This window comes from Callospermophilus lateralis, unplaced genomic scaffold (genome assembly GCF_048772815.1).
Source record: "Callospermophilus lateralis isolate mCalLat2 unplaced genomic scaffold, mCalLat2.hap1 Scaffold_1734, whole genome shotgun sequence".
Taxonomy (NCBI): Eukaryota; Metazoa; Chordata; class Mammalia; order Rodentia; family Sciuridae; genus Callospermophilus; species Callospermophilus lateralis.
The window spans coordinates 133,795-205,883 of record NW_027512799.1 but is presented as its reverse complement, the minus strand read 5'-3'; the positions used below and the strand labels follow the sequence as shown (position 1 = coordinate 205,883).

Genomic DNA, 72,089 nt, shown 5'->3' with positions numbered 1-72,089 from the left:
CTATCAGATAACAATGAATTAAATGAGAAATAAATGAAAAAGTAAAAAATTAAAGTTTCTTTAACAAATGGAGACTAAGTAATACAAAATTGAATGATGAATGGATACTAGAAGAAATCAAGGATGAAATAAAACATTCTTAGAGGTAAATGAGAACACTGATATAACATAACAAAATCTCTGGGACACTATGAAGGCAGTATTAAGAGGAAATTTATTGCATTGAGTTCATTCATTAAAAGAATAAAAAGTCAACAAATAAATGACCTAACATTACACCTCAAATCCCTAGAAAAATAAGAACTAATCAACACCAAAAGCAAAGGAAGACAGGAAATAATTAAAATTATAGCTGAAATGAATGAAATTGAAACAAAAGAAACAATTGAAAAATTGACAAAACAAAAAGTTGGTGGTTCCTTGAAAAAAAAAATAGATAAAACCCTAGCCATGCTAATGAAGAGAAAAGGAGAGAAAATTCAAATTACTAAAATACAAGATGAAGAAGGAAATATCACAACAGACATGTCTGAAATACAGAAGAGAATTAGAAACTATTTTGAAAATTTATAATACAATAAAATAGAAAATATAGAAGAAATCAACAAATTTCTAGAGACATATGACCTACCCAAACTGAAGGAGGAGGTCACACACAATATAAAGAGATCAATTTCAAGTAATGAAATAGAAAATGTCATCAAAAACCTACCAACCTAGAAAAGCCCAGGACTAGAGAGATTTTTAGCTGAATTCTACAAGACCTTCAAAGAAGAATTAACACCAATACTCCTCAAATTATTTTATGAAATAGAAATAGAGGGAACACTTCCAAACTCATTCTATGAGGCCAATATCACCCTGATTCCAAAATCAGACAAAAACACGCCAAGGAAAGAAAACTTTAGAACAATATCTCTAATAACATATATGTAAAAATTCTCAATAAAATTCTGGCAAATCAAATAAAAAATATATTAAAAAGATAGTGCACCACGATGAAATGGGGTTCGTCCCAGGAATACAAAATTGGTTCAACATTTGGGAATCAATAAATGTAATCCATCACATCAATATGATCATCTCAATAGATGTAGAAAAAGAATTTGATAAACGATAGCACCCCTTCATGTTCAAAACTCAAGAGATTTCTAACTATTGCCTGTGCTAAGTCTTTGTCTTCCATAGTTTTGATTCTACAAAACAGTGACAAACAGAAACACATACACAAAAAGGCTCTACCAAGGACTCCTAAATATAGTGTCCTTATAAGGGGAGACCTGATATTTCAGAAAATCTGGCTTACCAAAATATAACTTTGACATAATTAATATTACTATAAAAATTGTTTCTTGGATTCACAACTAGTACCCAAAGTAAATGCTTTTGCCAAATTCTGCAGAATTTCCATACCACATCCACACACTTAGAGGGTTTTGCATTATTTGATGTAATATGTGAGATATCATGGTATCCTTATATCAATCTTTCCTTTTTTCGTCTTCTTTACCATCAGCCTTTCAATATAAAACACAATTAAATGTCTAAAAGTGTGTTTCAAATGGACACTTCTCAATAGGACTGGTGGTTGCAATTCAATATCTTTCCAATTTTATCCATTAAATTTAAACTTCATTTACATGGACACCTCAACTCATGAAATACTCATGAATTAAGATTCAGTAAGCTTTTGTTGTAGAGGAAATGTGTGTAAAGGTGGAGTTCGCATATATAATTGTGTGTAGAATTCATCTGGGGTACTCCTTTTACTCTAGCAGGGAACATTGGAGCATTGAGGACCTGATGATATGGACACAGTGTGTGGACGGAGCTTGTGTGGATCATGTTACAGCAGATCAAGGCTTTCTGCATGAGCCAGTGCTGGGGTGCTCACTGGTTCCCATTACAAGTACTCCCTTGTCTGCACAAATTAAGAAATGCTTTAGATAATTAATTGCACTTATTTAAGCTTTTTAAAATTTTATTTAGTAATAAATGCATTAACACTTTTCTCCATTTTTTTCCTACTAGTGTACTTGTAAACAAAATTGTTTTTTAAAAATTTGGAATTTAATATAATGATTATGATATTGCATAAGAAATTTGGCTCAATTTGAATATAAGCATTCCTAGGTAACTTGACATTGATCCTGTGTCAGTTATAATTAATGGTTAGCAAAGCATATGCCAGGGAAGACACTAAAATGATTGGAGAGGAATATCTGTGTGAGATGATGTGTTGCCACAAGCGGGCTCAGGGGTGTACATCTGCAATCCCAGTGGCTCAGGACTCTGAGGAATGAGAATCTCAGGTTCTAAGTCAGCCTCAGCAACTTAGAATGTACCTGAACAACTTAGCCAGACCCTGTTTTCTGTGATTAAATAGAAAAAAAAGGGCTGGGGCTGGGCCCTTGGGTTCAACCCTGCTGAAAACAATAGCAACAACAACTTAAAGATGGCCACAAGACAGATACAGGGTTGCTTTCCAAATTCCAGGAAACTGGGGGGAATTTTGGAGTCCACAGAAGACACACTCTAGGTCAGACACTTAAACATTCCATCTTTGGTCATTATCAGGCATGACATATCACCATAGACATTACAGAATAAACCCTGGGGGAGGAACAATCAGAAGGCTGACCTCAACTCAATCCCCAAATTAGCTCCCTGACACTGGGTCACTCGTGGACATACTAAAATCCTGGCAGCCGATGTGCCTGAGGAAGGCAGGTGCTCTTCCCTAGTGGACATATTTGACTGTGGGATAAAGTGGGTGGTAACTATCACTCTGTTTACTTCGTGGACAAAAAGTGTCTTCCTTTTTCATATTCCAGATGGAGAAAAATATTATTGTGATTATCTCTAAGCATTTGGTAAAAAGTTCTTTAGGATTTGACTTTCATATGTTTTCAAATTAAACTGACACAATTATGTATTGTTATGGTTAAAGCTTCATCCCAGGGTTTTATAAACTGACTTCCAGACCACTCACTTATAATTGATCAAGCCTTTATTGAAGCACACTGGTGGCAGCTGACCAGAATATAAAGCTGTTCCCCTGATCAGCACAGAACAATTGCAAGGGCACTCCTTATAAGCCTGAAAACTGCAAAAGGGATGTTCAGGGGGTCTAGCCAATGCAAGCAAACCAGGTTACAGAAGCGGGACAGTGCAGTCAAGCAGAGGGAAGCCTAACCAATCACAGTTAGCCCAGTCACACCAGTTACAGAAACAGAGCCCTGTTACCCAAGTTACAGAAACAATACCCCATTAGGTAGTTCCATGTTCTTAAAGGTTTCTATAGCAAAAGGAAAAGAACATCTTGCCCCAGTCATGACTCTTCTACTTGGCATGGTTGTTTTACAGGATGAAGTCATAAAACAAAATGGAGTCACATTTGCTCCTACTATTACAGTATCACCGTGGTTAAAAAATCTGCTTTACATTTCTCTGTGCAAGAACAGGCTATATGACTATATGTTATCTCCATGTTTTATTTGTAAATCTTTCCTCTGTGACAGCATCTGAAACAGGTACTTTTTATATATAATGAAAATTTATATATTTACAAATGATTTCAGAAAACACAGTGAATTATATTTATATTTTAAATGCATTAATTTATGAAGGATCCATGGAAATGATATGGTAAATTACAAAAATATACCTTATAAAATAACTCAGCTTCTAATGATGTAATAGAACGGTAGACAGTGTAACTTGTAAAGCTCAAATATAAGGAGTATTGGATCTAATTAAGAACCATGATCAATGAAATTAAGATGATTCTGAAATGCAATCTTTACCATTTCCCTGAGAACAACTGTCTTTGCATTACTCTCCTTACAGCTTCCTTTACCTGTTTGTTTCTGAGACTGTAGATGAGAGGATTCAAGAAGGGAGGTACCAAGGTATAAAAGGCAGAGAGAAGTAGGTCCTGGAGTGTGTCAGAGGTTGCTGAAGGCTTCAGGTACACACCTGCACCAAAACTGAGGAACAGGGAAAACACGAGGATGTGAGGGGTGCAGGTAGAGAAGGCCTTCCCTGGGGCTCTGGTGGGAAATTTCAGCACAGCAGCAAATATGCAAAAATATGACATGGCAATAAAAGTAAAGCAACCACCACCAACTGCCACAGCCAAAACAAAAAGAATGACCTTGTTGCTGGTGGTGTCAGAGCAGGAGAGCCTCAGCAGAGAGGGGACTTCACAGAAGAACTGGTGGACCACATTTGACTGGCAGAAGGACAGCCAGAATGTGTTCCCAGTGTGCACACCTGCATACAGCAGACCACTGAGCAGGGAAGCCAGGGTCACGTGGACACAAATCTGAGGGTTCATGATGACGGGGTACTGGAGGGGCTGGCAGATGGCCACATAGCGGTCCCAGGCCATGATGGAGAGAAACAGAAGTTCAACACATGCACAGAAAATGACCAGGAAAATCTGTGTTGCACAGCCAGCCACTGAAATGGCCCTGTTGCCAGTGAGAGAATTGACACAGGCATTGGGGACAGTGATAGAAATGTAGCACATGTCCAAGATGGACAGGTTCCTGAGGAAGAAGTACATAGGTGTGTGTAGGTGCTTGTCAGCAGTGGTGACAGTGACAATGAGAAGGTTTTCTAACAAGGTATCCAGGTAGGTCATTGGAAATACTGTGAAATAGAGGAAACTCAGATCCCAGCCATCAGGAGAGGCCAGGAGGAGAAATTCAGTTACCATGGTGGAATTGGCCATTTGCTGGAAATTCTGGTTGTCTGGGAAGATAAATAGATGAGAGATAGAAAGGAAAAAATAAAAATATGATTAATACAATTGCTTGGGGCTGGGGTTGTTGCTCAGTCATACAGCACTTGTCTAACATATGTTAAAAAACATCCATTGACAATGACAATTATTTGAAAAAATACAATTATTTTATATATTCTTGTTCAAAGTATTTCTTCTATTTCTGTTGCTTTCCTGCAGAGGAAAGTCACTCTTGGTTTTCTGATATGTTTACTCATTTCTGAGCAGAGTGCACCTCCCAGGGCAGGTGTGAAGGTCTGCAGCCCAGAGTCTGGGCGTGACCTGCAGGGCATGTCCTCAGCTCTCCATCAGGCCTCCCCTGATACCTGAGACTCACATGTGGATCATTTTTAGGGGTTTTCCCCTCTTCTCCTGCATGGCCACCTGTGTGACAGTGCATTCTTTAATATTCTCAGATTTATTTACCTTTAATTTATTCCTTGGATATAATTTCCACATTATTTTGCCATTATATCCACAATTAATAATTGAATAATTACTTTTTTATTTTTTTAATATAAAGGAAAATATTCATAATGGTGGAGAACATATCTCCATAAACACACACACACACACAAAAAAAAAAAAAAAAAAAAAACTGGGCTGATTTGGAAAGTGTCTCAAGAATTCACTTTCCCACCCAGGCTCACAGGTTCAGTGTTGTAAAAACTGAGGTGACCTGACTTGCACTTGGACTTGCCTGCAGTCCCCCACTCTCACTGCTGCTCCCCAGGACAAGCATGATGCTCTCTTATGGCCACAGGACCTCAGCCAGACCAGTCCCAGCCCCCACTGAGGCTTTTTCCTCTCCAACTGAGCAGCATAAGGTCTTTTCAACCTCCTGGTCCCAGCCCAGCTGACACTGACCTAACTTCTACTTTTACCTTGTTCTATTTTTTTTTTTCATGTTCAGCACCATGAAGTTGAAGCTTCTTTTGTCCAACACATAATTTGCCTTAGTCTTGGTGACACCTTCTATTATATTGCTTTCTTATTCATGTTACAATCCCACAAACTGAAACTAGCTGTAAACCCTAAAAGGAAGGTTTGGCTCATAGTTTCAACACTTCTGTAGCAGTTCAGACCCGTTCACTCCGAGTCACCTGCATCTTCATCTCCTCAGCCCTCTGCAAACTGGGGTCCTCCTCAGCCCCTTGCCAGGTTAACCACACATGCTCTTAGAAAAAAAGACCTTCCTTCTCATCCTGCCTGGGCTCCTCTGGAAATGTGTGTGTCTCCCAGAGAAATAGGTGGGTGGTCAGACTCAGCTAGGTTGCTGTTAATTTGGTGGTGAGTGTGAAGTTCAAGGGGTCAGTCTAGCTGCAATCTGTTCCTCCTGGCACACACATGACATTCAGCCTGAGGGACCCTCTTGTTCACTGCTGACTTTTTACTGTGATGTATTAATTTCCTTTTCCCTTTAGTAGGTATTGGGCTTTAAAGGAGACTCCACTGGAATCTTTCCTCTGAAACCTTCATAATTTTTATATTTATACCACTGAACACACACATCCTCTTAGTCATACATACTATATATTTACTATAAAAACTTAAGGATATAATTGAAAACTTGTGCATGGTGGTATATGCCTCTAATCCCAGCAGCTTAAGAGACTGAGACAGAGAGATTTCAAGTTCAAAGCTAGCCTCAGCAACTTTTCAAGATCCTATCTCAGAATAAATAATCAAAAGTGGTGGAATGTTGCTCAATAATTGAGCAGCGCTGGGTTTAATCCTTGACACCAAACAAACAAGCAATGGAATAATTGAAAAATGTATTTTTGAACAAAACAAAGGAAGGAGATTAATATTCAAAATATTTCAATAAATCTTTCCTACATGATTAAATATATTTCCTACAGTAATTGACTTATGTGCATGTGTATCAGCTATATAATATCATTCCTATCTACCTACATATCCTATTCCATGTTTTGCATTTTATTCTTGTTGTCTTAATGTGAATTTATTTGTTAGTATTCTATGGAATTTCTGTGCAAACTACTTTGGGTGTTATCTAAGTAAAAGTTAAAGTAATCTGAAAAAAAGAATTTTAAACCAACAAGAAGCAACACAAAGAACTATTACACACTTTACTTTCATACACCATGCAGATGTCCCCAAGGTCCCTGTGTTCCTATTACAGCAGTCGCAATCACAGCAAATATCATAATGCAGTTATAAGGATTCTATGTGCTTCCTGTGTTCTTCTCAGAATTCACCAAACTCTTCCTGGGCTAGCTGACTCTTTGGATGAAATTGCAATTTGCAGAGCAGAATAATTATGAATCTTAGATGCATTTGGACTCTAAATGCCAAGTACTCACTCCAGAGTGTCACCTGTTCTCCATGATAGGTGCAGTACTGCATCTCTCCTTGGCTTCTCCCATCCACTGTGTGTGCAGCCAGGGTGGATCTTTCCAGTCAACCCAGTGCCATGTGGGATGTGGAGAGTTCAGTCACCATTGTTTTATGTGAGCATGGTGCCTAGCCAGTGGGATTAGGGCCCCAGGGAGCTCAGATCTCAGCCTGCAGAGACAGCAGGAGGCCTGAGCGCACCACCAGGCAGTGTAATCTGCAGAGCCCAGGAGAGAGGACCTGGCCATGTGCCAGTATGGACAGTGGATGACACATGGGAACTCCTCTGCTGGGCATTGACTTTAGTCATTATTGATAAACTAATGACACTGAGGAGAGACTGATGGTGCTCACTGTGTGTTTTCATCTCTGCCCTCCTTCACCTCAGTGTGAGTTAGCTGTAGGTGTTTGTATGGATTAGTTAACATTAAGAGTGGTGGACAACTCTAACTCATTCACCAACCTGTAAGAGGGAAACATCTAAAACTACCTTCAGTTCAGCAGCAAAAGTTTCTTATCATTAAGATGAAATCCACATGATTTAAAATTAACCTTTGTAACAGTTTATGGTTCTCAAGTGAGTGTGAGTTACCACATTGAATAATTGTACAATTTCCAGCTACATCTTTCTCCAAAATACTTTTTACTTCAAATTGGCCACTTAACCCATTACACACATTGTCCCTGATTTCAGTCACTGGAGAACACTAAATGTATTCTGTATCTTTGAATTTAAATATTTGTGAAATTGCATATAAATAAGTCACTCAATGTATGATGTTTATTCTGGCTGAAGTGAGTATAACATCATTGAAATTAGTCCACCTTGTAGCTTGTATCATTTGTTCATTTCTGAAAGATGAATGAAAAACCATTATTTGCATATGCCAGAAATATTTTAATCAACATATCTAATTGTGGACATTTTTTTCATTCTCTAGTATAATTTGACTGAATGTTTGATTATGTTATATTTTGCTGTATTTGACTTCTCTAGTAAACACTCTACACTCTGTAAGATTATATTTAGAACCTGTTTCAGTGAGCTTTGCATTGCTGTGACAAAAATACCTGAACAAAAACAAAAAACAGCCAGGCACTGTGGTACATGCATATCACCCCAACAGCTCCTGAGGCTGAGGCACGAGAATTGCGAGTTCAAAGCCAGTCTCAGCAACAGCAAAGTACTAAGCAGCTCAGTGAGACCCTGTCTCTAACTAAAATACAAAATAGGGCTGGGGATATGCCTCAGTGGTTGAATGATCCTCAGTTCAATCCCCAGTACCTCAAAAAGAATAATAAAATTCCTTAGATGCTCTCAGCCACTTTCCTGATGTCTCTGTGTGAAATGCTTAACATCTCTTTAGGTGCTAGTATCTATTACAATTACACCTTTCTTTTCCCTAGTTTCTTAAACAATCCCTTTAAAACTCTGATCCAATTAGTTTTTTTAACTCTACTAATATAACAACTGCTTTTTTTACAATGCAATATATCTCTGGTATTAATTTAAATATTCTAAAGTCTTTATACAACTTAGAAAAGTCTGAGTATTCTGGCATAATAGTCTCAGTCATGAATATTACCATAAAACACATAGAATAAGTTACTACATTTTCTTGTTGGTTGCTAAACTCTCATCAAATTTCTAACTATGTGTTGTTCTAAGTCTTTTGTCTTCTGAAGTTTTGATTCTACAAAGCACTGAAAAACATAATCACAATAAAGTCTCTAACAATTACTCTTAAATATTGTTTCCTTAAAGGGTAGAGTTGATATTTCAGAAGAGCTCACTTTCCAATAGATATCTTTCACATAATTTATATTCCTATAAAAATATATTTCTTAGTTCATGACTAATACACAAAGAAAATGTTTTTGTAAATTCTGCAGAAATTTTGTAACATTCTCATGCACCTCCAGGGTTTTGTGTTATTTTACAAGAGATTTAAGATGTCCCAAAGTTCTTACACCAATGTTTCCATTTTTCATATCTTTTGGTACCAGATCTTATGATACAAAACAACTTAAAACAGGTGTTAAATATCCAACAGATTTTTTTAAGAGGGACACCTTTCAATACAACAGGTGTTTGCTTCTTAGTTTGAGTCCATGCCACTTGTTCAGTCTTGATTTTTTTTTTTTATGAGTCTTGTTAAGGAAGTCCAGTGCTAAGCGGACATGATAAAAATTTGGGCCGATGTTTAGAATGGAGTCAAACTAAAAAGCTTTTTCTCAGAAAAGAAAAAACCTATAACATAAAGAGACATCCTATATAATGAGAGATAATCTTTACCACATGCAAGTCAGGTAGAGCACTAATCTCCAGGATATATAAAGAACTCAAAAAACTTAACTCAAAAAAATGAGAGGAAAAAAAAAACCCCACAATAATCCAATCAACAAATAGGCTAATTTTCTGAACAGACACTGTACAGAAGAAGAAACACAATTGATCAACAAATATATGAAAAATGATCAACATCTGTAGCCATTAGAGAAATGTAAATTAAAATTATTCTAAGATTTTATCTCACTCCATTCAGAATGGAAATTATCATAATACAAATAAGCATTGGTGAGGAGGTGAGTAAAAAGGTACACTCATTCAATGCAGGTGGGACTGAAAATTGGTGCAATACTCTGAACAGTATGGATATTTTGCAGAAAATTTAGAATGGAACCACTGTAAATAATCTCTAAGAAAGGAGACAACAAGGTGCAGAGCAGGAAAGGAGGCAGAGTGGCTCCTTGTGCAAGTGGCCACATTTATTTATAACAATAGGTTAAAATTAGATCATTAGTACCATAACCAGATTATTGTTTAGAGTATCAAGAATGTTTCTTATTCTGCAGTTACATTTCACAGTTACAATATGCCATGTCAGGAGCTTTGTGCAGTTCTCAAGAAAGTCCGTTGTCTGAAGTTACTATTAGGTGGGCAGCTCCAGGAGCACTGGAGCTTGATGAAACATGGTAGTTATCTAGCCAACAAATTCTTCTATTCCCAGGATTTATGTGCCTAAGATCAAGATGGAAACCCTCGGGAAGACCATTGCTACAGTGGCCAGGCATCCCGTGGCTTTAACATGCAAGTTTTCTAGCAGCCAGGCATTCTGCACCTTTGCACAGAAACTTCCTAGCCACCAAAGTGCCACAGTCATGAAGTTTATCAGAAACCCAATCTCAAACACAGAATTTCTACAAATCACCACTTGACCCAGCTATCCCACTCTTTGGTTTATATCCAAAGGACAAACTATTGTGACACAGCCACATCAATATTTATGGCAGCTCAATTCACAATTGCTAAACTATGGAACAAACCTAGGTGCCCTTCAACAAAATGGATAAAGGAAATGTGATATATATAAATGGAATATTACTGAGCATTAAAGAAGAATGAAATAATGGCATTTGCATGTAAATGGACAAAGCTGCAGAATATCATGCTGATGGAAATAAGCCAATTCCTAAAAACCAAAAGCCCAATGTTTTTTTTCTGATAGATGCTGATCTGTAATGGTGGGAGGGCTAGGGAAGAATGGAGAAACTATAAACTGGACAGAGGGGAGTGAGTGTTGGGGAGTTAGGGTGGGAAGACAGTGGAATGAGGACATTATTATTCTATATACATGTGTGATTGCTCCATACATGACTCTGCCTCATGTACAGCCAAAGAAAGAGAAGTTGTGCTCCAATTATGTATAATGTGTCAAAATGTCTTCTGCTGCCATTTAAAATGAATTAATTAGAACAAATTTAAAAATTACCATCTATACAAAAAAGAATTGGTGTATATAATTTAATTTCTTTTTAATTTTTTACATTCATTTAAAATTAATTTAAGTAGCCTTCTCATCTATATAAAATGTTCAATGCCACTCACTAGGATTTAGTAAGCTATATTTGTACAGGAAATGCATATAAATGTGGAGTGTACAGAATTTATCTGGGGTTCTTTGAAGGTCTTTTTTTCTCACAGGGAACATTGGAGCAGTGAGAACCAGAAGCCATGGGACACAGTATGGGGATGGTTGGATCCTGTTAAGCAATTCAAGGCTTCCTGCAGCAGTCAGTGTTGGGGTGCTCATCTGCTCCTACCACAAGAATTTCCTTGCCTAAAAACTTTAATAAGTGTATTCATCAATTAGTCATATATGTTTATTATTTTGTATTTTCTTAGGTAATAAGTATATTTATGTTTTTCTCCATATTTTCATATTAGTGTAATGGTGAACAAATTGGTTTTCAGAATTTGTAATTTAAAATCTTGAATGTGATATTATATAAATATTTTTTCATTGTGTTATATAAGTAATCCTAGATAAACTTGTTCTTAAGAATATGTCAGTTATTATTGATAATTATCAAAGTATATGCCTGTGAGGACATTAGAATACTTGGGGAGAAATAACTTGTGGGAGGTGATGAAAGACTGCCCCAAGACAGGTGTGGTGGTGCAAGCCTGCAATCACAGTGCCTCAGGAGGCTAAGGCAGGAGAATCAGAGGTTCCAAGACAGCATTAGCAATGGAGCAAGGCCTGAAGCCACTTAGCAAAACCCCATTCTAAGTAAAACACACAAAAAAGGGGCTGGGGATGAGGCCTTAAGTTCAATATTTGGTTAAAAAAAGAATAATGATAATAATAATAATAATAATAATAATAATAATAATAATAATAATAATAAACAGAGCACATACATTGCCATAAGGTTTTAGGGAACAAGTACAGACAGATGTACTTTAAGGAGTACAGTAAACTGGGGGAGATTTAAGAGTTGACCCAGGTCAGGCATTTAGGCCAAAGAATAATGGTCCACCATGTCATAATTTTCAGGCATGACACGTTAGCATAGATGTCACAAAAGTAAGATGTGTGGGAGGTAAACTATCAGAGCTGACCTGCAAGTCATGCTGCAGGCTTTGTCCCCCACACTGAGTCACTCATGGACATAATAACAGACTGGCAGCAGCCACTGCCAAGGAAGCACTGGGGTGCTCTTCCTTGTGGATGGATTTGACTGTTGGGACACAGGGTGTGGTACACATGGCCCTGTTTATTCATAGACAAGAAATTACCCTTCTCATATTCCAAATAAATTGGTTATAACTTCTTTAGGATTTAATTATTGCATATATTCAATGTAGTTAAATTGATACAGTTAGGTACCACAGTGCCTAGAAATTTGCTTGACACTTCTCTGAATAATAGCAGATTATGAGTGTAAGTTTTCTTCAGATTTGATTGGTAATGTTTTCTTTGTGACAGTACTTGATACAGGTACTCTAATGTATTTGATAAATCTTTAATGCATGGCTCCACAAATGATTTCAATAAATATATTAAATTATATTTAGTAATTAAAAGACTCAGTGATTAAATTACACATTTTATAAAGGATTCATGAATTAATAAGGTAAATGAAAATATAAATTAATAAAAAAATTCATATTCAAACAAAGTGACCCTAGCGTAGGCAGTTTAACTTGTGTCACCCCAATATGAAGAGCATTCGACCTAATCTTGAACCTTCACTCACAGAAATTAGGATGATACTGAAACACATCTTTATCATTTCCCTGAGAACAACTGTCTTTGCATTATTCTCCTCATAGCTTCCTTTACCTGTTTGTTCCTGAGACTGTAGATGAGAGGATTCAGGAAGGGAGGAACCATGGTGTAAAAGGTAGAGAGAACCATGTCCTGGAGTGTGTGAGATTCTTCTGAAGGCCTCAGGTACACACCTGCACCAGAACTGAGGAAGATGGAAAAAACAAGGATATGAGGGGTGCAGGGGGAGAAGGCCTTCGATGAGTTCCCAGTGGGAAATTTTAGCACAGCAGAAAGTATGTGAATATATGACATCACAATAAAAAGGAAGCAACCACCACAAATCAACACAGCAGAGACAAGAAGGAGGACCAGGTTACTGGTGGTGTCAGAGCAGGAGAGCTTCAGCAGAGAGGGGACATCACAGAAGAACTGGTGGACCACGTTTGACTGGCAGAAGGACAGCCGGAATGTGTTCCCCGTGTGCACAACTGCATACAGCAGACCACTGAGCAGGGAAGCCAGGGTCACGTGGACACAAAACTGGGGGTTCATGATGAGCGGGTACTGGAGGGGCTGGCAGATGGCCACATAGCGGTCCCAGGCCATGATGGTGAGAAATAGCATCTCCACATATGCACAGAAAATGACCAAGAAGATCTGCGTTGCACAGCCAGCCACTGAAATGGCCCTGTTGCCAGTGAGAGAGTTGACACAGGCATTGGGGACAGTGATGGAAATGTAGCACATGTCCAAGATGGACAGGTTCCTGAGGAAGAAGTACATGGGTGTGTGCAGGTTCTGGTCAGCAGTGGTGACAGTGACAATGAGAAGGTTCCCCAACAAGGTACCCAGGTAGGTAATTGGGAATACTGTGAAATAGAGGAAACTCAGATCCCAGCCATCAGGAGAGGCCAGGAGGAGAAATTCAGTTGCCATGGTGGCATTGGCCATTTGCTGGAAATTCTGGTTTTCTGAGAAGATGAAGAGATAAGAGGGAGGAAGAAAAAAAAGAACGCAATGAATACAATTACTTGGGGCTGGGATTGTTGCTCAGTCATAGAGCACTTGTCTAACATGTGTTAAAAAACATCCATTGACAATAATGATCATTTGAAAAAATGCAATTACTTTACATATTCTTATTCAAAGTATTTTTCTTATATTTGGCAGTTGCTTTCCCTGCAGAGGAAGGTCACTCTTGGTTTTCTGATATGTTTACTCATTTCTGAGCAGAGTGCACCTCCCAGTGCAGATGTGGAGTTCTGTTGCCCAGGGTCTGGGTGTTACCTGCAGGGCTTGTCCTCAGCTCCCCATCAGGCCTTTGCTGACCTCCTGAGACTCCCATGTGGATCATTTCCAGGGGTTTTCCCCTCCTCCTTCATGGCCACCTGCCTGACAGTGCATTCTTTAATATTCTCCAATTTATTTACCTTCATTTTAGTGCATGAATATAATTTCCACATTAATTTGCTATTGTATTCACACTTAATAATGTAAATAATAATTACTGGAGGGAAGATGGCCGCGAAGGGAGTGCAGTAAATCCGAGTACTGCGTCACTGTGAGGGAAAATGATGAGTTAGAACGGCTAAAAGCTATCTGGTTAGGAATTTCCAGCAAAATTGGGGTGCTCCAAAACCTAGTGGAAGGATTTTCATCGCACGAGGATCAGCTTCAGGGGCTCAAAAGCGAGCGATTTGTCCGTACGGAGCGCTTATTGTTCGGCAGATCGCCCTGCGGCTGGAGTCTGCGGAGCGCACTGGGAAACGACGGGCTGGTGGCGCAGAGATACAGCGATGCTGATTCTGCGGGCTCCTGCCAGCTAGGCATTTGCTGAGCTCGGAGCTGAATTCTGGGTTGGAGACGGGGAAGGAAACGGTCCAGTTCGGTTCTCCACACCGGTCAGACCACGGAGGAAGCCAGCGGCCACCATCTTGGAGAGCTGACGTCACCATCCTTGTTTTTGACTGATTGCAGCTCTTTCAGCTATAGAACAGGTAATTTCAGGCTGACAATTGTCTGCGTCTCGCAGACAAATTGCTCAGACTTAGTGCTAAATAACACGCGGAAACTGCTTCTTGGAGCCTGCTCCTATCAGAACACGCACCGAGCCCGGAGCGGCGGAGCTCCGGCTACCGGAGCTGCTCTGGCCCAGGGCTATAGAACCCGCGGAAACTGCTTCTTGGAGCCTGCTCCTGTCGGAGCATGCACCAAGTCCGGAGAGGCCGAATTCTGGCTCCCGGAACTGCTCTGGCCCAGGGATAAAGAACCCGCGGAAACTGTCTCTCGGTCCGGGTCCTGCTGAATACTGTGAAGGCCAGAGGGGCGGAGCAGAGCCGCCGCCAGAGCCCGGAACAGGCCTAGCGACCTGCCGGCGTGGTGTCGCGTCGCCCCGGCTAGAGCAGGGGCCGAACAGAGCCGCCGCCAGAGCCCGGAACAGGCACAGCGACCCGCCGGCGTGGTGTCGCGTCGCTCCGGCTAGAGCAGGGGCCGAACAGAGCCGCCGCCAGAGCCCGGAACAGGCACAGCGACCCGCCGGCGTGGTGTCGCGTCACTCTGGCTAGAGCAGGGGCCGAACAGAGCCGCCGCCGGGGCCCGGAGCAGGCCCAGCGACCCGCCGGCGTGGTGTCACGTCGCTCCGGCTAGAGCGGGGGCCGATCAGAGCCGCCGCCTGTGCCCGGAACAGGTCCAGCGACCCGCCGGCGTGGTGTCTCGTCGCTCCGGCTAGAGCGGGGGCCGAACAGAGCCGCCGCCTGCGCCCGGAGCAGGTCCAGAGACCCGCCGGCGTGGTGTCGCATCGCTCCGGCTCGAGCAGGGGCCGAACAGAGCCGCTGCCAGAGCCCGGAATAGGCCCAGCGACCCGCCGGCGTGGTTGTCAAGAATCCCCAATTGGAGTAGGGGGAAAGCAGATCCTCCACCCGCGTCCGCAAGGTAGGCAGGCCTGTGACAGTCTGGCAGAACAGCCCCAGCGGCCTGCCGGCGTGGTAGACACGTCACACCACTTGGGGGAGGGGCAGAGCAGAGCCGCTCCCCGAGCCTGGATCAGGCCCAGCGGCCCGCCAGCGTGGCAGTCACATCACTCCATTTGGAGTAGGGGCAGAGCAGAGCCGCAGCCCGCGCCCAGAACAGGCACTGCGACCTGCCGGGGTGGTAGTCACGACAACCCAATTGGAGAAGGGGCAGAGCAGAGCCGCCGCCCACGCCTGCAAGGTAGTCAGATCCTCGACTAACTGGTGGAACAGGCCCAGGGGTTCACGGACGTGGTGACGTGGTAGACACGTCACACCAATAGGAGGAAGGGCAGAGCAGAGCCGCTGCCCGCGCCTCCAAGGTAGGCAGACCTGCGACCGACCGGCAGAACAGTCCCAGCGGCCCACCAGCGTGGTAGACAGATCACCCCAATTGGAGGAGGAGCAGAGCTGCCGCCCGCCCCTGCAAGGGAGACTTTTCAACTATACAAGAGCAATATAAATATATAGGGGGAAAAATTTCAAAAACACAATAGTTTCACTAAGCAGAAAGAAACACGAGCAATATGAAAAGACAAGGAAAGAAAGGACCACAAGCAATGCAGGTCAACTCAACTTTAGAAGAGGTTATAGCTGCAGCAGATGGAATGTCAGATAAAGAATTCAGGATATACATGCTGCAAATGATCTGGAGTCTCAAGGAAGACATTAGACAGCAAAATCAGACAATGAAAGATCATTTCGACCACTTCGACAATGTATTACATAAACAAATCCAAGAAGCAAAAGATCAACTATACAGGGAGATAGAGGTAATAAAAAACAAACAAACAGAAATCCTAGAAATGCAGGAAGCAATAAACCAACTTAAAAACTCAATTGAGAATACTACCAGCAGAGTAGAACACTTAGAAGATAGAACATCAGACAATGAAGACAAAGTATTTCAACTTGAAAAGAACATAGATAGCTCAGCAAAACTGTTAAGAAACCATGAGCAGAACATCCAAGAAATATGGGATAATATAAAGAGACCAAACTTAAGAGTCATTGGGATACAGGAAGGTATAGAGGTCCAAACCAAAGGAATGAACCACCTATTCAATGAAATAATACGAGAAAACTTCCCAGACTTGAAGAATGAGACAGAATCCCAAATCCTAGAAGCATACAGGACGCCGAATGTGCAAAATCATAAGAGATCCACACCTAGACACATTATAATGAAGATGCCCAACATACAGAATAAGGAGAGAATTTTAAAAGCTACAAGAGAAAGGAAGCAGATTACATTTAGGGGTAAACCAATCAGGATAACAGCTGATCTTTCAACACAGACTCTGAAAGCTAGAAGATCCTGGAATCACATATTTCAAAAACTGAAAGAAAATGGGTTCCAACCAAGAATCATGTATCCAGCGAAATTAAGCTTCAGGATGGAAGATGAAATTAAAACCTTCCACGATAAACAAAAGTTAAAAGAATTTGCAGCTAGAAAACCATGTCTTCAAAACATCCTCGGCAAAACATTACAGGAAGAGGAAATGGAAAATAACAATGAATACCAACAGTGGGAGGTAGGACAGTAAAGGGGGGGAAAATAATCAAAAAAGGAAAACAAACCATGTTTAGTAACATAAATAAACAATTATGGCTGGAAGAACAACCCATATCTCAATAATAACCCTAAATGTTAATGGCTTAAACTCACCAATCAAGAGACACAGACTAGTAGAATGGATCACAAAACAAGACCCAACAATATGCTGCCTACAGGAGACGCATTTGATAGGAAAAGACATGCATAGACTGAAGGTGAAAGGTTGGGAAAAATCATATCACTCATATGGACTTAGGAAACAAGCAGGAGTGTCCATACTCATATCAAATAAAATAGATTTCAAGCCAAAGTTAATCAAAAGGGATAAAGAGGGACACTACATACTGCTCAAGGGAACCATACACCAACAAGACATAACTATCATAAATATATATGCCCCAAACAATGGTGCAGCTATGTTCATCAAACAAACTCTTCTTAAGTTTAAGAGTCTAATAGACCAACATACAATAATCATGGGAGACTTCAACACACCTCTCTCACCACTAGACAGATCTTCCAAACAAAAGTTGAATAAGGAAACTATAGAACTCAATAACACAATTAATAACCTAGACTTAATTGACATATATAGAATATACCACCCAACATCAAGCAGTTACACTTTTTTCTCAGCAGCACATGGATCCTTCTCAAAAATAGATCATATATTATGTCACAGGGCAACTCTTAGACAATATAAAGGAGTGGAGATAATACCATGCATCTTATCTGATCATAATGGAATGAAACTGAAAATCAACGATAAAAGAAGGAAGGAAAAAACATGCATCACTTGGAGAATGAACAATTGGTTACTAAATGATCAATGGGTTATAGAAGACATCAAGGAGGAAATTAAAAAATTCTTAGAGATAAATGAAAGCACAGACACAACATATCGGAATCTATGGGACACATTAAAAGCAGTTCTAAGAGGAAAATTCATTGCTTGGAGTTCATTCCTTAAAAAAAGAAAAAACCAACAAATAAATGATCTCATACTCCATCTCAAAATCCTAGAAAAAGAAGAGCAAAACAACAGCAAAAGAAGTAGAAGGCAAGAAATTATTAAAATCAGAGCTGAAATTAATGAAATCGAAACAAAAGAAACAATTGAAAAGATTGACAAAACTAAAAGTTGGTTCTTTGAAAAAATAAATAAAATCGACAGACCCTTAGCCATGCTAACGAAGAGAAGAAGAGAGAGAAATCAAATTACTAGCATACGGGATGAAAAAGGCAATATCACAACAGACACTTCAGAAATACAGAAGATAATCAGAAACTATTTTGAATCCTTATACTCCAATAAAATAGAAGATAGTGAAGGCATCGATAAATTTCTTAAGTCATATGATCTGCCCAGATTAAGGCAGGAGGATATAGACAACCTAAACAGACCAATATCAATTGAGGAAATAGAAGAAACCATCAAAAGACTACCAACTAAGAAAAGCCCAGGACCAGATGGGTATACAGCAGAGTTTTACAAAACCTTTAAAGAGGAACTAACACCAATACTTTTCAAGCTATTTCAGGAAATAGAAAAAGAGGGAGAACTTCCAAATTCTTTCTACGAGGCCAACATCACCCTGATTCCTAAACCAGACAAAGACACTTCAAAGAAAGAAAACTACAGACCAATATCTCTAATGAACCTAGATGCAAAAATCCTCAATAAAATTTTGGCAAATCGGATTCAAAAACATATCAAAAAAATTGTGCACCATGATCAAGTAGGATTCATCCCTGGGATGCAAGGCTGGTTCAATATACGGAAATCAATTAATGTTATTCACCACATCAATAGACTTAAAAATAAGAACCATATGATCATCTCGATAGATGCAGAAAAAGCATTCGACAAAGTACAGCATCCCTTTATGTTCAAAACGCTAGAAAAACTAGGGATAACAGGAACTTACCTCAACATTGTAAAAGCAATCTATGCTAAACCTCAGGCTACCATCATTCTGAATGGAGAAAAATTGAAGGCATTCCCTCTAAAATCTGGAACAAGACAGGGATGCCCTCTCTCACCACTTCTGTTCAACATAGTTATCGAATCACTGGCCAGAGCAATTAGACAGACGAAAGAAATTAAAGGCATAAAAATAGGAAAAGAAGAACTTAAATTATCACTATTTGCAGATGACATGATTCTATACCTAGCAGACCCAAAAGGGTCTACAAAGAAACTATTAGAGCTAATAAATGAATTCAGTAAAGTGGCAGGATATAAAATCAACACACATAAATCAAAGGCATTCCTGTATATCAGCGACAAATCCTCTGAAATGGAAATGAGGACAACCACTCCATTCACAATATCCCCCCAAAAAATAAAATACTTAGGAATCAACCTAACAAAAGAGGTGAAAGACTTATACAATGAAAACTACAGAACCCTAAAGAGAGAAATAGAAGAGGATCTTAGAAGATGGAAAAATATACCCTGTTCATGGATAGGCAGAACTAACATCATCAAAATGACAATATTACCAAAAGTTCTCTATAGGTTTAATGCAATACCAATCAAAATCCCAATGGCATTTCTTATAGAAATAGAGAAAGTAATCATGAAATTCATATGGAAAAATAAAAGACCCAGAATAGCAAAAACAATGCTAAGCAGGAAGGGTGAATCAGGCGGTATAGCGATACCAGACTTCAAACTATACTACAGAGCAATAGTAACAAAAACAGCATGGTACTGGTACCAAAACAGGCGGGTGGACCAATGGTACAGAATAGAGGACACAGAAACCAACCCACAAAACTACAACTATCTTATATTTGATAAAGGGGCTAAAAGCATGCAATGGAGGAAGGATAGCATCTTCAACAAATGGTGCTGGGAAAACTGGAAATCCATATGCAACAAAATGAAACTGAATCCCTTTCTCTCGCCATGCACTAAAGTTAACTCAAAATGGATCAAGGAGCTTGATATCAAATCAGAGACACGGCGTCTGATAGAAGAAAAAGTCGGCTACGATCTACATACTGTGGGGTCGGGCTCCAAATTCCTCAATAGGACACCCATAGCACAACAGTTAATAACTAGAATCAACAAATGGGACTTACTCAAACTAAAAAGTTTTTTCTCAGCAAAAGAAACAACAAGAGAGGTAAATAGGGAGCCTACATCCTGGGAACAAATCTTTACTCCTCACACTTCAGATAGAGCCCTAATATCCAGAGTATACAAAGAACTCAAAAAATTAGACAACAAGATAACAAATAACCCAATCAACAAATGGGCCAAAGACATGAACAGACACTTCTCAGAGGAGGACATACAATCAATCAACAAGTACATGAAAAAATGCTCACCATCCCTAGCAGTCAGAGAAATGCAAATCAAAACCACCCTAAGATACCATCTCACTCCAGTAAGATTGGCAGCCATTAGGAAGTCAAACAACAACAAGTGCTGGCGAGGATGTGGGGAAAAGGGTACACTTGTTCATTGTTGGTGGGACTGCAAATTGGTGCAGCCAATCTGGAAAGCAGTATGGAGATTTCTTGGAAAGTTGGGAATGGAACCACCATTTGACCCAACTATTCCCCTTCTCGGTCTATTCCCTAAAGACCTAAATAGAGCATGCTACAGGGACACTGCTACATCGATGTTCATAGCAGCACAGTTCACAATAGCAAGACTGTGGAACCAACCTAGATGCCCTTCAATAGACGAATGGATAAAAAAAATGTGGCATTTATACACAATGGAATATTACTCTGCATTAAGAAATGACAAAATCATAGAATTTGGAGGGAAATGGATGGCATTAGAGCAGATTATGCTGAGTGAAGCCAGCCAATCCCTAAAAAACAAATGCCAAATGTCTTCTTTGATATAAGGAGAGTAACTAAGAACAGAGTAGGGACGAAGAGCATGAGAAGAAGATTAACATTAAACAGGGATGAGAGGTGGGAGGGAAAGGGAGGGAGAAGGGAAATTGCATGGAAATGGAAGGAGACCCTCAGGGTTATACAAAATTACATACAAGAGGTAACGAGGGGAAAGGGAAAAATAATACAAGGGGGAGATATGAACTGCAGTAGAGTGGGTAGAGAGTGAAGAGGGGAGGGGAGGGGAGGGGAGGGGGGTAGTAACGGATAGGAAAGGCAGCAGAATACAACAGACCCTAGTATGGCAATATATAAATCAATGGAAGTGTAACTGATGTGATTCTGCAATTTGTAAACGGAGTAAAAATGGGAGTTCATAACCCACTTGAATCAAAGTGTGAAATATGATATATCAAGAACTATGTAATGTTTTGAACAACCAACAATAAAAAAAAATATAAAAAAATAAAAAATAAAAATAAAAAAAAAAAAAAAAAATAATTACTTTCTACTTTTTTTAATATATAGGAAACTATTCATAATGGTGGAGAATATATCTCCATGAACACGAAAAAACTGGGCTCATTTGGAAAGCATTTCAAGAATTCACTTTCCCACCCAGGCTCACAGGTCCAGTGTTGTGAAAACTGAGGTGACCTGACTGCACTTGGACTTGCCTGCAGTCCCCCACTCTCCCTGCTGCTCCCCCAGGACATTTATGGTGCTGTCTTATGGCCACATGAGCACAGCCAGACCAGTTCCAGCCCCCACTGAGGCTTTTTTCTCTCCAACTGAGCAGCATAATGTCTTTTCAACCTCTAGGTTCCAGCACAACTGACATTGACCTAAGCTTCTACCTTTACCTTGCTATATTTTTATATCATGTTCAGCACCATGAAGTTGAAGCTTCTTTTGTCCAAAACATAATTTGTCTTAGTCTTGGTGACACCTTCTATTATATTGCTTTCTTAGCAATGTCACAATCCCACAAACTGAAACTGGCTGTAAACCCTAGAAGGAAGGTTTTGCTCATAGTTTCAACACTTCTGATAGCAGTTCACTCCAGTTCACTCCTGAGTCACCTGCATCTTCATCTCCTCAGCCCTCTGCAAACTGGGGTCCTCCTCAGCACCTTGTCAGGTTAACCACACATGCTCTTAGAAAAAAGACCTTCCTTCTCATCCTGCCTGAGCTCCTCTGGAAGTCTGTGTGTCTCCCAGGGTAATAGGTGGGTGGTCAGACTCAGCTAGGTTGCTATTAATTTGTGGTGAGTGTGAAGTTCAAGCAGTCAGTCTACCTGCAATCTGTTTCTCCTGACACACACCTGACATTCATCCTGAGGGACCCTCTTGTTCACTGCTGACTTTTTTGTACTATGATGTATTAATTTCCTATTTCCTTTTAGTAGGTACTGGGCTTTAAAGGAGACTCCACTGGAATCTTTACTCTGAAACCTTCTTCATAATCTCTAATTATTCTTCCAATTTTGTTGAGATTTAGAAATCAACATGGTATACAACCTTTCAGCCAATCAATATATATTTATCACCCCAAGTCAACTGGTGCAAATTCCTTGATTTGGGACCTTGTATTATCCATCATTTTACCTTTCAGTAGCAGTGCATGACTTCCTGCACAGTGGTTAATAACCTATCACCTGGTGGCATTGTTCAGACCACTCAGTTAGGTTGACTTTCTTTATGCCACAGATTTACAGGTGAAGAGCTCCCAAGCAGGCTCTGCCCCTTCTGCACTGCTGTAGCACACACAGTGCAGGGTGGTGTGAGGTCAAGTGCACTTGCAAATTTAGATGTCTTTAAAGCAGTACTACCCAACAAATATTACTAAGGACATAAATATGATGACAGGTATTTCAGACCTTGAGGATTTGAAAAGAAGAAAAATTATTGTTATTTTAAAATGAATTGATTACCATTAGAGGACAAATATAGTAACACAATATATAAGGTGTAAATATATATGACAAATTGAGAATGTGATGGGTGATGAGATAATTCCATATTAAAAACCTAGCAGCTTTTTCCCCTTCTATACTGACTTCTGGGCACTTCATGGGTGATTGCTGACCAACCCCAGGCATTAGTGACAAATATTAGTTGGAAAATCAACTATCTGTTAGGATTTGGAAGCTGGTGTAGAATCACTTGAGACATTTTCTTTGTTTCACTTTTTTAATACTAACCCATTCACTGTCTTTGTTTTTGCAACAGAATTTAGTAATTTCTCTAGTAAGTAGTTTGAATTATATCAACTTAATTGATGTCCTTCTTTGCTTATGTGGTTTAACTACAACTTGAAAACTTCTCTAAATTTAACTTAATTTTCTCATGGATAAGTCTCCTAGAAAACTTCAGACTATGGATGTGATACAGTAAATACATGAATCATCACCTAACTTTCATAGGTCCTCAGAGTATTCCTTCAGATCTTGAAAATATGAATACTTTATGAGCCTATATTTTGAGAAATAACAAATAGGCATTAATTTTTGTAGTTTGACCTCCATAATTTTAGAGTGTTCAGAACTACATTCTCCTTTTTGGGTGAAAAATGCTTGTTGAAACTTCCCTTAGAAAACCCAAAAGGTGGGAGCATAAAGAAAACCAAGATCAAATATCTTGAGGGTCTGAAAAATAAGTAAAATGTAATATTAGCATATGTTTAATGCCAGAAGTATGTAGAGAGACTGCTCCAAGTGCTTCCCTCTGTAAGTGGGGACAGCTGACATTTTTCCCTTTGGGTATTTCTCTTGATAGTGCTTAAAATAAAGAAGTGTATGGGAAATGGATTGCAAGTAAAAATGCAAAGCATTGTTTGGGTTGTAAGAGATAGGAATTGATCATTTTATAAATTACATTTTTCTGTATTAGCAATTATGAATTAATGCTGTTGATCAGTCATTGGGGAATGCTAAGAAGCACTTATCACATCCTGAGCTTGAAAATGTGCTTTCAAAGGCTGCACCACTGTATTTTTATATTTTTACCACTAACACACAATCTTCATCACACCTGATATACCTTTAGTATAAAATGAGAAAAATTATTGAAAAGGAATCATAATTGTCATTATGACAGAAAGGTGAAGTTGGTGAATTCAAAATGCTTCAATGACAATTTTATAGGATATTAGAAGTTTTATTTTCAATGCTACTGAAAAATAAGAATATCATTTGCTAAATAAATTCAACTATTTGGCAATTTTCTTTCTGTCATGATATGAATGTATTCCTGGCCACCTCTCTTATCTGTGCAGATAATTCTGTGCATTTTCTAAGTGTGAGGTCAATAAAATAATTTGAAAAGCATAACTTTAAACCAAAAAGAGGCAGCATGAAGAGAGATCACATTATATACTTGAAAACAAAGTTCATTCATCTGCAGCACTCCAGTTACACTAATAGGAAAGCACTAGAAAACACAGCAAATACTATACTGTTTACAAGACTTCTCTGTGCCTGTTATTCTTGCAGAATTGACCAAGCACTTCCTGGGATACCTCACAATATGAATGAGATGGCAATTTGCTGAGTAGAATCAAAATGAGGCTCAGAAGAGTTTGGACTCTAACTGCCAAGTACTCACTCCTGAGTGTTGCCCATTTTCTAACTGGGAGCAGAACTCTGTCTCTCCTTGGCATCTCCCATCCACTGTATCTGCAACCAGATGGGTCAGTCCAACCAGCTCCGTACCATGTGGGATGTGGGAACCTCAGTCATCTCTGCTTTATGTGAACCTGGTGCCTGGCCAGTGGGAGCAGGGCCCCTGGGAGCCCAGAGCTCAGCCTGCAGAGACAGCAGGAGGCCTGAGCACATCACCAGGCAGCAGCACCTCCAGAGCCCAAGAGAGAGGACCTGGCCATGTGCCAGGGTGGACAGTGAATGGCATAGTGGAACTCCTCTGCTGGCATCACCGTAAGTCATTACTGAAAATCAAGTAACACTGAGGAGAGACTGATGGTGCTCATTGTGTGTGTTTTTATCTATGCCCTCCTTCACCTCAGTGTGAGTGAGAGTTGTTCACGGGGATCAGTTAACATTAAGAGTGGTAGGCAACTCTCACTCACTGACCAACCTGTAAGTGGGAAACTTCTAACAGTATCTGCAGGTCAGCAGCAACATTTCTTATCCTTGAGATGAAATCCACATGACATAAAGTTAACATTGGTAACTTCCATAGTTATCAATTCAGTGTTATATACTATATTTCAAAATTGCACAGCATCCAACTACATCTTGTTACCAAATATTTGTATTTCTTCAAATGAACCATCTAATCCATTAAAAACACTATCTCTGCTTATCATTAATTATAGTCACTGGAAACCACTGTGTATAATCTCCATTTTTTAAATTTATAGGTCCCAAGCATTTTGTTTGACTAGAATAATTCAATATGTGTTGTTTTTATTACATGATTCAGCCTGATGTTTTCAAAATTATTTCACATTGTAGCATTTACCACTATATCATTTTTAAGGGATGAATAACTGTCCATTATATGTATACACCAGCACTTTAAATATCCATGCGTCCACTGATGGATGTTTTCCCTTTGCTGTGTTAAAATGACGTGGGATTTGTTGGTGATCTTCTGTAGGGGCTTCTTTGTATCCTGGGAGAGATTCCACACGAATGTGTTCTATAATCCATCGGAAGTGCTGCTGGATTTACTTTGCTAGATTTTATAGAGAATGTTGGCCTATATTCTGATCAGAGCTATTATACTGTGGTCTTCATTTCAATATGGCCTTTTCCAAGTTGTCTTTAGCTAGTCATCCCCCAACTTGTGCCTGTCCTAAAGGAAAAATAAGAAAGAAAATAAATCTGTGTTTATCCAGAAAAAGAGAGAACAAACAAAGACCCTGTATCTACAGCCATCAGTAATGATGGGCACCTTGGTCTTTAGGCCACTAGGTCTGTGAGATTGAAAGACCCAATAAGCAGGCATGTTACTTTATGGTCCCAGGGGGCTCCAAGGCTAGGAAAAGAGTACAATGTAAGTGACTTCATCTGCAGTAGAGACAACATTACTTATTATGTCTATACACCTTATTTGACTTTAAGTCCCACGGACAATGAAAAGAAGGGAAATGTCCAGGAACAGGATTGAGTATTTGACTTGGTCACCATTGTGCAGCTAGAGAGTGATCCTACATTCCTCAAAATTCAAAAGTTACAAAGGGATCTTTTACCTTTTGTACTCATATTGGTACAGACCAAACTAAGGTCCAGAGCCCAGCACAGGGAAGGAACACTGATTATGATAAGCCACAGAGGAAAGCCTAATGAAGGACGGTCTAGAGTGACCCATGAGCATCATCCCCTTGTCTCACTCATGATCTTCAGCAGACCCTGGCCAAGGCCAGCACCCTCCACTCCACTATGTACATTTCACCTGAGACATACTGAGCAGGACTTGGCGTTGGTCATCAGAACAATGTAACTTCTAAATAAGACCAATCTCAGGTGTACTGGTGATCAGTCTAGTTTTCACAGGTTAACTGTCATTTCTAGTATAACCTTCCCTATGTCTAGGAAGAAAGTACAGAATATAAAAAGTATTATGAAAGAATACCAAGTCAGATGCCTAGAAACAAATTTAATGGAGAAAGAATGTTGTGGATGGACACCTTCTCTTCAATCCATCAGCAGTGTTCCACAGGCGAGGGATCCCAGATAAAAAGGACTCCTCTGTTTTTATATTTATGAAGGAATGATTAAGAAATCAGGAAAGAATGTTAAGAATAATGAGGAAGAGGAATCTGCTTCTTGGAGCCCCAGAGGGGTCCAGGGGTCACAGTGCTGACCTCCATGCAGGCCATGGAGGGAGAGGAGCACTATCACCTGCCATGGAATCCTGTCCTTCTTGGCCTTGGACTGTCCATGGACTCTTGGAATTGTTTTTCCTCCCATCCCTCAGGACCTCAGAGAGGCCAGCAGCATCATTCAGGGCAGAGCCAGCCGCAGACTCCTCATGAACACAACATTCATCAAGCACTCTCCAGAGTGGGGCAAGTGAGGTGGGGGCCTGCCCCTCCTAGTCATGATGGCTTCTGTGGAGGTGGAAGGCCTGTGTTCAGGGCTGGAGCAAATCCAGTTGTCCAGTGGGCTTTTTCCTTGGAGGGATGCATTGAGTTTCTTGGCTACCTAAGCACAGTGTGAAAACAGGGTTTTCTACAGCAGAGGCTGGAGCCATACTGATCCTGGCAGCCAACAGCAGCCCGTCTGCTCCAGAGCATGCTCAGAGTCTTCTCCACCATGCACTGCAGGCATGGTCAGTGGTTTTTGTATCAAGTTTCTTCAATACAAACCTCAAGAGACCTCCTAGCTGCTCTCCCTAGAGTATCCATTTGAATTTATACAGAGGGACACAGAGAAAAAAACACCTTTTACTCAGAATGGTCTTTACTATTTATATTTGTACCTGGAATAAAATGTATTATTGCCAAAATGTGGGCATTGTTTTCATAGCTCAGCAGGTAGTTTCATATGTGAAGTAAGTCTTAAATATGTCACTGCTGTCTCTTTTTCTACAGTTAAACCTAATGTCATTTTATGAAGGATGAATAGAAATAATAGTGTAAATCACAAAATTATTATACTACAATATTCTATACATGGGTCTTAATTTCTGTCCTCCTGTTTAAGACTTTGGATGCATTACGGTGTTTTTACCAATTGGAGCTCTTCTTTCCTGTCACTCTTGCCATCTTGTTCTTAATGTTCCAACTTTCTCCATGAAAAAGACACATGTGGTTTGATTTGACTCAGGATCTGTCTAAAACTGTCAAGCCAATGTTGTGCTTGTCCATATTTCTGTTTGAGTTCCATCAAGATCCATTTGTTACCAGGACCTTGGGGGGAATTATTTATTTCCCTCAAAAACTCCATTTAAACATGAAACAGTGTTTTAGATGAAAATGCCCTGGGTGGAAGTGACCACAATTCTGTAAGGCCCAGTAAGTAAAATCCAGAATGGAGTGTGACGGCTGAAATAACACGTGGGCCTTTTGTAGAGTTTAGCCACTTCTCCAGATTTTCACAATAATGGGGCTTAGGGAAGGACTCTGGGTGTCAGTGTACAAAATTCAAATCTTCCATCTGGGAACCTCACAGTAAACTCCTTAGTTGGAGTTTCCTGCTTATCTGTAGTTCAGTTTGTTGATCTTTCTACTTGAAGTCTCTCCATCTAGTAAAACACCAGCTCTGAGAAGTGAGGCCCACACTATGCTATCAGACAATTCCAAAGAGGTATTTTTCCAAAAATAAATTACTTACATTTCCACATGGACTGGTATGTGTTCCCAGCCACTGAGCAAATGTTGCTTCCTGCTCCTAGGCCAGGCAGGGGTAGTTCCCAGGGATTGCTTCTTACATTCACATCAACCCTTAAAACATCCAGGACTGATACTGGCCTTACATTTTCCATTCTCATCATAAAAGAAGTGACTCTGGGAGGTGAAAAGTCACTCCCAGGTTAAACACCACCAAAAGTTTAATTTCTGAAAGGAAGTTTTGCACCCCATCTTATACCCTAGATCGTATTCAATTCCAATGTAAATAAGGCATGCTACATTAAGAAAAAGTGCTACATGCCATGATTTAGAGTTCTGATGTCCCAAGACTATAAGACTTACACCCTGATGAGTAGACAGAGCTGGACACAGGCTCACTTAACAGACCAAACTCTGAACATGATGCCTGACTCCTAGAGTGGAAGAGCATCCTGTCTTGGGGGAATCTTCTACAGAAGTCTGTGGTCTTTCATGCTATTACACTGGACCAAACAGTGTGTGTCTCCATTTTTTTAAAATGTTGAACAACTGTATCATCATCCATATAATCACAAAAAATAGAAGAAAATTTTTGAATTAACCTTCATGTAAATATCGATATGCACACATGATTCAGCGAACAGTGGTGCACATCTAATTGGGATGATTCTATCCCTGGGCACATTCTATACTCCAGCTTCACATCACTAGCTGCACTAACAAATCATGAGGTCCTGTAAGTTCTTACTCAGAAAGCAGAACCAAAAAACTAGAGTAATTTGACCATTGGCTCAGGAAACTCATTTGATCCAGTAAGTCGGGGAACATGGTGAGGTCACCTGCTGTCAGCCTGCTCCTAGAAACTGGCTCATCAAGCCATACTGTGGAGACTTGTCCCTTGCACCCAAGAGTACAAATTCAGAAGCTGTGCCTTCACATAGTCACAATGACATTAATGTTATAAAACATTTACTGTAGGTCCCCCAAATTCATATTCTTAGTAAAATCTTCCATATCCTTGTCTGTGAAGGAGATATTGTCCCTTGAGGCAGAGAATTTATATGTGAAAAAAATCTTTTTTTTTTTTTGATACCAAGGATTGAACTCAAGGGTACTCATCCACTCAGTCATATCTCCAGCCCTATTTTTTTAATTTTATTTAGAGACAAGGTCTCAGTGAGTTGAAGAGCTCCTTACTGTTGTTAAGACTGGCTTTGAACTCAGTGTCCTCCTGCCTCCCAAGCCCTTAAGATTACAGGTGTGCATCACCACACCTGGCTAGCAATATCTTAATATTTGCTGCTCTATTCTGTTTTTAACTGAAGGTCACTTTCTTTGTCTAGAGGGCCATTGCATCACCAGCCTTGTCATGGGAACAACTTCTGAGCTCCTGCCTCCTGGTAAAGAGTTACTAGTTCCTATCATCTTAATTATATTCATGATCATGTTTCAGATGCTGCAACATTTATTTTGTACCAATCTCATTCCAGTTTTCAGGTGTTATTTTTTCTCTCATAGAAGCACCCACCCCCAGATGGTTTTATAACCTGTTCCCTCTGAACCAAAAATTATCCACAGACCCCTTGACTGTCCCATGGCTTCTGGTTCTCAGTGCTCCAATGTTCCCTGCTAGATCAAAGGACACTCAGAGGACCCCAGAAGAATTCTGCAAACTCCATCTTCACACACATTTCCTCCCCAGCTATAGCTCACTGAATCCTAATGGATGGTATTGAAGTTTTACGTGATGCAGGTGGCTAGATAACTTAATTTTAAATTTAATGTAAAAAGCTGGAAAGTAATTAAATAATAAACAACATTTTTGTATAAATTGTATTTTTTTATTTGTTCTAATTAGTTATACATGACAACTCAATGCATCTTGACACATTTTACACAAATGGAGCACAACTTCTCATTGCTCTGGCTATACAAGATGCAGAGTCACACCAGTCATGCAATCATACATGTATCTAGAAAATAAGGTTCATATCATTCCATCACCCTTCACATACCACATCCCTTCTCCTCCTCTTACTCCTTTCTGTGCAATTCAAAGTTCCTCCATTCTTCCCTAGCCCTACCACCTTTATGAATCAGCATTGGCATATCAGAGAAAATATTTGGCCTTTGTTTATTTGGAATTGAGTTATTTTGATTAGAATGATATTCTGCAGCTCCATCTATTTACCTGCATATACCAAAATTTCATTCTTCTTTAAGGCTGAGTGATATTCCATGGTGTATATATGTTATATTCTCTTTATCCATTCATCTGTTGAAGGGCATTTATGTTGGTTACATAGTTTAGCTATCATGAATTGAGCTGCTATAAATATTGACGTGACTGTATCACTGTAGTATGCTGATTTTAAGTCCTTTCGGTATAAACAAAGGAGTGGAACAGCTGGGTCAAATGGCGATTCTATTCCAAGTTTTCTGAAGTATCTCCATACTGCTTTCCAGAGTTGTTACACCAGTTTGCAGTCTCACTAGCAATGTATGAGTATACCATTTACCCACATCCTTGCCAAAACTTATCATTTCTTGTATTCTTGATAATTTACATTCTGACTAGAGTGAGATAAAATCTTAGAGTAGTTTTGATTTGCATTTCTCTAACTGATAGAGATGTTGAAATTTTTTTTATATATTTGTTGATTAATTCTATTTCTTCTTCTATGAAGTATCTGTTCAGTTCCTTAGTCCCTTTACTGACTAGATTATTATTATTATGATGATTGGTGTTAAGTTTTTTGAGTTCTTTATATATCCTAGAGATCAGTGCTCTATCTGAGGTGCACGTGGCAAAGATTTTCTCCCATTCTGAAGGCTGCCACTACATTTTTTGTTTCTTTTACAAAGAAGAAGTTTTTAGTCTGACTCCATCCCAAAAGCAGGCCCAAATCTTCATCCTGTTGGCTTGGGACCTGATTTCCTTAAAAAGACTCCTAAAGTGCAAAAAGTAAAATCAAGAATCAACGAGCAGGTGGATTCAAACCTAAAAGCAAACACCAGTTCTACTGAGGGGGTGTCCCTCTTGATGAAAGCTTTGTATATTAAATGTGTGTTTTAAGAGGTTTTATATCAAGAAAACAGGTGGCAAAGGATATGAAAACAGGAAACATTAACATAAGGACTTTATGATATCTCAAATCTTGTGTCAAATAATGTAAAACCCTGCAGGTGAGAGGGTGGTATAGTATTTCTGCAGAATTTAGCAAAAATCATTTTCTTTGTATATTAATCATGAACAAAGATTAATACACAAAGAAAATGTGTATTAGATTTTTATACTAATATAAATTGGAAAGATATCTATTGGAAAAGGAGCTCTTCTGAAATATTAGGTCTACCCTTTTATGGAAACTGCATTTAAAAGTATTTGTTAGAGCCTTTTGGTGATTATGTTTTTTCAGTGTGTTGTAGAACTGAAATTGCAGAAGACAAAATATTGACATTTGAAAATGAGCAGAGGGCATTGAAGGAATTTGCAAGACCACAGCCATGGCATGTTTAAGAATGTAGAAGGGAAAATTCCCTTGAGAAGGCTTATGGGGCACCCTGCTTCCAAACAGGGCCCAGGAAGTTGCTTTACCACACTCAACCAGAAAGACGTTCAGAAACCACCAGGGCAATAATTTCAGGGACCCAGCTACATGTGAGTTGGCAGCAGACTTTGGCATCATCTCTGTGATGCTGGCTCTTTAGGAATGTAGGGTGCTCATGTTAGGGGTCATGGAAGTTTCCACTGTCATTGTTAGAAAGGCCTGGGAAGTCAGGTAAACTGTCCCTGCAGGCTGTCCCTGACAGGGTGCTATGTGAAGCTGTGAAAGTGAAGCCAAAGTTGGAATGGAATCCCCAGAATTTAATGGATGCAAGTAGCATAAACTCCACCAAGGAATCCTGCTGGCTGCAGAGAGAGCCAAAGGAAAAGAGAGCCCTGTGCTCTGTCCCCAGCAAGCGGGAAAAGGCAGGCATTGTCAATCCCTCTGGACTGACAAGGGTCCTAGGTGCTCTACATGAAATTACATGTGGAGTTATGGTTGCTCAGCTGGGTTTGCATTTCCTCTGGCCCATCCATTCTTTCCATAGCCTTGTTATTTTCTTTTTTGAATGGGAAGATTTACATTCTACCAGTGGATATTGGATGTATATAATTTGCTTTTGACTTTTACAAGGGCTCACAGCCAAGAGTTTACCTTCAGTTTCAGGTGATATTTTGGACGTGGACTTCAGGGCAAAGACTATGGGACCCTTGGAGATGGACTAAATTCATTTTGAATTGTGAAATGGACATGAGTTTTGGAGGTCTGGGGTTGAAATGTTATGGATGGGATGTGAAATGTCTCCCAAAAGTTCCTGAGTTGAGGCCAGAATTTGCAAATGTAAAATAATTGGATTGTGAGACCTTCAACCTAATTAGTCTCTCCTAGTTTGAATGAATTGATTGGGTGGTAGCTTTAGGCTTTGGGTCTATTGCTGGAGGAGGTGAGCCATGGAATTAAGCCCTGGAAACAGTCATCTTCCTCGGATTTCCTTTCCCCTTCCCAGTCTTTGCTTCCTGGCGGCCACATCCTGAGCAGCTTCCCTCTGCAGTATCGTACCTCAATGTGCCCACACCATGGGCACAAAGCCATGGAATTGGCCAATGATTAAACTGAAACTCTGAACCTAGGAGCCAAAAATGTGCTTTCCCTCATTGTTGTTTTTTGGGGGTTTTTTTGTTTGTTTGTTTTGGTTTGGTTTGTTTTTTTGTACCACAGATTGAACTTGGGCACTCAACCACTGAGACACATCCCCAGCCATATTTTGTATTTTATTTAAAGACAGAGTCTCACTGAGTGCCTCACTGTTGCTGAGGCTGGCTTTGAACTCACAATCCTCCTGCCTCAGCCTCATGAGATCTAGGATTATTGGCATGCACTACTGTGCCTGGCTGGTTTTTGGTTTTGATCAGGTATTTTTGTCACCACAATGCAAAGCTCACTGACACAATTACTCAGCACATTCATTGAGAGTTTAAAGTGTTTACAAGTGATGTCAAATATGGAAAAACATATGATAATCAATAAATCAGTCACATTATATTAGCAGAATGAAAAATACATGTCTACAAATGGATGTGTTGATTAAATATTTCTGGCATATATATATATAATGGTATGACATTCATCCTTAAAGAATGAACAAATGATACATGCAACAAGGTAGCTTAATTTCAATGATGTTAGGGTAACTTAAGCCAGAACACAGATCATATACTGAATGATTACATCTATTTGAAATTTTCCAGATATGTAAATTCAAAGATACAGAATAAATTTAGTTTTTTCCAGTGACTGCAGTTAGGCATAATATGCAAAATGTGTGTAATGGATTAGATGGTTCTTTTGAAACAAAACAAGTATTTGGGAACAAGATGTAGTGGAAAGTTGTGCAATGGGACAGTGTGGTAAATAAGACTAAGCCAATAAACATGAACTGTTGCAAAGCTTAACTTTATGTCACATAGATTTCATCTCATTGATAAGAAATTTTGGTGCTGAACTGCAGACAGCCTTAGATGTTTCCCACTTACAGGTTGGGGAATGAGTGAGAATTGCCCACCACCCTCAGTGTTCACTGATCCCCATAAACACCCCTAACACACTGTGGTGAAGGGGGGCACAGATGGAAACACACAGTGAGCACCATCAGTCTCTCTTCAGTGTTACCTGATTCTCAATAAAGATTCAGGGAGATGCCCAGCAGAGGAGTTCCTCTGTGCCATCCACTGTCCACATTGGCACATGCCCAGAAGTGGGGTAAGGCTGCAGTAGTTATGGAGGAGCTGAAGACAACAATGAATCTTCATGGTGCCGACAACTCCATAATGAATCACTATGGCTCTCCTTTATTTTTTAATTCATGTTAGATCAAGCAGCTAGCTCCTTGTATGCTTATTAATTAACCTAAATCATATAATCTTGGAAATACAAAGATAAATAGGTACTTCCTAAGTAGAACCCCTTTGCACATTGTTCTCCAAAGTGGCAAACAGATAAACAAAGCACTTGTTAAAAAACAAGAGAACAAGAAAAAAAAAAAAAACCATAAACTCCCCCATGACACCAGCAATGCAACCACAAGTGCAGTGACGCCAAGGTCCTGGTGATGTTGGGATGATGCACAATGCTGCCGTTCACTTGAGCAGCTTTGCTCCTTTTATTACTTAGTTTAATCACATCAATCTCTAACCTACATTCTAACCACCTCTAAATAAGCCCCTCTTTCTTTACAGATGACCCTTTTTTCCTCAATTCAGGCAAATTCTCCTGATACCCTGCAGGAGTGATGGTCAGTCAGAAGCACGGTGTGGCTGCCAGCCCTGGTGATGTGCCCCTGGCCTGGGAGACCCGGCTTCCCTTCCTTGATGGTAAATAAAGTGAGGCCAGTGTGCCACCTGGCATGACAGATGACTTCAGGACTCCTGTCACCTTCTTGCCTGTTGGCCACAGATGATGTATGTCTTCCCACCTCCTTGCATTCCAGAAGCACTGGACATGTAGATTGTATCAGTTTTGAAAGTAATCATGATCTTGTGCTGGTAGACACACAGATATGTCCTTGACAGCCTGACACCTGGCAGGGGACACACAGCCTAGTTGTAAGTTTAAAATCATCTTATTGGCTTCCCCAATTTCAAAGAAAAAAGGTTGGTTTGGGAGGCTGAGGCCAAAGAGTCAGATCATAGGTTTGTGGCCAGTCTCAGCACCTTAGCAAGGCTCTACACACTTAGTGAAACCCTCCCTCAAAATTTAAAATAAAAAGGGCTGGGAAGTGGCTCCGTGGTTAAGCACCCCTATGTTCAGTCCCTGGGAAAGAAATAAAGAAAAAAGGAAGGAAGGAAGGAAGGAAGGAAGGAAGGAGCAGAGAAGTGTAAATTTCCCAAATTCCATCCTCCTCCAAGACACTTTTTATATTCAATATAAATACAGTACACATTTTCTACAGTAGTATAAGTTCCAAAGAATTATAGAATTATATGTGGAAGCACTTTTATTTACATCCTGTAAAATTAGAAGAACCTATGATCTCCCTGGACTTCAATATTAATGACATTTTGTCTCAGTAGTTTAAAACCACTGTGTTTACACTATCAAGCTCACTTATTTTTTAATTTGTTCTTTTTAGGTACACATGAGAGTAGAGTGCATTTTGACATATTATACATACACAGAGCATAACTTTTCCTCTAATTAGGACCCCATTCTTGCAGTAGTACATGATGTGGAGAATCACAGCTCACTTTTAACATTGTGAAAATTGTGCTCCCCTGTCCTTACTGAGGCACCGTATCAGGTTTCTGAGCACCTGTGTCTGTCACAGGTCAATGGTGGCTTACAGGGTAGCGAGAGTGAGGGAGCAGCCAGCGTCCCTTCCAGGGCTCTACAAGGTCTGAAGTCTGCATGGTGAGTCTCTGCTAGGGTTAAGGCTGGCCCCTAGGTCACAGGACATGCCCTGTGAACCCAGGATGGAGATAGGTGAGTAAAAGCCACTAGATCAGCTACTGAGACAGTTAAATGATGTCAAGAAGTGAAATGCACTGAGAAAACAGGATGAATAGCAGCATAGAGGAAAAGCTCCAGACAGGAGTGGGACTATGGGAGGGCTCCTTGTTGGCTCTGGATCCTGAGGACAGCTGAGAGGAGAGATGGGGGAGGAGGAGGGAGGGAAAGAGGCAGGCTCACTCCCAGGTACGCCCTCTCAGAACCCTCAGGAGGGGCCTCCTTGACTGCAGCAGGCTCCTTAGAGCCGCAGTGACATCCTGTTGTGCAGGCTGTAGATGAGGGGGTTCAGTACAGGGGTGAGGATGGTATAGAAAGCCGACACCATCACATCCTGCTGCACTATGTGGTAGGAGCCGGGGAGCATGTAAGTGTAGATGGCTGCACCAAAGAAGAGTAGCACCACTGTCATGTGGGAAGAGCAGGTGGCTAGTGCCTTCCTGCGGCCCTCAGCTGAGCTGGTCCTGTGGATGAGGAGTAGGATGAGGGTGTAGGAGCTGGAGATGACCATGGTGGGCACCAGGAGCATGAGGACGCAGCACAGGTACATGAGCATCTTGTAGAGGGAGATGTCCAAGCAGGAGAGCCTCAGCAGGGAAGGGGCCTCACAGAAGAAGCTCAGGATCTTCCTGGATTTGCAGAAGGGGAAGCTCATAGTGATGGGCGTAAACAGCAAGCCGTCCAGTGCTCCCAGGGGCCATCAGTCGGACACCAGCAGCCAGCAGACCATCTGGGTCATCATCAGTGGGTAATGCAGAGGTCTGCAGATGGCAGCATACTGGTCATAGGCCATGGCCGACAGAAGGAAAAACTCAGCTTCTGCCAGGGTCAGGTAGAAGAACATCTGGATCCCACAGCCTGCAGGGGAGATTATATGGTCTCCCGTGACCTGGCCCACCAGCATCTTGGGCACAGTCACAGAGATGTACAGGAGATCCATGAGAGAGAGCTGGCTGATGAAGGAATATGAGGGGGTCCAGAGGCGAGGTTCTGTATAGATCCAGAAGATGAGAAACATGATCCCAGCAAGGGCCATCTCCAAAAAAATAAGCAAATGGGCAACAAGTACATGGAAATTTGCTGTGTGTCATTCATAACTAAGGACATATGAATTAGAATCACCTCCAACCCACAATGTGGCTACAATAATAAATAAATAATAGCAAGTCTGGGGGAGAACGTGAATCATTTAGATCCTATGAACTGTAAGTGTTCACGTAAATGATACAGCAATCAAGAATGATGTTTTACCCTCACAAAAGTTAAGTATATAATTACTATACAATCTGGCCATTCTGCTTGTTGGTGTGTATATAAAAGAGATATTTACTCTCCTAAGTTCACTGTAGCATTATCCACAAGGGGGTGGAAGGAAAGCAAAGTTTTATTGACAGATAAATGAATCTACAAATTGTTTTAAAAGACTGAAATGGAAATCTTAAGAGAAAGGAAATTCAGGCACATGTTACAACATGAATGCTTATTGGGGATATTTTGCTAAATGAAATAAGTCAGTCATAAAAGACAAGTCCACTACAATTCCACCTACATGAGGTATATAGAGTAGTATATAGGTATATAGAGAAATAGAAGTGGACAGATAGTTGGTAAGAGGCTGAAAGGATGGGGAAGCTGGGAGCAGTGGTTTCATGTGCCTACTTTCAGTTTTACAATGTGAAATTAATTCTGGAGATAGTTTGCACAACACAGAATATTCTCAAGACACTGAACTGTATACTTGAAATAACAAAACAGTAAATTTATGTTATGTGATTTCAATTGAAGTTGAGAAAATTCTATCACCTTCCCTCACACATTATGTAATTGAGCAATATAGTGCCTCCAGGATTGCTCCAGGACTCTATGTTTGTAAAATACAAAAAAAAAAAAAATTGTAAAAGTGTAATTGTTTAATAAAATGATTATTTTAATAATTAATTGCAGAATCTCCTTTCTCTGTCATCTGGCAGATATAAAAACCCATTGTGTGTTCATTTGAAACCTATATGTACTGAAGAATTGTTTTCTAATTGTCTAAGTTCAGTACTATGGCTCCAACATAAAGAATCTGCATTCAAAATGAGCTCAGAAGGTCTGAGCTCTTAGATTAGCTCGCCATTTCATTCCACAGAGCCATATTGGGGCCCGTGTAGACCAGGATACAGGATATAGAGTATTACAACAGAAAGGTTTTTGTCTTAAAATTGCAGAACTCCTAGCCAAGTGTTAGCTTTGCTTCCATCTAACTCTATAATCTAAATCAAGCCAGTTTGGGGTGCCAGTTTCTCAGAATCAAACAAAAGAAGCAACATTCTCTCCTTCTTAAAGCTTCTGTGAACCTCAGGCCACCTGTACCTCTGACATACAAACTGAGTCTAAGCCCTCTCCATGAAAATACCCAACCTCAAAACTCTTCTTGTGTATTCAATCCATCCGACTTAGATCACATAACTTGGAAGAAATCTTCTGCACAACAGAGGAAACTATTAAGAGCATGAAGAAAGAGCCTAAAGAATGGGAGGAAATCTTTGCCAGCTGCTCCTCAGAGGATTAATATCCAGACTATATAAAGAACTCAAACAAAAACAGCAATAACAATAACAACAACAAAACTCAAATGACCCAATCAACAAGTGAACAAATAAACTAGACACTTCTTAACAAAAAAAGAAATACAAAGGGCAACAAGTATATGAAAACTGTTCAACAACTTTAGCAATCAAGATATGCAAATCAAAATGCAAATTTCATACAGATGGAAATTTCATCTCACTCCAGTTAGAATGGCAGTCATTGAGAATCCACATAATAATAAGCTGGAGAGGATGTGGGGAGAAAAGAACCCTTATGCACTGTTGGGTAGGACTGTAAATTAGCACAACTATTATGAAAATCAATATGGGGTTCCTTAAAAGACTAGGAATGGAACCACCACATGACTCAGCTATTTACTCCTCAGTGTTTATTCAAACAACAACAACAACAACAAATAAAGTTAGCATAGTATGAACTTTCCTCCTTAAATTTGTTTGCATTGGGTCTTTTGGTCACATTAGTGAAAAAGCTGACAAAAGCACTCTCTGTGTTATTTTATATCATTAATGCATCTGAAAAAAAATCTTAATATCAAGAAGTTAGTAATTTGTTGGTAGCAGCATATATAATTCTGCTGCTTTTTTCAAGTCTATAAAAAATATTCAACGTCCTTAGCAGTCAGGGAAATGCAAATCAAAACCACTTTCAGATTTCACTTTACTCTAGTCAGAATGGCAATTATCAAAAATACAAATAATAATAAGTGTTGGTGAGGATGTGGGGAAAAGGTACACTCAAACATTGTTGGTGGGAATGCAACCACTCTGGAAAGCAGTATGGAGATTCCCCAAAAGAACAGGAATGGACCCACCTCGTGACCCAGCTATCTCACTCCTTGGTATTTTTCCAAAAGATCTAAAGCCAGCAGGCAACAGTGATGCAGCCACATCAATGTTTATAGCAGCACAATTCATCATAGTCAAGATATGGAACCAGCCCAGGTGCCCATCAACAGACAAATGGATAAAAAAAATGTGGTGTATATAAGCAATGGAGTTTTCTTCTCAATCTTACAGAAGAATGAAATTATGGCATTTTCCAGATAAACAAATGAATGGAGAACATCATGCTGATTGAAATAAGCCAGACCCAGAAAGTCAAGAGTCATATGTTTCCTCACATATGCAGAACATAGAGAGAAATAAGTAATTAAAAAAAGGAGACATGGACTCTCATGAAAACAGAAGGATGAATAGTGAAGTAGAGGAAGGGGAGGGGGAGGGAAGAGAAATGCAGAAGGGGTAGAACAGCAGAATAAAGTCAGCCAAACTATGTCATGTACATGTAGAAGCATAGCACATTGAATTCCAATTTTATGTATGACTGTAATACACCAATGAAAAAGTAGTTCAGTCAAGAAAAAAAAAGAAAATCATCAATTTACCATGCCTTTGCTAAAAAATTTATCTAAAAATAGTAGAAGAAATATAATGCCAAATTTCAAATTGCCTTGAAGGGGAAATTGATGCACAACAGTGATGCAGAACATCAGTAGATCAGATCTGTAGACCCACACATTCTGTACTTAATCTCAGACTTGGAGCAATAATGAGGTCACACTAAGAACTGCAAATAACATAACTGTGTATTCTAGTAGGTCAGGAGGGAGAGAATAGAACGTAATCGACTTCACCATTTGTTTCACGAAATTCCTAGGATTGAACACATCTGTGTGTGTATTTGTTGCTCTGGCCCTCAACCTGCTCATGAATCACATCATGAATCACAGATCCAGTGATGGCTCACAAAAACTCATCCAGTGACATCCCAGATTCCACTCTGGGGTCTGGGCCTCATTGTGTGCCCCAGTCTGAAGGTACCATGCCAAGTCCTCAGCAGTTACAGTATGAAACATTCCATCTTAAACCGTCTTATCCAAGACTCTTAAACCTTGTAAATATTCTTATTAAAATACTCACTACTGTCAGTCTGGATGATTCTGCCCCCAAGTGCAGTGTATTTTGTATACAGACTTTGTGTGATAGTTAGAAATCCCCTGGTGGTTTTAATAGGTGCTAGTTCCTGAAGGGGACTACCTCACTTCTATGCACTTCACTTGGTATGGGATAATGATAATGCCATACCAAGTGATAAAATAGATATATTTTTAAAGCAGACATGGTGATAAATGCTTTTTTTAGTACACATGTATCTATATGGGAGAGAAGCAGCTTGGGATTTGTATTATAATATATAAGGGTCAAATATAAAAATTGGAATAATCATTAATTCTTCATCTCATTATTATATTCCCCTACATACTTAATGAAATAAGTATATGCTAAATAAAATGGTCATATATACTTATGTATGCAGATATATGTGCATTGGTGTGTATATATTTGTATATGTTTATATATGCACAGAATTTATCTTGAGTTAATATATGGTTAAAAGATAACTTGGAATAGGTATTCAAGATGTGGTCCCTTTTAGTATGTTGAAAATGATTTCATCACAAAATATTTTGTCTATTCATATAATATACTCTAAATGTTAGCAATCTGAGAAAATATCCCAGTCACATGTAGGGGAATCAGTTGAGAAAGCTGAACATCCTTCACGTTTACTTATGTAAAGGAACCTCAAAGGGTGTTTGCCTTGGTGCTCACTCTCTTTATCCACATGAGAGTTACTTTCAGAGGTTTGTGTCCACTGAGATTGAGTGGGAGATGGAGTGATGAACTTAGTTCTCATCTCCTTTAACACAGACTACGTTACATCTTAACAGGAAAAATATCCAAAAACTTCCATCAAAGCTGACCCACATCAGGGCAAAGGGCAGCTTTTAAGTGATCTTAATTTTAGACATGAAATTTTCAATGAATGCTTTCAAACATTCTAATTCATGACAATAGGACCAGGAAAGCTGCTGCTGTCTCAGAAAACACCTGTGAAAGTGGACCTTGACTCATATTTTCTGGACTCCAGGGAAGTTGTTCCTGTCCATCCATTGTACTACTAATAACATTAAACAGAAGCAATTATTACACTGTTTATTCAGGAAAATTATTTCCTGTCTTTGATTGTTCTACTATTTATATTACCAGTAAATGTATATATATTTTTGGTATATTTTATTAATCAATCAACTATAAGAAAAACTTTTAAAATATGCAATGAGCATAGAATAAATAAGACTAGCTTAAGTGTTTTAAAAATTCTTTGTTAATAGTGGTGGTTCCTGAAAACTATGACGTGACTATCTTGGTTGAAATGATTTCTGTAAAGTCCGTGCTGCACAGTGCAGAGCCTGGATCTCAGGAAGTAACCAATACGCCGCAGTTTTCGTCTCCCAGGACGGTGTGTTGGGCATGCCTCCTGCAACTCACTCTGACTTGAGGTCTTCCAAATGCTTCAGGAGAAGCTTACAGAATTTATCAACCTTCTTACAGGTGGTGGATCTTCTGCATAGGTCCACATGGCCCTCAGGAAGAGGAAACCCTCTGCTACACCAGCTTATCTGCTATTTCAGAGACTGACACTTACTTACTAGATGGTTTTCAGAAGACCTGATAATTTTACCCTTAACACACATGATAGTGTGCAAATCTCCCAGGGTGCCCAGAGGTGCAGTTTCCATATATTTCCTCATATCTTGGGAGAAAGGAGTCTTGGGGAGAGGTCACTGACTGAGACTGCTATATGGATTTGCAAAGAGAATTACAAAGAAACAAAGAAGAATAATTGGTGGAGTATAGGGAGGGGACAGGGGAGGGAATGAGGAAGTCCTGGGGACTGAATTGGAGCAAATTATATTCCACATGTGTATGGTTAGGTCCAATGAACATCCTTAGCTGTGTTTGTTTGAATGCCTGTGATCATTTTACCATTCAGTAGAAAATAGCAGCAATCATGAAGGCAATTACCTTGTTATTTGCATGTTTTCACCCACAACATGTACCACAGTATTTAATAAATCATGGATTATAATTTTATATCAGATTATACTTTTTAAAAAGATAACATCATGTATATATCTGCATTACATATATATGTAATTTAATGTACATTTAATACATATTTACAAAAAAGGTATTGAATTCTACATTTAGTTTAATATATATTTGTAAGTAAATAATATCATTTGAACATATGTTTTCTAAATAAAATTTTTAAAAATATTTTTAGTTGTAGATGGACACAATACCCTTATTTATTTATCTTTATGTGTTGCTAAGGATTGAACCCTGTGCCTCACACATGCCAGATGAGCGCTCTACCTCTGAGCCACAACCCCAGCCCCTGAGCAAATATTTTTAAATGGCTGAAATAATTTAGTTTCTTTAAATATGCACCAACTTTGTTCAATCCACTTAATAACCTTCATTTATTTTACTGTACCTAATGTATTGAATCTTCCACTATTATAGTCATTCCAGTTATAAACACTGAAGGCGCTAGATTTCAAGAAGAGAGAGGGCTCCATTTTTATCAAGTTTCCCGAACACACATTACAGAACTTAAAACTTGTTATGTGCCTGTATATATTCCAGACCATTTCAACACGACTTCAGAAATTATAAGGATAGACTGTGAGCTCCATGAAGTTGAGATGTGTTTTACTAAAATTCTAATTCCATCAGTTAGTCTCTGGTGACATTACAGTGAGTTTGAATGTTTTCAGGTCTTACATTCCATGTATATGACTTGGAAAATATTATGAATTGAAGGAATATTTCAAAGATCATGTAAGCAAATATTTCCTCATGCATTATGTGGGTTAATATGTGGTATATGGTTTTTATCAGTTTTGGATATTAGTTGTCTCTAATCAGAAACACATAAAATGAAATCTTAGTGTCTTACTACCTATTTCTTATGTAAGTTAAAAAAATAACTTAGAATGGATCACAAAATATGCCTGCAATTGTATTTATGTCTTTGAGTTTGATTAGGTCACCAGCAAGCTAGAAGCCTGACCAGTACCTGTTGGATTTGATTAGCATGTGTTCATCTTCTAGATAACAGCAGTGGGCCTGGAGTGGAAGCATGTAAACTTCTATTAAGCTTTCCAACCTCAAACTTATAAGCCCATCTTACTTTCTTATTCTGAGGACAGTTGTGGCTTTGAATTTGTCAGGTTCTGCTCTCAGATCTTTGTTCTGGGACTTCATCTTGTCTCCTTGCCAAGTCGCAGCACCTGAAGGAGCCACTCTGCTCCTGTTAACACAGAACCGAGGGGAGCCACCCTGGGGACCGACACTGAAGGAACTATTATAATCCTTACCCTCGACTCTCACAAAATTGTGCTGAGATTTCCTGAGGACAGAACTCACTGCAGAGCTGGAGGGGCAGCTGAGTCAGCTGAAACGGGGGAGGGGGGCAAAGCACAGGGCACTAAGGTGAGGCTGACTTGACATTAATCAAGACCCTTCTTCAAGACCCTCTGCACAATTAAGTTAGATTCTAGCAAGGCAGCTAGAAAGCTAGATCAACCACACTGCTGAAGAACACCTTTGGAGCTATGAAAATGGTGGAACTCAATTAAACAGTGTTGGACAACAATGAACTAAGTTTTAAAAGCAGAACTATTAATAATGGCCATACTTAATTGTGCTTATTACATGGCCATGCTTTCTGGAGGGCTTTTATCTGTGAAACACTTTGGTCCTTACAGTGAAGTGCAACTTTAATTATCCACATTTAACTGGTCCGTCTACTAAAACATGGAAAGAACAAGCTCACACATGCCTTTCCCATTTCAAAGCTCATGTTAATAGATTCAGACAGATCCAGACCCTGTGCTGGGTCACTCATTTCTATGTTGTGCTATCTCAGGATTGGGGGTTTCTAAGGAGCACAGAGAAGGTTTGCAACAGAGGGTGATAATCCAGCAAAAGATCCAAAACAAGAGCACGCAGCAGTACTAGTGTTGCTCAGTGCTCACATATAAAAAGGTGTCTGGTAAATAAGGGGGCAAGAAAAAGGGCTCTGGAGTCAGGAAAAAAAATAAGCAGGACAACTTGGCAAATCTTGGCACATTTCTTATGGTGAAACTCAGTGGTATTAGTATGTGGTACTGGTTGCTTTTTTGAGCATTAAAGACAGTTTAAATATTTTTAGATTGATATATTATAACAATCATCCAATAGCTATTTTTTTTTTCAGAATTAGGGTTTGGTGCCTTCATTTTCTACATCAATCTGTTACAACACAGCTATAAATGCTTATCTGAAAAGCAGTTAAAATGGAGACTCTGGGCTGGGTGCATGGTGCATGCCTGTAATCCCAGTGGTTGGGGAGGCTGAGGCAAGAAGATCGTGAATTCAAAGCCAGCCTCAGCAGAAAGTGAGGCACTAAGCAACCCAGTGAGATCCTGTCTCTAAATAAAATATAAAATAGGGCTGGGGACACCGCTCAGTGGTTGAGTCCAAGTTCCCCAAAAAAGGAGACTTTTGTTTTCATGGATGTCAAGTCTTCAAAAGTGTCAAAAACTCCTCCAGCTGTGTGATTTTGCTCTGTTTTTTGATGAGATTTCCTTTTTGAGATTCTTAGGCACTAACTCTCCCAGGAAGAAGAGTGGCCTTTGATGAGACAGGATCATACTCCTGCTCCTCTGGAGTTAGCTGGTTAGTGCCTCCTCTCCTCAGGGCCTCTTGTAAGACGTATGACACTCCCTGCAGCAGGCTCACTGTGTCTAGGCATGGTGGTGTCCAGCAGCACAGTCATGGCTATGTTTGTGGCAGTGTCACAGCTGTAACTATGTTTTGCGTTAACTTGACTTGCCTGGCTTTGTGCCTGGGATGGATTTGTGACCTGCTTCTTTGTGCACAAGACTTTGGGATCACTTCCAGCAGTGTGAGCTGGCACTGGAAGTGGGCAGCCTTGCTGTGCCCTGCCCACTGTGAGGAGCCTGTGAGTCAGTCCACCCAGAGCTGGAGTAAGAGAAGCACTTGCTCTCTCCTTCAACACATTGACTCCAACAGTCACCCAGTTATAGCTCCATCCCCAGCTCCATTCCAAGGAGGAATTTCTACCCTACAAGGAAGTTCCAGCTTACTGTAGCTCAAGGTGCCCTAAATTAGCTGCTTAAATACATTATTGTTGTTTTGTGTGTAATATTTAATGATGAAGAGAGTGTATTGGAGGGGAAGTTATTATAGATAAAAAGGAAAAATAGTTTGATAATCATTAATTCAAGAATGTGTTAATGAATGATTGTAGTAAAAAGCCTAATTAGTAAAAACAGCACCATGTATGATTGGATTTCTTTTGCCTTATATTATAACCACAACTTCATCAATCTTTAAAAAAATATACAAAATATATTCCATGGTAGGGATGAGAGCTACCCTCCCAGTATGTCCACACACTGATTCAAGGATACAGTACCTTTCACTGCAAAGGACATTGAGACAGGGCGGCAGGGTGGTGGTTATCTTGGTCCATCTAGAAGGATCTGATTTCAACACAAGGGCATTTAAGAAGACAGGATGGTTACATACAGATAAAGCAAGTCCAAGAGCAGAGAGGTCAGAGAGAAGAGAAAATGCTGTGCTTCCAGTTTTAAAAGCACAAGGGACCATGGGCTAAGGAATGCAGGTCTTTAGAGGCTGGAAAAGGTGAACAAATTCTCCTTCAGGGCTTCCGTAAGGAAGCGTGCTGGCTAACAAGTGCAGACCATGGGCACTGCATGTATTTCCTTAGAACTGAAAGATCATTAATTTCTGTTTATTTATGCCATTCAAGGTAATTTATTTCAGCAGTAACAGGAAACCAGTGTAGAGGGTTTGGCACAGGGCTTGGTCTTTTCCAGACAACCAATGTCACTTGCCAACATCTCCCAGTTCTGTCTGATGACAGTTCTTATATAATGCAGGATTGGCTCAATGGCTAGTTCTCAGGGGCACTCATGTCCAACGTTGTGCTTGTGTGTGTGTGTGTGTGCACGTGCATGCACACACACACACACACACAAGGCATTGAATCCAGGGCCTTGCACACTAGGCAAGTGTTGTGCCACTGAGCTGGACTCTCAGTCACTGTTTTTATTCTTTGATTTTGAGACTTCTCTAAAGCATTTTAAGAATAAAACAAAGCAAAGCAAAACAAAACAAAACCCTTAGGTAAGTGAAGTAAATAAAGGATGCAAAGTAGATCAGGGACTCATTTCCATATATTGTTGGTGAGATGACATGGGTAATTCTGATAAAGGTCATCATAGGTAACTATACATGTTTACAGGTGCAGACTTCTTATGTCAATGCTTATTTGATGCCATTGTATTTCCTTTGCAGCAGAGGTTTTTCCAATTTTATGGCCTATGGAATCCAATAAACCAAGACACTGTAACAGGATTATACACAGAATGCTTTTAGTGTCACGTGGAGATCTCTAGTTTCATTTTAACCCTGAGGCAGTAAGTTCTAATGAGCTTGCAGAGTTTCCCCTTCCTGGCCCGCTTCCTCCTCTGCCTCCTCTGGCTGCCATTACACAATGACCAACTGTACACAGGTGTCAGAGTTTGTCCAACTTGGCTTCAGGGGCGGGCTGGGAATGCAGAAAGCTCTGTTTCTGGTCTTTTTGGTGATGTATGTTATCGCCATCGTGGGAAACTTGGGCATAATTGTAATCATCAGGGCCGATGCTCACCTCCACACTCCCATGTATGACTTCCTCCAAAGCCTTTCCTTCCTGGACGTCTGCTATTCTTCCACAATTGCGCCCAGGACCCTGGTAAACTGTATGAAAGATGACTGCAGGGTGTTCTTTGCTGCGTGCATGTCTCAGTCTCAGTTCTTCTTTTTGTCTCTGTTTGGCACCACTGAGGCTTTCCTCCTGGCTGCCATGGCCTACGACCACTTCTTTGCCATCTGCAACCCTCTTCTGTACCCCATGAGCATGACTCACCGGGTCTGCGGACTAATGGTGTCCAGGTCCTACGCATGGGGCCTAGTGAATGCTGTCACTCAGGCAACAATGACCTTCAGGCTGTCCTTCTGTGGGCCAAATGAGATCAATGAGTTCTTCTGTGACGTCCCCCCACTCTTGTCCCTGTCTTGTTCAGACACATCTGTGAACCAGTGGGTTCTCCTCAGCCTGTGTGGCTCCATCATTGTCAGCACCTTCTTGGTTGTGTTGGTCTCCTACCTCTGCATCATCTCAGCCATCCTGAAGATCCGCACCGTGCAGGGACGCCACCGAGCTTTCTCCAGGTGTGCCTCCCACCTCACTGGAGTGTGCTTGTTTTTCGGGACCGTGTTTTTCATGTATGCACAGCCCAGTGCCATCTCCTCCCTGGAGCAGAGCAAGGTGGTGTCCATCTTTTACACGGTTGTCATCCCCATGTTGAACCCCCTCATCTATAGCTTGAGGAACAAAGATGTCAAGCAGGCTCTGAAGAGGGGCAAGTGGAAGCTCTCAGGGGTTCTGGGTCTGTGGATCTCACAAAGCAGTCTGGAATCTACTCCAAACCACTGCGGCTCGTGGGTGGGTACTTAGGTGGCTTTACCAGGCTTGGAGACAAGCCTGTATGGACATCTGTAATGTAGAAGACAGAGTGTCCTTTAATTGTCTTGATATCTTTAATAATGAGCAATATCAAGGCTTATGGGGAATAAAATGTTACAACTGGAACAATGGATGATTAAATAGGCAGAAATAGCATGGCATTTTTTACCTCCTATTTCATATAGCATCTTGATCAAGCACCATCAGAAAATAGGTATAAATTGCACTTTTATAAAATCAGTAAAATGTTTATCTTGAAGTACAAATGCAAATCCTTCCCAAAGGTAAAGAAAAATAAAATGCTTCAGTGTTTAACCTAAAAATATTTAGAAATACATAATTTAGTAATTAGCTTTTTCGTATTAAATTATATGTTAAGCAGACTTTGTGGAAACATAATTGACACACTCAACAATTAAGATGTACATCATCTTTTGTGGGCACCTTGGAGATCTGGCTCTTTTCCTGAACATAATTATTTTGAGATCCATCCAACTAGTAGCAATATCAATGCTCTATCCTTTCCATTTTGAGATAATTTTTCATTGTATGAATAGACTATAATTTGATTATTGCTTTTTGTGATGATAAACATTTGGGCTGTTCTCAGATTGGGACTATTACACATATAGAAATCATGGATATTTTTGTGAATAAATCTGTTTTGGGGTGTTTGCTTTAATTTCATCTAAATAAATATCTGAAGGGTGGAAGGGCTGACTGTCATAGTTAATACAGGTGGCTTTTCAGAGTTTGTGCTATTTAATGCTTTTGTCACCAAAATGTGCCCTTCAGTCCTCTGTATCCCTGTGAGCATTTGGTATAGTCTGCCTTCTTCATGTAAGCTCTTCTAGCAAGTATGTGGTTGTGTCACATTTTGATTTAACACGTGTTTGCTAAATGCAATATGATAGAATCTTTTCACGAACTTACTTACCATGTGAACACCTTTGCTTTGTGAAATATTTGTTTAAACTTTTTGCTCTTTTTCCCCCTTGGTTGGGAAAAAATCATTTTTCTGATTATGGAGGTCTAGAAGTTCCTTATATCTTCTAAATAAATGCCCCTGATGAAATACATGATTTAAAGTCTGTCCCCACAGTGTGACTTGATATATCTTTCTTTAACATTGCACTTCTAAGAGCAGAGGTTTTAGTTTTTTATTAAATCCAATGTATCAATTTATGAGTGAATGTGTTTGCATTGTCTTACGTAAATAGATCTTTAATCCAAACTCATAAGTTCTTAGTTATGTTTTTCTACAGATACAGTTTTGGGCTTACACTTGAGTCCAAGGATCAGTTTCAGTTAATTTAAATAGTGCCAGGCTGAGTTCAAGTGTCATTTTGCACATAAATTCCAATATTTCAGAACCATTAAAAAATACTAGCCTGTTTTCAATGAATTACCTTGGACTTAGGTTAAAAATCAGTTGCCGACCCATCTGGGGATTTTTTTTTTTCTGAAATTGTCATGTTCTGTTGATCTATTTGCCGATCTTTACACCATTAACAAATGGAATTCCACCAGCTTCTACATCACAAAGAAAACTTTACAGTTTTCATACTTTTACAGACTGATCACTGAGTGTTTCATGGTTTTTGTTTTACTTTAGTTTTAGTTTTATGGTGCTGGCAATAAAACTTGGGACCTCATGCATGCTAGGCAAGTGTTCTAACTCTGAGCTGTGGCCACAGCTCTATTTCATGTTTTTGTATTAGAGTATTAATGCTGTAATTGAAATGGCCATACTAACAAAGTGAGCTACAGGTTTCATGCAATCCCCATCAAATACCAAGGCAAAACCACCCTGAAAGTCATATGGAAACACCAGGTCCTAAATAACCAACACGATTCTCAGGGAAAGAACAATTCTAGCAGCATCACAACAGTGATTTAAAAATATAACACAGAGCCATCTTAACAGACACAGCATGGTATTGGTATAAAAATAGACATGCAGAGCAACGGACTAGAGAGTAGATCCTGGAATGACACAGGCATCTACAGGCATCTGATTCTTGATTAAAGGAGCCCAAACACAGGTTGGAAAACTGTTGTCCTCTTTTAAACACAGTGCTGGGAAAACTGGACATTCAGCCATGGATGGTTGAAGCTAGATTCCTATCTTGCACCCATACAAACATTGACTTAAAATGGACCAAAGACCTTAATGTAACACTGAGATTTTCTTCAGTGTTAGATATTGATACACATAATTATTTCTTGAATAAGAACACAATGGCTCAGGAAATTAATGCAAGAATTGCCAAATGGAATTACACTAGCTTCTGCAGCATAAAGAAACAAATCAGCAAGGTAAAGAGACAGCCATTCAGAATGGGAGAAAATCATGCTTGGTGTGGTGGGGCATGCCTGCAGTGTCTTGGGAGGCTGAGGAAGGAGAATCACAAGTTCAAAGCCAGCCTCAGCAATTTATCGAGGACCTAAAGAAACTTATAGAGACCCTGTCTCTAAATGAAATATTAAAAAGGACTGTGGCTTAGTGGTTAAGTGCCCTTGGTTCAATCCCCAGCCCCCCAGCCTCACCCCCCAAAAATAATAGGAGAAAATTATTGCCAGTAATTTATCTGATAGAAGACTTATATTCAGAATATACAAAACACTTAAAAAATTCAGCAACAAAAGGACAAGCAAGCCTATGGGCAAATGATCTGAATAAACACTTCTCAAAAGAAGAAGTACAAGAAATATATAAATAATGCTCAACATGTTTAGCCATCAGGGAAATGCAAATTAAAAATCAAATGAGATTTCATCTCACCCCAGTAAGAAAGGCTACTCTCAACAAAATAAAAAAATACAAATGTTGATGCTGAACCTGCAAACACTGATGATTGGGGTATAAATGACAACAATAATTATGCAAAATAGTGCAGAGGTGCCACAAAACCTGAAGTTAGTGGGCTGGGGATGTGGCTCGAGCGGTAGCACGCTCGCCTGGCATGCGTGTGCCTGGGTTTGATCCTCAGCACCACATACAAACAAAGATGTTGTGTCCACCAAAAACTAAAAAATAAATATTAAAAAATTCTCTCTCTCTCTCTCTCTCTCTCTCTCTCTCTCTCTCTCTCTCTTAAAAAAACAAAAACCTGAGGTTAGAACTTCCTTGTGATACATCTATACCACTGCTACATACATGTCCAAAGGAGTCAAAGTCAGCATACAAAAGAGCTACTTGATCTAGTTTACTGGTTTATAGTTCCCCAATAAACCCACATTTATTGGGAGGCTATTTAAAGTGCCCAAGTTGTGGGATGGGTCTCACTGCCCAGCAGCAGATGAATGGACAGATATAATGTGGAGTGTGTGCAGAATGGATTGTTATTCATCCACAAAGATCAATGGGATGGCGTCATTTTCAGAAGAGGAGTGCAACTTGAGCCACCACGTTAAACAAAATAAGCCAGACTCAGAAATGAAAGCATCACAAGTTTCTTGTGTAAGTGAAACTTAGGGGGTGGGTATGATGACATAGCAACAGGAGAGACTGCTACTAAAGAAAGGGATCAGGCTGGCAGGGGAGGAGGTCGAGAGAGGGTCACTGGACACATGGATGCTCATGTGAAAATGTCACAATGAAACCCATTAATTTATATATTTAGTGTGCTAATAATATAATAAATAAAAAGACTATGTAATGCTGCACACAACCAAGGAAAGACAACATTTAAAATGTTTTAATTTTAATGACTTTGCCAGACAGGCATTATCAGAATTAGAAAAAATGAATCTAATGTATGAAATATGATATGTCAAGAGCTTTGTAATATTTTGAACAACCAATAAAAAAATAAATAAATAAATAAATAAGAAATAAATATCTTATTATCATGTTAATATGTTATACATGTCTATGTCTTTATTGTTCTATTTTGTTTTGCATTCTGAATTATGATTTTATATGATATATATAAATTTATAACTTTTTTAAGAATGAATAAATTATAATATTTTAATATATTAATAAAATCAAATAACTGTCTTCTCATTAAAGAAAAAAAAAGAAAAAATTATGACTGATAATAAGCAAAATAGTTATTTAATAAAAACCAACTTAGAATTAGTATGTATGTTAAAATTAGAAGAAAAGACATTAAAAAGGTCACAGTTGATTTATAAAATATTATCACATATAAATAAATTCTGCTCTTTTATAACTTAAATGTGTTTTTATATTTATAAATGTATTATATATTTTTTCCTTAGAAGTTTATTTACAGATGTTTGCTTCCAGGATTTTTTTTTTCTATTAAAAACTCTGCCATATTGTATATTATTGCATTTTTGTCTTTGGGAACTTATATAGAGAGAGTCTATTTTTACAACAATCTTACTGAGATTAAGTCACATGCCATAAATTTTGTCCATATAAAATGTATAGTTTAATGTTTTTGATACATCCCAAAGTTGCATAAAAATTGCACTCCTTACTTTCACAACATTTCCATCATTCTGAAAAGCCCACTGTGTTTCTTAACAGCCCTGGTCTGTTTTCTCTTTACCCCACCCCCTGGAAATTGCTAATTTGCTCTCTATGCCTATGGATTTGCCTAAATTGTATTCCACACCATGTAGATATAGAACATGAAGCTATTACAACTGGCTTCTTTCACTAATCTTAACGTCCATGAGGCTCATCCATGTCATTAGAATGTACTCGTAATTCATTTTTATGAATGACTAATATTCCATTGTATGGACATATTTTATTTTATTTTATTTATTTTTGATATGTCTTTTTTATTATTAGTTGTTCAAAACATTACATATATCATATTTTATACATTTGATTCAAGCAGATTATGAACTCCCATTTTTACCCGTATACATATTGCAGATTCACATCGGTTACACATCCACTATTTTACATACTGCCATACTAGTGTCTGTTGTATTCTGTTGTATTCTGCTGCTCTTCCTATCCTCTACTATCCCCACTCCCCTCCCCTCTCTTCCCCTCCCCTCCCATCTTCTCTCTCTACCACATCTACTGTAATTCATTTGTCTCTCTTGTTTTTTTTTCCCTTTCCCCTCACTTCCTCTTATATGTAATTTTGTATAACAATGAGGGTCTCCTTCCTTTACCCTGCAATTTCCCTTCTCTCTCTCTTTCCCTCCCCCCTCTAATTACCCATTCATTAGTTGATATACACTTTGATGCTATCATGTGTCTATACACAGGCCATTTCACTTTTCTTAAGTACACACTTAGCATGGGATGGCGGGTTTAGTGGTAACCACGTTCAGCTTTCTGCAGAACTGTAGAGCTGTTCTTCACAGCACCCATACCATTTTACATTTTCCCTCAGTGATGTGTTGAGGGTTCCAATTTCTCTACAATCTTCACTGTCACATTTTTTGTTTTTGTTCTTCTTATGTTTGCAGTTCTCGTTAGTGGGATGTGGTGCCTTACTATGGTTTTAATTTTTGCTTTCAAGTGACTAATGATACTGTGGGACTTTTCATGCACTTACTTGCCACTTGATTTTCCTCTTTGGGTGATGAATATGAATATGCCACAATGAAACCCATGGGTTTTTTTTGTATAATTAAAATGGCTAATAAAAATTACAAAAAAAATATAAAACTCTGCCCATATTGAATGAGTTGTTTTATCTTTTGTCACCGAAATGCACATTAATTTTTTGAAACACACTTACATAGCATTCTCTGCTTCCTGATTGCCATGTCCTGAGCTACTTTTCTCTTCTACCATGATATTCAGCCTTACCTCAGGCTCAGAGCCATGGACTCAGCCAACCATGGACTAAACCTGTGAAGCTTTAAGCTTAAATAAACTTTCCCTCTAAGTTGTTCTTTTCAGGTCTTTTGGTCACAGTGATGCAAAAATCTAACTGAAACAGAAATTGTCAGTGACAATTTCTACTGCTATGACTCACCTGACCACACAGTTCAGAAGACACTGGAGATGGTTTGGGAGAGGTACTTTTGGAAGTTTAGCAATGCAGTCTGGACAAATTAATAGAAGAGTGAAAAGATGTCTAGTAGGGTAGAGGAAGGATAGGGTCAGAGGAGAGGACAGGAGGGAAAATGGAGAGGGAAAAGGGGGATCAGGAACAGAAATTTAAAAAAAAAGCAATCTGGAAAAGCCTTTGAATGCTGTAAATGGAGCTTAATGGGCAGTTCTGGTGGGAAGGCAGAGACAAGAAGGCCAATAAAATGGCAAACAGTAAAGACTCTAATGGGGCTTCAGAGGGGAAGGGGGGTTCTTGCTGCGGTCTGGCTGGGCACAAAATCATGAGCCATTCAAGCAGGAACAAACTTTATTTTTGAAACTGCCGCCAATGCCCCATACGCTCCCGGCCAGATTGCCGACCGACCCACCCGGCGTTCTCCCAGACCCCAACAGGAAGTCCCTCCTCTGGAATTCCCTCCTACTGGACTTCCCCAACCAATGGGAACTCTCCAGGAGTCCCGTAGCAGGCCAAGGTGGACAGCAGGAGTCCAATATCCATATGAATGCAGATCTTAACAAAATCATATCATCTCAATGGCTTGCTGGCATCACCTTTCAACCCAAAATGCCATGCATCATATTATTTGGCTGTGGCTCTTAGCAGGTTCTAATGGAAATTGGACTAGAGACTGTTGGTGTTCTGGCAAAGGAATCGCCTGTGTTCTGCCTGTATACTGAGACTTTCTGTGAGGATGGATTTAAAGATGCTGGGCTAATTAACTTGGAAGAGGAAATTCCAGCCAGAGCAGCACTGGGGCAGAGGCATGGATACCCAGGCAGCCTTCAGCCCAGTTTACTGTGACACTCAGGAGCAGAAAGCAGGGCAGAAGGATTAGAAAAATCTCGCAGTTTCTCTAGAAAAGGGCAAGTACAACGGGGGCTAGGAGAGTGTGATTGTTAAAGAGAACACAGTCCCTAAGAGACATCGCTGTAGTTTTATGAATATTTTTCTGATTATAAGTGATATTGAGTCTCTTTTCATACAGTAATTAACCATTTACTCATCTTCTCTGGGAACATGCCCGTGCCATTTGGTTATGTGGGTGGTGGTAGTGTACTGGTATTTTGTTTAGGATTAATGTTGAGGAACATTTGGGAATATTGTTCTATAGTTTTCTGTTCTTTTTATGTCTTTGTCTGTTTGTATTTGGGGGCAGTGACTTATTTCATGGAATAATTTTGGAAGGGCTGTCCCAATGCCAATTTTTCAAAAGAATTTAAAAAGATTGTTAGTTCTGTGAATGTTTGGTAGAATTCTCTGGAAAGGTCATCTGCTCCTATTGTAACCTTTCAATGGGAAGATACTCCAATCATGTTCATGGCTTCTAAAAAGCTAAACTCCCAATGTTTTGTCTTTATACTATTTAATGAAGTAAACAGAGCTATCTATCTGAAGCACTGGAAGTTCTGTCCATGAGATGAACCATGCTGGGATCAGGAGCTGCTTCCCTGGTTTCTGTCACTTTCTCACCAGCTGGTGGGTGGTCGGCAGCCCACAGGCCCGTCTGCATGCTTGGGATGTTGCACCCACTGGCTGTTTCCATTAGGTGGGGGGAACAGGGGAGGCTCAGGGCTGTTGTTGACTTCTATGGAATTCTAAGCATTCACTTCCCCCTGAAGGGCCTTCTTTATGGTGGCATAGAGCTTGGTGGCTGTCTGCAAAGGTGGGGCCTGTGAGCATAGGCTTTCTGTGGGTGGAGTCTGTGACTGGTGGAGATGGTCAGGATGCCATCTCTGTAATGGCAGTGGAGTATCAGTGGGCCCACTTGGTCTGAGCCCCTGTGGCTGTGAGTGCTTATCACCTGCCTCATCCACTGGGGATTCTTGGTAAAGCCCTATCAAAGCTCTTGATGACTGAACCTGTGAGGCCTGTGGGCACAGTTCCTCTGTGGGCATCTGTGACACCAAGGCTTCCACCCACCGTGAGAGGGGTATGATGTCAACCGGCTCCTTTGGTGGTGGGGGAGTGCTGGGTTGGGGCTCACACCCATGGGAGTGATTTGCTCTTGGGCAAAGTCCCCCTCACTCCTCTGTCTGCAGCGGAGGGTTTGGGGAGTCTTCAGCCAGCAGTGATCCTCCACAGGAGCCTCTCTGATGAGTGTCAGAGGCAGCCACTCCCAAGGCGCTCCCTCTGGGTTTACCTGTGGCTGTCTGAATGTGGCGAGAGCCTGTGTTTATTCGGCTTGTTCTAGGGAAGCAGGCCAACTATAGACTTTGCAGAGGCCACTCTGCCGCACAGCCCTCAGCCCACCCCGGCTGGCCTGTGTGAGGTTCTCCATTGTCTCTGGGGCTGATGACCGGCTAACTCAGCCTGCTGTCCTCCCAGCTGTTTCCGAGGAGGAAGCTCATGGGCTTTCCCTTCCCCTCTTCTCTTTGTTACACCTCCCCATGGCTCCACAATTGTCAGGGCTTGGGTTCAAGGAATTCTTTCCTCATTTTCTGCTCCAGTAACCAAATCCCATGTTGCAAGTCCCATCAAGTCTCGAGCTGTCCAATGTCGGGTTCGGGGTGTTTACTCTGGCCGCCTCTCTGGTCAGCTGTTTTCACTACTTCATTTCCAGGACGCAGGGCTGCAGCCTAGATGTGCTCCATTGTCAAATATCCCCTTGACCTGTGGATTGCCCAGCAGTGGGATTGCTGAACCGCAGGAGAGTTCTAGTCTTAATTATTTTGAACTAATGTTTTAGAAAATAATAAAATAAAGAGGAAACACAAAGCATACTTAACTCTTTCCTTTTCCTCTAGTAAATTCTAACTAATATATATTTTCCCCCAAATATTTTTCACTGTACATTTATTTTCAGGTAAGGTCATGAACCAGAAAAATCATAAGACAAGTATAAGTTTTTTCTCCTTTTTAAAATTCTCAGTGTGTGTGTGTGTGTGTGTGTGTGTGTGTGTGTGAGAGAGAGAGAGAGAGAGAGAGAGAGAGAGTGTGTCTCCAGCTCTTGGTATGGTTGGCTGAGTGCTAAGGGGAAATCACTGAGCTTGATTCAAAGCCAGTTTTGCACCTGCAGTTATTGGGGTCAGATATTATACTGTTTAAGTTAGATCTTGGTCAATGTAATAAAGATAGCCAGCAAGAGCACTTTAGAGGAGAGAAAGTCTATTTTGGTTCATGTTTTTAGAGGTTCAGTCCACAGTGAGCTGATCCACAGCCCTGGGCCTGAGGTGATTCAGAGCATCATGGAGGAAGGGCGTGGTGAAAGAGAGCAGCTCAGGGCACGGCCCACAGGAATCGAGGAGAACTCTACCAAGCACGGAAAAAATACAGACCCCACAGCCACCCCCCACTGACCACCTCCTCCAGCCACACCTCAGCTGCCACAGTTCTTGTGTTGTCTCACTCATGAGCTTTTGAGGAACACCTCTTATTCAAATCATAAGGAAGTGATAGAAAGTACTAATAAATCACATATTTAACAGCTTCATATGTTAGTTCCATATATTGGTCAATGAGAATAGAAAATTAAGAACATTTCAAAGTATAGGTAAAAAGTACATAGTAAAGTGAAAACTTAAGAACACAGAAATTATTTTTACATATAAGACAGAAATTATTAACAAATTCTCAACATCTCATATTTTATGCAACCCCAAAATGTTGAAAGGACATGATCATCTGGGGATAGGAGATACAGTGCTCATGCCTAGGTAGGAGAACTGCCCATCTGTGGAAAATGCATCTCCTGGCAAAGTGTCCATCCTTTGCTTTTCAGTGCTATTTATGAATGTGCTGTTGAGATAGGAGTGAATATTTTATTGACTATGAAGCTAATTTTGTAAATGAGGACAATATAAGTAACGTGTAAGGTTCTAGAAATGTGTGCTCAGGAAAGAATGTCTAACAGGCCAGGGTAGAGCCCAACAGACCCAACAGGGTGAAGTGAGATTAGGCAGGTCCAGTGCAATCAGGGCCATTGGCCAGGAGATTTTTAGGTCACAATGGCTGTTTTTCCTCTTTGGAGCACAAACCACAGCATCTAGATCTATAGACTCACTGAAGAATGACTTTTTAATAACTCCCTTGGCAAATATCGAAAACCAAGATGTGTGCCTTGATTTAATAAACCAATTAAGATAACCTAGAGAAACCTGCGGTGAATCACTAATGAGCACACTTTCTCTGGCAATGCTCCAAAACTAGGATGGGTACAGCCGAGCGCAGCTTTGCTAATAACCTGGTCATGTATTTTATTCCAGTTTGAACTAAGATCAACACATTGGTTCCAGAAAACAGTTGGAGACAAACAGAGACAAGCCTAGACTGACCCCATATATCCACGAGTGGGAAGGGAGGAATCACACTATTCTTGGAGGAAAAGGAGGACGTGCTGGTTTGTCAGGAGCTTCCCGGTGACCAGCTTCTCCAATTCTGCCTTGTTCCTCAGGTTGTAGATGATGGGGTTGAGGGATCGGGGCAGCACAACATAGCCCACAGAGAGAGACAAGTCAGTGGAGGAGGAGAACCCCAGGAGGGGCTTCAGGTAAGCACAAAAACCAGTTGAAAGGAAAAGGACTACAACTGCCAGGTGGGGGAGGCAGGTGGAGTAGGCTTTGCCCCGCCCTGCTGTGGATGGGATCCGCCTGAAGGTGGAGAAGATGAAGACGTAGGAGATGATGATGCCGGCAAAGCAGCCAGTGTCCAGGAAGACATTAATGATAATGAACACAATTTCTGCAGTCACACGCTTTGAAGAAAGACAGCTAACAACTGGGGAATGTCACAGAAGAACTGTTGGATCTCATGGAATCCACAGTAAGATAAAAAAGGGTGCTCACAGTGTGGATAGCAGATAAAAAGCCACTGCTGAGCCAGGACAGAGTGGCCATCTGCACACAGGTGTCCCTGCTCATGATGGCTTCATAGTGCAGTGGATGGCAGATGGCAGCATAGCGGTCCATGGACATTGCTGTGAGGAGGCACAGGCCTGTGTCTGCTGAGAAAAGCACCAGGAAGACGTGGGCCACAAAGCCGAGGAAAGAGATGGAGTGGCAGTGGGTGACCCAGTTGGCCACAGCTTTGGGCACCACAGCAGAAATGAGGCAGATGTCAAAGAGGGACAGATTCCTCAGGAAGAGGTACATGGGCGAGTGGAGGCCTGGGTCCAGGGAGGTGATGGTAATAACGAGGCCATTCCCCACCAGGGCAGCCAGGTATATCGCAGTAAAAATCACAGCTGGTAGGAGCAGAGGACTCCGTGAGTCAGAAAAACCCAGGAGAAGAAATTCTGTGACCATAGAGTTATTACTCATTCTCAAACAATCGTTCTGCAGTAAAAATGGACATGTGTGATTAAGAGGGCAGGCATACCAAGCTTTCCTGTCCAACACGGAGCAGACGTCAATGAATGTGTTTCTGTGTGAATCTGTACATGCATATGAACAATGTGGATTTAACAGTAAATTTTCTCCAATAAAGGAATTATTCATTTGTCCCATTGTCCACTGCTTGTTCTCTCAATTTTTCTTTTTAAGTCTATGAAAATGTTCTCCATCTGTAGACACAAATTATTTACAGGAACCCAGCACAAAGCAACCCGTGTCTTCTAAAGAAGTATCTGTATTAAAATGTCTAAAGAGGGAGAGACAGACTGATAGCTGCCTGCCAGGACTATTTCCATTTTGCTTTGCAAATTCTTCTGCAATTAATATTTTAATATATTTTTGATACTTGTCTTTAAAATAAATTTTACAACAGATGTATATCTACCTGCTCTTTTAAAGTTTCTTGCTTGTTTAATTTTCTCTGAGACTTTAGGTCATTTTTAAAATTTGTTAAATTTACTCTCAGAGTTTATTTTGGGCTTCTGTATTTCTATATTCTGTATTTCTTAACACTCTTATATCCTTTCAATTTTTTCAAGTTTATGATTATAAGGTTATTTCATACATTCCTGAAATAATATTTCTAGGTAGATGAAAGAGAGAGAGAGAGACAGAGAGAGAGAGAGAGAGAGAGAGAGAGAGGCCTACCAAACTTTGATTTAAATTGTGGTGCACAACTTTAAAAAGGCAAGACATATTAAGATTTTATTTAAATTTATATTTTCATTCTCTCCATAATAGCTGCTAATCCTGTTTCCAATTTCCAGATGAACATTTTCCTTAAGATATTCTGAGTTCTTTCTATAGTTCAAGGACAAAATTTACATAACTTTCTAGTTGATTTAAAAATTAACGGACTTTAAATGGAAATCCATAAACAGATAGATAAACAGCTATGTAAATGTTGATATAAGTGTACCAGCATATCAATATTCATGTCTAGTGATTATTTATCCATACATGTCAGCATTTTACTTCATAACTTCTGATATAATTTTCTAAGACCATAGTCGAGACACTTTTCTGCCAGTATTTTATAATTTCCTTTCTATTGACTATCCTTCTATCTATTAAATAAATAAATTAATTCAACCAGCTGGAAAAAAAGACAGTCCTTTAAAGAGTTTAGATAATGAAATTTAGTCTAAAATTCTAAAATTCCTGGGAAGGTTATGGTGGTGCACATCTGTAATACCCGCTACTTGGGATGTTGAGGCAGGGAGATTACAAGTTTGAAGTCAAACTCAGCAAATTGCTGAGAGCCTGACTAAAAACAAACAAACAAAAAAAGGCAAAACTGGGTGAGGGGGGTACTCACCTACAATTCCACTGGCTCAGGAGGCTGAAGCAGGAGGATCACGAGTTCAAGGCCAGCCTCAGCAACTTAGACCCTAAGCCACTTAGTGAAACCCTGTCTAAAAATTATAAAAAACAAAAAAAGGGGCTGGGGATGTTGCTCAGTGGTAAAACTCTTCTGTAATGATTATTTACATAGTATGATTATTTACAAAATTTGTTATATCTTTGAGCCAATATTTCACAATAAAGATAAAGCCTTTGAAACAAATTATTTGAGAACATATTTCAAAAAATACACTCAAAATTAATATCTTATTTCACAGGGACCTATACTTACAAATGTGTTTTAATTATCTTTAAGTTGACATTTAATCATCCAAGAAACACTTCTAATTGGGGCATTGAAACCCAAGTTTTCTCCTGGGCCAGTTATTTTCTAACTGAAATTATAATCAATAATCAGAATAAAAGAAAATTGAAATTTGATAAAGTATCTGCACTATGTGAAATGGAAATTGCCATTTTCATTCAAGTTTCGATGTAGAGGCTGGTGAAATCACTACAGATCACTAAGTTAAGTGGTCCAAGATCATACTACCTTCCAAATGGTAGAGGCCTCCAGCATAGTACTGTCCCCTGCTGTCTCCAGCCCAGAACTGTCCCCACTGTCTCCAGCCCAGCACTGTCCCTGCTGTCTCCAGCCCAGCACTGTCCCCGCTGTCTAGAGTTTGCAAAAGCAGAGGTAGATAAGCACAAGCAGAGGGAGGGTGGTGCTGGTTTTCTCTGTTGTCCCTGTCCCACAGGCCGGAAGTTGGAAATATTCCAAAGGGAGATGATGTGGGGACTATTTACTCATCTCCACGGCTGCTGGACACGCAGTCTGGCTCCACGTGTGTGCAGGATGCACCGGGATGACACTGTGCATGAGTGAGTGTGAACACTGAATGCCCTCAGGAGTCCTAGTGTTTATTGAAAGAGCACCCAAGACACACTTACCTAACCCCTGTGGCGGGCATGTGCAGGAGGGACCGTGCATCTGGAATGTCCCCAGGGACTTATCATCTCACAATACAAATCCATGGTTATTATTTTTTAAGTTATCATAAGCCATATTTTTTTCTGGATTGACAAGTTCTGTTTTCTCTTATGGATTTAGAGCGGCAAATGCATGATTCTAATGAGGGATGTTAATTAATCAATGATTCAGAGACCAAAAGCTAAAACTTGTACCACATGCAGGTGCTTTGATTTTGGTGCTATTTTTCATAAATTATCTGGAAATTAGAAGGTGTTTAATTATAATCATACATACAAATTCTTTGAGATTGAATGCTACGCTAATACATATTAATTACAGTGTTCACAATAACCTCAGATTCAGATGACAAAAAGTTGTGAGATAAAGTGGCCAGTTTAAAGAAGCTGGCTGTGTACTTCAGTAGCAGAGTGCTTGACTAGCTTGCACAGGGCCTTGATTTCTAGTCCCTGATGCTCTGTCATCCTTGAAGAAAATGAAGACAGCAAAACACTATGTCCCTGAAATGTCTTTTCATTCTCAAGAACTTATCCAAGTCAAGGGAAAAATGGGACGGAGCTTGTACAGAGTAAGTGTCATCTTGGATACTGGATAAGTATCATCTTGAGGGACACAGACTTACCCTCATGAGTGCTAGGACTTGGGACTGGTTAGCTGGTTCCCTGTGGTAACTGGTTTGGAGTGTCCCACTGTAGAGAGGATAAGGGCTCCTCCTGCTGGTCTCCAGTGGACAGAGTGCCATGAGGCCAGGGGTGAAGTACTGTAGACACTGGGAGGGAAGAAGACCTACTTGTTTGGCCCATCACACTGGACCTTTCCCAGAAGCATTTCCCAATAAACCTATCTCTCACATGCCAGCTCCAGGTCTCTCAGCAAATTATCTCCCTATCCTAGCATAACTGGACTGTGGAGAGTAAAGTGTGCACGCACACGCACCATGACCAAGCGGGGCCTTATCCCAGAGGTGCAAGGTTGACACACATATGCCAATTAACAAAGGTCATCCCCCACATGGTGGAATTAAGGACAAGAATCATATGATCCTCTCAACAGATGCATAGAAGGCCTCTGATCCAATCCATGCCCATTCATGTTAAAAGCCCTCGAGAAACCAGGGATAGAAGATGCCGCAGTCTGCCTGGGTACAAATAACCGGGAGGTCATGAGCCACTTGTAGGTTCAAACAGGAACTACTTTATTGCCAGAACCCAATGGGAACTCCACTCAAACTCAACCGAAACTCTGCGAGAACCAATGGGAACTCAACGGGAACTCCACGAGAATTCAAAAGTAAGCGGGCACCCCAGGTAGCAGGAGCCTCCTTATTGCTGGACAGCAGAAGTTTATATACACAACTGAATACACAGCTTGTTACAATTTAGCATCATCCAGTTACAGCAGTCAGGCATTATCTTAATAATTATACACAGCTTAACTTAATTATCATCATCTTAATGGCTCGAAGGCCTTACTTCTCAACCACTCCTTCTGGCAAAATGCCAGGCGCCATCTTGACTTGGTTGTGGCTCTCAAAAAGAAGGAGGTTACCTCAACATCATAAAAGCTAAACAAAACAAAACCAAAGCCAACGTCCTGTTGAACAGACAAAAACTGAAGACATTTCCACTAAAATTAGGAAAAAGATAAGAATGTTCTCACCCAGCCTTTCATATACAGAAGAATGAAAGTACGTTCCTATCTCTCACTCTTCGCACAAGTCAAAACAAAGTGGATCAAAGAACTATGAATTAGACCAGAAAACTTTGCAATTGTTAGAAAAAAACATAGAGTCAACACTCCATCATATTGATGCAGGCACAGTATTCCTTAACAAGACCTTAAAATTGCAAAAACTACACCCAAGAATCAGAAAGTAGGACAACATCAAATCAAAAGCCTTCTGCACAGCAAAGAAAATAGTAAAGAGCATGAAAAGAGAACCCACAGAACTGGAAAAAAATGTTTGCTAGCTACTTACTGCTCAGATAGGGGATTCATATCTAGAATATATAAAGAATGCAAATAACTTAACACCCCAAACCAAATAGCCCAATCAATTAATGGGCAAAAGAACTGAACACACCTCTCTCTCTCTCTCTCTCTCTCTCTCTCTCTCTCTCTCTCTCTCTCTTAAAAAGAAAAAGGCACAATGGCTAATAAATATATTTTAAAAATTCAATATCCCTAGCAATGAAGAAAACCAAAATTACACAGAAATTTTATCTCATTCTGGTCAAAGAATGCAAATAATAAATAATAAATGATGGTGAGGATGTGGGGGGAAAGTTTATCATGCATTTTTTGGTTTCAGTACAAATTATTACGATCACTCTGGAAAGTATGCAGATTCCTCAAAAGTGGGCATGGAACCACTGTATGAACCAGCTACCCTACTCCAAATTCTTTATCCCACCAGCACACCCTAATGATACAGCCACATGAGGAAGATTTCTGTTTCAGTCAGATTTTGGGCACTGTAACCTGCTGAGAGCCACAGCCCAGTTGGAATGACACATGGCATTTTGCCAGAAGGGAGTGGTTGAGAGGTGAGCCAGAGAGCCATTGAGATGATGATGGTTAGTTAAGCTGTGTATTTAGTTGTATATAGACCCCTGCTGTCTGCCTCTGGTGGCTGCTGGGGGTGGGGGATTCCTGGGGAATTCGCATTGGTTGGTGAAGTTCTGATGGAGGGAGTTCCAGTTGGTGTGGTGTTCCTGGAAGGCCCGCATGGGTGGCGTTTGCAGGAGTTCAGGCAATAAAGGAGTTCCTGTTTGAACCTACAAGTGCCTCATGGAGGCTCGGTTATTTTGTGCCCAGCCAGACTGTGGCAGTAACCAAAAAACCTAACAAGAACAAATAAAGGAGGTGTTTTAGTCAGTTTTTTCATTAATTTGACCAAGATACCTGACAAGAACAATTTTTTTTCTGGTATGAACCAGGAGAGCTAAAGCACACCCCACCCTTTTAAATTTTTTTTTTGAGACATGTTCTCACTAAATTGCTGAGGCTGACTTAAAATTTGTGATCCTCCTGCCTCAGCCTCTCAAGACACTGAGATTACAGGTATGCTCCATCTCAACTGGCAGACAAAAACAGTTTTAAAGAGACAATGTTTATTTGGAGGCACATGTTTTTAAAGGTCTCAGTCCACAGATGGCCAGCCATTCCTTGGGGCCTGGGTGGGGCAGAACATTGTGGCAGAAGTGAGAGGCAGAGGAAAGCAGCTGGGGACATGGCACCAAGAAGTAGAGAGGGATTCCCCTCACTACAGACAACATGTGTGCCCCAAAGGCATGCCCCAATGACCTACCACACCCCATCTGCCCACAACTACCACCAAATTAATCACAACAAGGGACTAGTTCACTGATTAGTTTCAGGCTCTCATAACACAATCATTTCACCTCTAAACCCTTTCACATTACTTCACACATGAGCTTTTTGGAGATGTCTCATATGTGGCTGACAGGTTCAGAGGTCTCAGTCCATGGAAGATCGAATTCATAGCTCTGGGCTGGAAGTCAGTGGGCCCATCATGGTGGGAGGGTGTGGAGGAGGAAGGCAGCTCAGGATGTGGCACCAGGAAGCAGAGAGAACTCTGCTTACCAGGGACAAAATACATGCCCCAAAGGCATGTTCCTAGTGACCCACCTCCTCCAGCCACACCCTACCTTGTTATAGTTACCACCCAATTAACCATATAATTACCACCCAATTAATCATATAATTACCACCCAAGTGGATTAATGCACTGATTAGGTTGAGGCTCTCATAAGCCAGTCACTTCACCTCTGAACTTTCTCCCTTTGTTTCACACATGAGCTTTTGTTGACACCTTATATCTAAAACACACCAATATGCAACCAGCCCATGTACTGATCAATAGATAAATGGATTAAGAAAATGTGGTATATATGCACAATGGAGTTTTACTCAGCCATAAAGAAGAATGAAGTTGTAGCATTTGCCAGTCAATGGATGGAACTGGAGACATCATGCTAAATGAAATAAGCCAGACTCAGAAAATCAAGGGTTGAAAGATTTTTCTCATATGCTCAAGCAAGGGAAAGATAAGGGGGGAAAAGGAAGGGATAGTTAGATAACACGATGGTATAGGGAAGATCAGTGGAGAGAGGCTGAAGGGGAGGGAGGAGGGTGAAATGCAGAACGTGTTTGACAATATTCCCTATGTGCATGTATCAATAAACCCCAGTGGATTCCATCTTTATGTAGATCTATCAATCAGAAATTTAAATATATGTAAATAAGTGGAGGTTCATCAGTAGTGTAGAAGGAGATAGTGGGAGGGAGGAGAGAAAGCAAGGCACTGGGGATGGAAATGGATGGAAAAAATGTAGTGTTTTGAATCTTGTACCTTTGTTGTGCCTTTTAAAATAATAGTTCTGAATTATTTCAAGATTTTTTTGGATGTCTGAAGTCCCTTTTCATAGTATAAATAAAATTTAAGGATAAGAATATAATTGTCTTCAAAATATATTTGGAATTTTGAGTTTTTCCACATAACTAGTCCTACCAGGTAAGCTAGGGATCTGTTACCAGCCCCTCAGTGAATGCCAGAAGTCACATAGAGTAATCCACCTGGTCTGTTATGGGCTTTCCTAGACATAAATGCCTAGGATAAAGTTTAATTTACAAATTAGGAACAGTGAGAGGTTAATATGCAATAATTTTAGAAATAAAAAATTATGACTATAAGCACTGTTAGAAAATTTATTTAAATTCTGTGCACTGTTTATTTCTACAATTTTCCATTTGATGTATTCTTACTCTCATTGACTGCAAGTAACTGAACTGGCAGAAAGCAAAATCACAGGTAAGGGATGATTCTTGACAAGATGTGGAAACCTGTAAATAGAGACTGCTTGTTGTTCTCCTTTATAATGTGAATGTTTTTATCTTTCTTGTCTATTTGCCTTGACTAGAACTCAAAAACAAGGCAATCTATGGCCAAGTTGAATGCTGACTTCATCTCCTTCCCTCGGCTTGAAGAATTTCAAGGGCTGTCTGACCTGGTAGTGGTGGGAGACATAGGTGTTGTGAAATTGCCTTTCCCTCTCTTTACAATTTTATTTTTTTTAATAAAAAAATTTCAGTTAATTTTAATCCTTCCTCACAGTAAAAATTTATTTTAACTTATATTCCTAAATATATAAAAGAAGATTATAAACAATGATAAAATACATTGGGGAAATAGATGCAAAATAACCAGCAGCCAAAAATACTAATCTTGACAAATGGAAAAACATCAGTAACAACAAAAACAGGAAGAAATGCAAGCAAGTTTGGTGTTTCTATAATACTTTAAATAAATAATTTATTAAATAATAAAGCTAAAATAACAAAATAAAAATGTTCATATTTTATGTTAATATTTGAAATGTGAAATACAACATGAAAATGGACATAAATGATAAATTTTGTGCTATTTTGTGAAAATTTTGAGGATTATAATGTGTTTGTTCCCAATCTTCATCACCTTTTACTAAGACTTAGCATCTATATCTATGCATGTGCCAGAAACTCTGATTTAAAGGCATTTATGGGGGGAAAGATTTGGTTTGTAGTTGTTTTACATTTCTGTAGTCATAACCTTCACCAGTTGCTTGTCTTAGAATAAATCTTCATTATTCTACAGGCCAAGATCATTCTGGCTGGAATCCTGGGAGCTGGCAGGGCTGTGTTTCTTTGGGAGTCTGCAGCACAGGACAGTCCCTCTTTAGTGACAGCGAGGTCAGACCACTCTCCCACAGGCAGTCCTTCTCTGGGGAAAATCTTAGTCTGCAGTTTCTGAGGGTTGAGGTGATTAGATTGGGACCACCAGCCACCCCAAACCCTTTAACCTAGTCACATCTGCAAGCAGAGAATTGTGTCAACAGTTTCTGAGGAGCTGGTCCTTCAGATGACTGCCTAGTATCATGGATGTTCTGATCACATGGATTCGCTCTAAGGAAGAAACGATTGATGATTCTGAGATAATCATTGGTGATCATGGTCATGAACCTATAAACCTCATTCTAAATAAAATACACATGTACCAAACCAAAATATTCAGTTATTTACCTTATATCAAAATAAACCATATACCATAAAACCCCCAAAACAATAATTTATAAAGATGTTTAATTAATCCTTTCTAGAGAATAGTCCTATTGTTTTCCCCCAGAATACTTATGGCACAGTTTCCATAGAATCTTCCACAGAGAGGCTTTGACGTCCTTATTCCTCAGGCTGTATATCACAGGGTTCAAAGACGGAGGCATCACGGAATAGAGAACAGATACCAGAAAGTCCACAGGATGTGGGGATTCCAGCACTGGTTTCAAATAGGCAGTGACGCCTGTCACAAAAAATGTGGTCACTACTATGAGATGGGGTGTGCAGGTGGAGAAGGCTCTTGACCGTCCTTGTGAGGACGGTATTCTTGTCACAGTCTTGAAAATGTACATATATGAAAATCCAATGGACACAACACAGAAATGTGCATATATGACCCCAAAGACCACACTAACATCAATGATGACATGTGACTTTGAGCAAGAAATCTTCAGCAGAGAGGGGACATCACAAAAAAATTGTGGGAGATTTCTGGAGCCACAGAAAGATAAAGAGAAAGTTCCTGCAGAGTATAAGACCCCAAAGATGCCCCCAAGGAATCAGGAGACACCTACCATCCGCACACAGAGCCCCCTGTTCATGATGACGTCATAGTGCAGGGAATGGCAGATGGCCACTTAGTGGTCATAGGACATGGCCGTGAGAGTGAAAAGCTCAGTCCCAGCAAACTGAATCACCAACAAGACCTGTGAGACACATCCTGGGAAAGAGATGGTGCTCTTGTGGCAGAAAGAACTCACAATGAAGTTGGGGACAGTGACTGAGACAAGGCAAGCATCCAGGAAGGACAAGTTCTTCAGGAAGAAGTACATGGGAGTGTGGAGACACTGGTCCACGGTGACCAGGATGATGATGAGAAGGTTCCCCACCAGTGCCACCAGGTAAATTAGCAAGAATAGGAAGCCATGTGCAAGCTGGGGCTCCTGGTCCTTGGAGAATAGTGTGAGGTAGAACTCCATCTCCACTGTGTGGTTGGCCGTGGACGCCATGCTGTGGACCTGATGGAGGGAAGGGGAGGGCGGACGCATGACAGGTTCCCACTAAGCCTTGCTCTGGACCAACAGTGTGTGCTCACCGCTGCAGGGTCCAGCTCTGCTCTGTGATAACGCGTGCACCCACGGCTCTCCTGACACACCAGGATCAACGACCTGCCCAGCTCCACTCCCAATGCATGCAACAGCAATGCCGAGAAGGGTGATCAGAAAGAAAACTGAAAAAAATGAAAATTGGAGACTTTACATATCTAATAATAAAGTTTATAAATTTATAAAATTTATCTTGAATCATTCCTGAATTTCTACGTAGAATTTTTGGAATAAGCCAGTGAACTTGTAAAGCAGCTCAAAGAGGGCATACCCATTGAGTCATATTGAAATAATCCTGTTTTTAATACTTAGTAACATATTCATAGAGAGTTAATGTAGTTTATATTTTATTATTAAATACATTGAACAAAAGTATAAGAACTAAAGCTTATGGTAAAAAGGAGAGAGAAAAAGTGAAAGAAAATTTATAAATTATAAAATTCATGTAGGTATATCATTGTAATGAAGAAGCAACAGTGATCATGGATGATAAGTTAGAGAAGCGCAAGGAACGGGGGGAAATGTTCACCATTACCAACCGACAGTCTGTTTTTATATGCAGCCATACACAAATCATCTGTCTCTCTCTCTCTCTGTTTCTCTGTCTCTGTCTCTCTCTCTCTGACTGTATTTCCAGTGTTTTTACAAAAAAAAGGCACAAATAATTATAGCTATAATTATAGCTATCGAGTCCTGAGATCATGGGGTTGAAATTTATCCTTCAACCTAAATGGGTAATTTAGTGTTTGAGAAAGAAGAAAATTTACAAAATATTTTAATAGGAAATATAGAATAACTTTAATTGAATTGAGTAAAAATAAAGCATTTCATAAAAATTAGATATTTAGCTGTAGGCCTTTGGAAAATAAAGTACTTACTTTCTAAAGAAAATGAAACTTTGCTAATTATTGCCACTGACTTCTGTCCAACTTGTCAAGCTTTCTCCATCTTCTGAGTTAGAGAGGAATTAAGGCCTGTTCTAGCTAAGACAGCAGAACTCTCCTAGGGATGGCCTGTGTGTGAAGTTTAAGGAATTGCTGTTTCAATTCCAAACAGATTCTATCAAGGCAGAGGATGAAGTTGTTCATCTGAGGGCCCCCATCAAGTTGAGGATTCTCAGTGCTGGGTTGCGGGTGTTTGCAATCAGGACTATCTGACTGCATAAGCCAGCAGGAGCTGAGGAGGCTGCAGTGTGTGTGCTGACCACCAACCATGCACTCCTTGGCTGTGCTTCCTGAGTTATTTCCTCTCTGGAAATAAAGCCCTTGCATTCTTTAAAAATCCCAAGTAATTGTCTTCTGAAAGGAACTACTTTTCTATGGCTTCCCCCAATGTTTTATATGTGATTCCTATTATAAAACCAAAGAAATAAATGCACTTGAAAAGAATTAAAAGCAAATGTGGAGGGAACTGTATAACAGAAAGCCTTTTAAAAAAAACAACACTACAATTAATGTTTGCTAACTTGGAGATTTTCTGGTTCTCTTTGACTGTAGTTCTAATTATAAAATGAGGAGTTCATATTCTGTGATTCCCAAGAAACTTCTTTTTTTAAAATGAACTTATTGCTTTATGTAAATAATTTTTTAATAAAATTCAAATGTAACTGCCCAGATTTGATCATTACACATTATGTGCATGTATTGGAAGTATTGGAATATCATATTGCATCCCATAAATATGAACTATAATGTGTCAATCAATTCTTTTCAATCTTAAAGTAAGCACTTGAAAGTAAATTTAGATTTAACATATATCAGCTTCCTTCTTGAAAACAAACTTGAAGATATATATATATATATATATATATATATATATATATATATATATATATATAATATTCATTCCATGGAGGATCTCTGTTCCCCAATAATTTCCCTACTACTCCTGAAGCCCCAGTATTCACCTAGAAGGACCAGAAACACTGAAATTTCCTTCCTCTTGAAAGTCTTCAACCATCCTGGGTGTGAGGGAGAAGCTCAGAGATTTCACCTTGTCTGACGTCCCCTCTTTTCAGTGAGCCTGAAGTAGTTTTCACTGTGTTCTGCATCATCCTTTGGGAAACAGTGGACTGAGGGTAGGAGATGAGGACAATTCTAACAGGGACCATAGTGGTCCCTGTGGACCCTTGGTGGCCTGGAGTGACAGCAGCGTGCTGTCTGGCTCTGAGCCCACAGGCCTCATGGCTGGCTCTGTGCTCTGCCTCTTCCTATAGCACGTCCCTGAGAAGTGCCACCAGCCTCCCAGCTGGGAGGAGCTCCCAGAGCACTGGGGCTGTGCTTCACTGCAGTCAGAGGGATGCACTTCCTCTCCGAATTCCAGGAAAGCTGAAGTGGGAGCTCCAGGGCATGTCTGAAGGGGCCAAGAAAGAGGTCCTAATGATATTTGCTTCTTTTCCCTGGTTTCCTCTTCTGCTTGCAAAGTTTGAATTGGGATCTAAAATGTGTCTCAAAACAAAGGTATGACTCCACTACACAAAATCCGCACAGAAGTGCAAGCACTATAGTTATAATGATACAAATTATAACTAAAATTTTATATATCATATTGAAAAATTAAAACAGCATAAATTCCCTGAGCTGAACAGTACAAGTCTAGAGTAGAATAAATTACAACAATGGAATTAACTTCAAGAAAAATTTAACATAAAGTTGTGAAAAGCTTGAAGAATGTATTTTACAATCACAATGTTAAGTCACATAGAATAGGTCACAGACAGTACCATGGACTGTTTTGTCCTCCCAAAATTCATATGCTGAATCCTAACTCAAGTGAGGGGCAGGAGCATAGCCTCTGGGAGAGGGAAATGCCTGTAAAATCTTTAAGGAAGAGATCCCTAGCTTATGTTAATCTTAACAGTCATTGTAATCCAGTTCTGTTTCCCTCTTCTTCCATAATTTTCACCTGACATGACTTTTCCCTGCAACATACAGTAGGTGTGTTACATCTACAGTGTGATAATCAAGAACATGTTATGGTATAAAGAATAAAAGTAGTGGATCAGGAAACAGTCTTCCTAAGTGACCAAAAAGTTCTTTGCATGCTTCATCGTACTCTTGAACCAGACTGACACTGTTTCCTTCCTGTATCTACAGCCTTCTCTACTTAATGAAATATTTGGTGTTTGGAGTAATTGAGATAATTGTATTTCCTTTCCATCCAATTTTTCTCCTGGA

At 40.0% G+C, this 72,089-nt stretch overlaps 4 protein-coding genes and 1 pseudogene across 4 annotated transcripts; 1 reads left to right on the top strand and 4 right to left on the bottom strand.

Annotated features, from left to right (window-relative positions):
- Positions 1–3,802: 3,802 nt before the first annotated feature.
- On the bottom strand, positions 3,803–4,738 carry LOC143387116 (olfactory receptor 14C36-like). The gene has a single exon (XM_076841752.1). The coding sequence runs from the start codon at positions 4,736–4,738 to the stop codon at positions 3,803–3,805; it is 936 nt and encodes a 311-aa protein (XP_076697867.1).
- A 6,710-nt stretch (positions 4,739–11,448) lies between these two features.
- LOC143387125 (olfactory receptor 14C36-like) lies at positions 11,449–13,656 on the bottom strand. The gene is made up of 2 exons (XM_076841759.1): positions 12,752–13,656; positions 11,449–11,479 (listed from the first exon to the last, which is right to left on the bottom strand). The coding sequence occupies exons 1-2, from the start codon at positions 13,654–13,656 to the stop codon at positions 11,449–11,451; spliced, it is 936 nt and encodes a 311-aa protein (XP_076697874.1).
- Positions 13,657–36,160: 22,504 nt separating this feature from the next.
- Positions 36,161–37,017, bottom strand: LOC143387117 (olfactory receptor 2T3-like; annotated as a pseudogene).
- A 9,998-nt stretch (positions 37,018–47,015) lies between these two features.
- Positions 47,016–48,020, top strand: LOC143387119 (olfactory receptor OR9H1-like). The gene has a single exon (XM_076841753.1). The coding sequence runs from the start codon at positions 47,016–47,018 to the stop codon at positions 48,018–48,020; it is 1,005 nt and encodes a 334-aa protein (XP_076697868.1).
- Positions 48,021–58,337: 10,317 nt separating this feature from the next.
- On the bottom strand, positions 58,338–68,817 carry LOC143387120 (olfactory receptor 14A16-like). Its single transcript, XM_076841754.2, has 3 exons — positions 68,569–68,817; positions 58,813–59,301; positions 58,338–58,721 (listed from the first exon to the last, which is right to left on the bottom strand). The coding sequence occupies exons 1-3, from the start codon at positions 68,815–68,817 to the stop codon at positions 58,338–58,340; spliced, it is 1,122 nt and encodes a 373-aa protein (XP_076697869.1).
- Positions 68,818–72,089: the final 3,272 nt, after the last annotated feature.

Bases quoted from the DNA above. Each gene is read 5' to 3' on its own strand.
- LOC143387120 (XM_076841754.2), bottom strand. From the start codon at position 68,817: ATGGCGTCCACGGCCAACCACACAGTGGAGATGGAGTTCTACCTCACA. The intron at 59,302-68,568 runs GTGAGTTCTTTC...TTTTTACTGCAG, and splicing joins TCACTGTCCCCAACTTCATT to AACGATTGTTTGAGAATGAG. The intron at 58,722-58,812 runs GTGAGCACCCTT...CTTTCTTCAAAG, and splicing joins TTTTATCTGCTATCCACACT to CGTGTGACTGCAGAAATTGT.
- LOC143387125 (XM_076841759.1), bottom strand. From the start codon at position 13,656: ATGGCCAATGCCACCATGGCAACTGAATTTCTCCTCCTGGCCTCTCCT. The intron at 11,480-12,751 runs GCAAAGACAGTT...CTTAAGAACAAG, and splicing joins GAAGCTATGAGGAGAATAAT to TTTATCTAGGATTACTTATA.
- LOC143387116 (XM_076841752.1), bottom strand. From the start codon at position 4,738: ATGGCCAATTCCACCATGGTAACTGAATTTCTCCTCCTGGCCTCTCCT.
- LOC143387119 (XM_076841753.1), top strand. From the start codon at position 47,016: ATGACCAACTGTACACAGGTGTCAGAGTTTGTCCAACTTGGCTTCAGG.